Raw genomic sequence first — 72,089 nt, forward strand, 5'->3', positions numbered from 1 at the left:
CATTGTAGCCAGGTAGATATTTTGGTACGGTGGGCTATGTTGACAATAAGAGGGAAATTAAAGGTGCTATAGATAGAATTTGTATGTAGAGTAATCATTTAAAAAGTATACATCCAGAGCTTTTAGAAACGTGCTGAATGAAAGTATTGCTTTTACCCCCAAAAGATTATTGATTCATTAATTTATCATTTAAAAAGTTCCAATTTCCCCACGTGGTATACGTCTGATTGGATAAATAACATGCTGGTGCTCTAGTGCGACATTTATTGGCTGAATGTTATCTTACCTATAAAAATCTGTTTTGTGGGAGTTTTTCCTTGTCTTTACAGAGGGTCAAAGGTCAGGTCAATGTTGTTCCGTTGTGATGTTTATGTCTATGAAGCCCTTTGAGACATATGTAACTGTGATGAAGGGCTCTACAAATAAACTGGACATTTGATAATACATGTAAAATAGTAACAGAAACACAAGACAACTGTATAGCTCAACAGACACTTTTCAAAACACAACTATATCCAATGGCGTTTATAGCTTATATGTAGAAAAGGTTCAATCAAAGATAATAGTGCTTTCATTTACTTTAAATAGGAGTGTTTAATCATGCCTGTGTTTCTTGAGTTGTTTTTTTCTCCTAGGAGAAAATGAAAATCCTTTTCATTTACAATTCTCTCCATAGATGATTTCATGGGCGTTTCATGAGCTTTCACTGCAGGCCCGCGGTTTATTTGTTGTAAATCTTTTCAACTTTATTGAATTATTGAGAAGAGAGAGATGGGGGGGGGGCGAAGACTTGAGGTGACTTTCATTAGATATTAATATGGACCATCTGATTAAACTCATCATTGTATGGTTTACATAGCATTAGTATGAACAAAAATGGCAACATTTAAATGTGCTATAGATAACATTTAACATATATATATGTTAGGAGGACTCCATGAACTATGGCTAGGTTTAGCTAGCCCCTTTTCCCAGGGGGTACAGAGCCTCTCTCCTCATGACCTCCCTCTTTGCCACCGGACACCGATATGCGTGTTGCTTAATGGGGTTTGCACTCCCAACATCATGCTTCCTGTAAGGCACATTAGAACACAACACAGTATGTGAAATAACAGTTTTGTCACATCCCAACTCTGATGAGATGCGGGCAGGGCTCCTCAGTAGCCTATTCACATGACACCAGCGTGTCCTTCTCCGCCGCTCGGGCATACATATTACATAAGTAGTGTCTGACACCTTTCTCTCCACTTTATAGGGCCCTGCAAACCGGGCAGAGAGCGCTGGAATGGGCAGCAAGACCAGCACCTCATCGCCAGCCTCGAATTGCCGCCCCACCGCCTTTTTGTCAAACCCCACCTTCATTTCCCCCTGGGTAGAGGCGAGGGCTTCCCTAGCCAACGAGGACGCACAGTGGAGACGCTCCTTACTCTGGGAGACAAAATCAAACACATTTGACTTAGGAGAAGAACCAGACAACATCTTCTCTTTGAGCATTTTTAATGGACCACGCACACCGTGACCAAACACCAGCTCCGCAGGGCTAAACCCAAGTGACTCCTGCTTAGCATCCCCAACAGCAAATAGTACAAATGGCACTCCTTCATCCCAACCACAACCTGTATCAACACAGTATTTCTTTAGCATTGCCCTCAGTGTCTGGTGCCAGCGCTCTAGTGCCCCCTGTGACTCAGGATGATAAGCACTAGACACTGTATGAGTGACACCCAAGTCCTGCAATGATTGATTAAAGGTTTTAGACATGAAATTTGTCATTTGGGCAGTCCGTACTATTTTTGGTAAACCGAATGTTGTGAAAAACGTGGTCAAGGCTTTGGTAATGGCCGGAACAGTAATTTTCCTCAGAGGTATCGCCTCTGGGAAACGGGTGGAACCACACATAATTGTCAACATGTATTGATTTCCTGCTTTTGTTTTAGGCAGGGGACCCACACAGTCAATGATTACACGTTCAAAAGGTTCCCCCATGTCCGGAATGGGGTGCAGGGGAGCTGGAGGCACCCCCTGATTTGGCTTCCCCACTATTTGACAGGTATTACAAGTACCGGGCCAAAAAAAAATCTGCAGGATTCTGTCATAAGTTTTAGCTATACCTAAATGGCCAGACCACACATGTTCATGTGCCAACATTAACATGTGATGTCTACATACCATTGGCAACACAATTTGGTGCTCTGTATTCCAGTCTTCTCCACACTTCAAGTCTGCTACACCTTAATCCAAAATGACATTGTGGTTAGAAGTGGTGGATAAAATAAAAGCTAGCATATAATGGTAATGTCTGGTTAGGAGCGAGGGAAAATGGATGGATTATCCAATGGGGGGTCCGGGAGGGGGGGGTACGAGCTAGAGCATATGTGTGTAGGTTTTTAGATAACAGGTATTAAGGGTATATCCTATATAAGACAATTAACTAAAATGTGATTTCATTGGATGTGCACTGTCAACTAATGCTTGTATATCTTATCGTGTGTTGTCATGTTTGTTTATGTGTTTGTTTAAAAAAATTATATAAAAAAAGTCTGCTACACCTGGTCTAGCTACCCAGGTGCGCATCAACACCCCCTCCTCTATCACAAAGGTCTGTTTCCTACTAGCAGTAGCACTGGCCACTGCTGCAAAACAGCTTGATAGGAAGGAATCATTTTGCTGAGCAGCGATTAATGCCTGACGTGTCAGTGGTAATGGCACGTCAGCGAATCTGGAAATTACCAGCTTCCTCTGAACGCTACTCACAGCAACCCTTTCTATCTCGCCACTAGATGACCACCTGTCCTCAGCGAGAGCCTCGCCACAGACAGAGTCACTCAACGTCAAAGCTTGAGTTTGCTTCCTCTCCTCTCCCTGGTGACGGCACAAGTAGAAAAAACATTGGGGTGACTATTAATCAATTCATCACACAATAAGTCAGTCAATGGAGAGCTTTCAACCTCCAACACAGGGATTACTCTTCCCCCAGCGATATCGTTCCCCATGATAAAATCAACCCCCTCCACAGGGAAACATGGGCGAACGGCAACAGGAAAACAACCTATGATCAGATCTGACTGTACATGCACCTTATGCAACGGCGCGTGCATACACCCCATTTCAATACCTCTCACCATCGCACTAGACTGACAGTAAGAATGTTCATTCAGCGGTAATACATCAGCCAGGATGAATGACTGAGAACCTCCTGTATCACGGAGTATTCTCACCTTTTGCTGGTCACAAACATCACCCGACAGTGACACATAACCATCAAACATAAAGGGTTTAAAACAGCTATCCGGCTTCCCCAGAGAGCTATTCTGGTCAGGACATGACACTGTACCAATCAACCCCACACCTTTTGGTTTCTGGGCTGACCCTTTTTTCTCCTGTCGCTTCCTCAGCGTATGACATTCTTTTACCATATGGCCTGCCTTCTTACAATAATTACACACCACCACAGGTCTCTTAGACGGCGGTGAGCGTGGCTGGAACACTGACTCACGAGGAGTGAATGAGCCGCCTCCAACACATACATCAGGACGTACAGAAACATGTTTGTGTGACAATACAAACTCATCTGCCAAAATCGCAGCTTGTCGGAGTGTTGACACCCTCTGCTCATTTAAATAGTTCACAGTTCGGTCTGGCACGCAGGCTTTGAACTGCTCAATGAGCACCAATTCACTCAATGATGCAAAGTCCTCTACCTCACACGCAGAACACCACTGATCAAAATTTATTCTCTCCTCCCAGGAGAAATCAACATGGGTTTGGGAAGGAGACTTACGGAGGTTGCGAAAATGCTGCCTGTATGCTTCTAGTACTAGTTCGTACCCACGCAGAACAGCACTTTTCACACGCTCATAGTTTAAGCTGTCATCCAATGACAATGCGGCATATGCTTCTTGCGCTTTCCCCGTGAGCCTGCACTGCAACAGAATTGCCCATATGCCCACTGGCCAATGCAGAGCATGTGCGATGCGTTCAAATACAGCAAAAAACAACTCCACTTTAGACTCATGAAAGAGGGGAACCAAGGACATATGCTGGCTAATATCAAAGGGTGCCTGGGAGTTGGAAAGTACTGGAGAGGAAGTGGCGCTACGTCTAGCGTCACTACACTCCAACTCTAGTTTCCTCATCGCCAATTGAAATTCCCTATCAGCCTCCTCCTTTCTCTCCAGCCTGTCTCTCTCTCTGTCCTCCTTTCTCTCCAGCCTGTCTCTCTCCTCCTTTCTCTCTTCCCTGGCTCTCTCCTCCTTTTTCTCTTCTCTATCCTCATTGTCTCTCACCTCCCTGCGCAAAGCCGCCCTCTCCTCTAGACAGGCTAAACGCAGCTCAGCGCTCAGTGAGCTCAACTCACCAGCAGAAATAACACTAGTATGTTCCGAACCTAGTGCAGAGTCAACACTCTCAGGATCCGACACACCAACATCCTGATCACAAACCTCCATATCTCTACTCTCTACCACAGAATACAGCTATGAAAGAAAGTATGCTACACTCTCGTAGCAACACACAATAACAAATCAGACTTCAATAAGCCCTACAAAATAGCCACTCACCTGCAGTACTCAACAATGTCTGTGCGCAACACTTAACAGCCACATTCTGTATTATAACAACCTAACCAATTCGATTTAATGTCCACATCTAACATTCATGAAAAACAATAAATGTTGGTCCTAACCACCTAACTAGGATCACCTGGGTAACACTAATTACCCCGTCTAAACTACTCCCATAGCGGGATGAGGACTACACATAACTTCAGTCACTTACCGATTTCATTGCGCACTCCACCGGGTTACACGACGCGTCACCCCCTCCCCCTAACCAAGCAGGTGATCCACCCTTTACCTATGTGGCAAAAAACAGATTGATTAAGAGCATAACTTACAAGAACGGTTTACAACAGTCAAGTGTGCAGCACGGAAATATAGATATATAACAATATAACTTACCAATGAACAAACGCAACCTACCTAACACGCTCCAATCAACAAGTCCACATGTTACATAAAAAACAAGGAACTATACAATTGTGCCAACTAACGAGCCCCCATGTCATGTACAAAGGTCTGATGACCATATGGAATATAGCTGGAGCGGGCTGTACATGAAACCAGCCCGTCCAGTAGGTGCTTTAAGGACAGGTCCCGGCAGGCAAGAAATAAACAAAGCGTTTTCCAAAGGTAAATGATATTTATTATAGTAATATAAAGAAGGGAATTAATCCCACAACAAATAGAAAAACAGGGAAAAGGGTAAGGGGAGAACAAACAAGGTGAGTATACAATAACACGAATAAACAGAGTAGGCACAAACTATCAATGTCGCAGGACACAAGCCGCTTACATGGTTGGCACTGGGGAACCAGCCAGCAATAACGCCAACACAATATATATATATATATATATATATATAACTTACTGTAGTTCCACTTAAATGGAACAGTGGCAAATGGCCTAAAGGCCAACAATATACATATGCTCCCTTAATAGGGGTAGTCGGCACAGAAGCCAACAATATATATATGGTAATCCCACAATAGGGAATCCAGTGCCACACAGTAGTGAAAAAATAGGCACAGAGCCAAATATATATATATACAATATAGCATCCACACCCAGTGGAAACAAAGGCAACCTCCAACGCTCTGGTCACTGGCAACTGACACAGAGAGGCGTCAGGATGTGTGTGTGCTGTCAGGTTTTATTACATGGCGTTTTCACATTCGCCGAAATGCTTGCTTGTGATTGGTCAATAGCCCCCCGACAGCGGACCGCTGTGGGACAATAATGACCGATGTGCGCAGCTGTTCGCAATCAAGCCCACATCAGTGCAGCAAATCAGACACACCTGCCGCGGCTGCACTGACAGGCGACAGCGGAGTGTGTGTAGATTACAGCGGAGCCAGAACAGAGGCTGCCCGCGATAATAATAATCACTTTATTTGGGCTGACAGAGCCACAGAACAACTGCGATTTGTCAAATGAATTAGGTATATTGTTAGTAAGTTAGCCATGTAATAAGCGGGATAATGTATAGCTTTACTCGGTCATTGTCGCAAAATAATTGACCTTCACTGACGTTTAAAACACCTCGCCGAAGCGGCTCGGTATTTTAAACTACGTGTCGGTCAATTATTTTGCGACAATGACCTCGTAGCTATACATTATCCCTTACTTATCCACCCGCCCCTCGAGGCGATTGCCGTCAGCTGCCACTCATCAGGCAATCAACACTCTTCAATGTAGGGACGGGCAGCACCTGACAAAGAAAGAAAGGGACAGCATTCGCTACCATGGCACACACACATCACATACAAAACATAACACATATCACATATACTAACCTGATGTTCACATGGTGTCATAAATACAATAATAATGATAATGACCAACCCACGTACCCATGTACGTCACAATATACAATATAGTTAATCTGGAAAAAGAAAAGTGTATAAAGAATCTGAAAATGTCTTCTATATTTTACAATAACAGAATCACACCATTGAACGGATCTGGCTGGAGATCAACAACAGGGTTAACTACCCATTGAAAGTGGCTTTGGTCCATCTGGTCGATCAGGAGGAGCTGGATATGGAGGCCAGCCTGACAAAATTCTGCGTGTCAAACCTGACATGCCAGTTGGCCCAGCTCGGAGTTGATCGTGTGGTTCAAGCATGGATTGCACACAGGATTCCAGGTTTGTGTTATGGTTTGTCTCTCAAGCAAAGGTGTGATATCGTCTGATTTCCGATACATTTTATTTAAACGAGAAAACCGTTGTTTAACCTTCATAGTTAGAGCAATGGATAATTTTTTGCTCAACTTATTTTAGGAAAGGGGATCCCCAGGTACTTGGCCAGAGAGGGATGCCCAAAACGAGTGTCCACAGACCTTTTGCCAGATGCATCAGTGGCTGCAGACTGGTATGAGCAAGAGGTTGGATCGCTGACACTGGTTTCTCACTTTGGCACCAACCCTTTTCAGAGTTCACAGGACCAGGAAGCTGCAGAGAGAGAATTTGCTCTGCAGGGCCGAGATGTGAGCATACTGTTGGACAATGCTGCAAACAATCAGCCAGAACCTTTTAAATCTGGGCTCAAAAGCCTGATTGACATCACAAGGAGACCTTCTCAGCATTGAGAGCCTATTTCAAGGATCACACAAAAAGTCACAGACTTATTTCCACTGTGGTCCTTGGTCTCAGCAGCACATGGTATTTACATAAACATGCATCAGCCTACAGTATATTGCTAAAAGTAAAATACAACATTATTAATAAAAATTTTACAGACACACTAAAACTACACTACATTAAAACAGGAAGCTTCCTGAGTTACTCTGGGACATTTTCTACAAGCCATTTCCTAACGTTCACCTTGAAACTATACAGGTTAGTATAGAATTAGAAACTGGCCCCTGTAAATATCCTACCACAACCCCCTCCAATGTACAGTAAATGTCCTAACCCAGTAATACACGAGACACTCTTCTTGGACCAAGTAAGGTTTTGTCGATAATCCAATGTACAGTTACCCCCCGCCTACCCATCCCCATGTATATTTTCCCTAACGCAGTTGTACTTCCGCGTTCGGGATGCGCGGCCTGATTGGCCACTGACGCTTCTCTCAACGCCCCAATCGCGTTAGTCCTTCAGTTCCACAGCCCAAGTCCGACAAAATAACGTATTCAACACAACATAAATGTTCAAAACACGACTTCATTATTGCGCGATCTTGCAGTGATTTGAAGCTTATCTCTGCTCTGTTTACGTTGGGTGGACGAGCGGTGAGTTTTAATATTGAGCACGGCATAAGAATAGCCTACTAGTAGCCTAAAAACCGCATGAGCATTCTATTTGCATGTGACGCAACTTTGGGCTTCATTATTCAGCCACAGGCAGGAGTCTTTAGATCACAGGCTGGTCATGCATAATCTCGCCCACCAGACTCTTCTACCGAATTGACTAGGTCATGCAAGTCAATCTATAGATTACACTTTCTGTAGGCCTAACACTCACCTGCTCATTCTGTTGTGACACAACATAACATGTTAGGGTTGTCACCTTCCGTGATCATGTTTGAACCAATGTGTAAAAAAATCTGTTTTACATTAGGCTGTAAAAATCTGTTCTATAGGCTATATTTAGTCTAGTTTATTAGACATAAAGCATTTAAAAATACTTTGATGAGTCTACATCAATAGCATTAACCATACATTGTCAAGGTTGACAGAATAAAGTCTATATCAACTTATTTCCATCCTGGACCTTGGTGTAGGCTAATAACAGAACAGATTGACAGGTGGCGACAAAGCACAAGACTGGGCATTTATTTAAAAAACATACATGCAGAACATGAAAGAACAGACAATCATCAACAAACACAACAACCGCATTGGCCATTTATTTAAAAAACATACATGCAGAACATGAAAGAACAGACAATCATCAACAAACACAACAACCGCATTGGCCATGGGAGTCTTATGCATGGCTATACTCCTATGTCATTCTTTAACTGTATGTGAAATGCCACATACCTGTTCTGTATGTGCACAGGGGCGGCGGGGGGGAGGAGCTAGCAGGGTCTTAAGCCCCCTCTGAAAAAGGCTTAGCCCCCTCTAAGCCCCCCCTCCCAGTTATGTTTTTTATTTTATTTATATATAAAATACATTACGAATGTATTTTAGCGAAGAACTGAGAAATTTGGCAGAGAGACGGCAACATTATCGTGGGTTTGCGTGATGAGTATCTCCACCTCTTTTATTGTGAAGCTGTATCTATCTACCGGACATCATCAAAAGCATGTCTGTCACTATAGCCAATTGAAATGCTAGAAATGGTCACGTGGACTGGGAGAACCAATGGAATAGTCCCACCGGGACTACACCAATAGTCCCTAACGCACTTTCACTTCCGCGTTCGAGATGCGTGCGAGTTCAAAAAACAAAACAAACATCTTTGGATATAAATAAGAACGATTCGGGGAAATATAACGCTTCTTTTAATAAACAGGAGCCATACATAAAATACGGGTTTATCGCAACAGGTCGGTGATTCTTGCGTGCCGAGCCGACGTCCTCTCTGCATAATATGTGGCGACAACAACAACAACAACAACGAGGCAAGTTGGCAGATAAAGTAGCTGCTGCATTCAACGCCAATCTGGAATTGGAGGGCGGCGAGTGGATATGTGACATGTTTCAAACATTAGCAGGGATTTTGGAGGACTTAACAACAAACAAGGTAGGGTGAGTCGTGTTTGCATGCATTCTGATCTGTTCGTCACCCGCCGCGGTGATCTGACTGCAACAGCTGATCTGCTGTTCATGAATGAATGAATGAATGAATGAAAAACAGATTGCAGAACGGGTACAATACAGTACGGCGCAATACACACAATTGTTAAGGGGATGCAGACCAGAGAAAAACGTTTTTATTTTTTTTCAATATCAGTATATTAAATTAGCCATTGTTTTTGATCCTGGCCCGCCAAGAAACGGCTTGTGGAAAATATGGCCCGTGGCCAAACCTAATAGCCGACCCCTAGCCTATATTAGCCGGTATTTTGTTTGTTGCATTAAAATTCATTAGCCCCTGCTATAAACAATCCAGCCCCTCCAAAGCTCCCGCGAGGCCAATTCTCTGGCGCCGCTGCTGTATGTGCATACATTGAATGGCGGTAGCTAGTTAGTTAGTATATTGATGCACGGCGGTAGCTAGTTAGTTAGTAGTATATTGATGCACAGTAGTAGCTAGTTAGTTAGTATATTGATGTGCTAGTTAGTAAGTATATTGATGCATGGCGGTAGCTAGTTAGTTATAGTATATTGATGCACGGTGGTAGCTAGTTAGTTAGTATATTGATGTGCTAGTTAGTTAGTATATTGATGCACGGCGGTAGCTGACAGTTAGTAGTATATTGATGCACGGCGGTAGCTGATAGTTAGTATAGTATATTGATGCACGGCGGTAGCTGATGTGATGTCGGACTTGTGGAACTAGGCGCGATTGTTAGGAGTAACGCGATTGGGCATTGAGAGAAGCGTCAGTGGCCAATCCGGCCGTGCATCCCGAACGCGGAAGTGCAACTGCGCTAGGGAAAATATACACGCATCCCCCCCCACCCTACCCACCCAACCACCTCCAATGTACAGTTACCCCCCCCCCCCCACCCCACCTCCTCCAATGTAGTTTCTTCGTCAAATGTATATACTCTTTTTTTTTTTTTTTTTTTTACTCTTTTTGTATCACAAACAGTACTGTATTTGTAAATCTGGTATGTCATAAATGTATAGATGTAGCAGTACTGTCTATCTGTTAGGGATGGGCGTGAGTAATTAATCGATTACTCGTAGCTATGAGAAAAATCTATCTTAAATTATTAATAATTTTTATGGAAAAAGAAAATATTAAAAAAAAAATTATATATTTGTTTCACATGTATGTGTAAGATTATAACTGTTTGTTGGTTTCCTTAAACATATACGTGAATGAACAAAAAATAAAATAAAATAAAAGATACATTTTTTCTTTTTTTTTTTGTTTTTGTCCCCTTTTCGAGTAATACACGATCACTCGAGTATAGCATGTGATCAATCGATCTGGATTTTTCTTAAAAATGCCCATCCCTACTATCTGTATGTCATGTATGTCATTTTATGTTATGATGAATTGAAAATGGGGGACCCTGATGTAAACACGACGAAAGTCTTTCTCTGGTCTGCATCCCCTTAACAATTGTGTTTATTGAGCTGTACTGTATTGTACCCATTCTGCAATCTGTTAATACAATTATCAATCAATCAATCAGGTTCAAGCTTCGTTTTGTGGTCAAAGGCAACTCATTCCACTCCTGTGTGTGTTTCCACCTCATGGCTATCAATATTTCTTGGCTGCTGTAACGCCTGCCAGAATGATTCTTTTTTTGCTGTATGGAGGCCGGCAGTATGGATTGTCAGGATACATGTTTGAAAGTATGGTTGTTATCCAGCATACAGCCCTCTCCGGTCCCTTGCAGTAGTTCTATCTATTACTTAATTTCACAATTTTCTTATATACTTTGATTCTACTGTCGCCATGTATGCATATGCCCACTACATGTATTTATTGCTCCATCTCCGCCCACTACAAACATGGGAACTCTCTAACCCCACCCCCCCCCCCCCCCCATCTCTCTGAGTGGTTGTCTCGTAGTGTTGGCCAAGGTGGTGGATGTCTCTGGGTCTTGGCCAAGATTGCAGTGACTGTTCTACCCCCACACGCGTTATGTGCACCACCGAGGCCATGGATCAGCTTCATACTGACTTCTGTCCATGATCTGTCAATGTGGTAGAAACGTTTAGTTCATTGAGTACATTGCTGGGTTAAGTACTTCTATTCTATTCACATAATATGCTTACTACATATATCTCATTTGAGTAGTGGAAAAGGGGTAGGATTAAATAAGTATACTTCTTCCTATTCCTTTTCGAACATGTAAATTGAGTTATGTTTAGTTTATTATAATTTTTTTTCCATTTCATAGAGATCAATGATTTGTTTTGATTTTATATTTTACATGTTCGGAATAAAGATTTCAAATCAAATCTATTCTATTCACATATATGCTTACCACATCTATCTATTGCTATGTCCGCCTATCACAATCACGCGAACTGTCCAACGCCTGTCCCGTATCCCTGTCTCGGTGTGAGTGGCTGTCTCGTGGTGGACGTCCCGTAATGATGACCGGGAGGATGCGACCCTCTCTGCGCCGCCCCATGCCTCAAATAGATCCGCCAACAGCTCTATTTACAATCTTTTAAAATGTTCAGTTGCTATTGCATGCACTTATCCGTGTTTCATAACACATATGTGTGCATGCTTACCAACTGTTTTATTGCAACACTAATATCACCGACATCTAAGAATGGAGATCCCCTTAAAATACCAGCAGAATGATTGGCAAGTTGTTGAGATGCCCCTGCGTAGCCAGCTGTTATTTGTTTTAAAGAAACTACATTAAGTGTGTCTTTAGTTGACACGTTAAGGACAGCATTAGCTAGCTTGATAGGATGATCAACATCATCCAAGCTAGCTAAGTTATTCCATTCTGTGTACTGCATATTACCATACTTACCATATTTACCATCAGTCATGCTCTTGCTAATAATGCTATTTCTGTGTCTAGGCAAACACTAGGAACGGGTATATACAAGCTCATGAAAGACATGACAGATGCGCCCATAAGCTACCTTGCAGCAGAAGACACACCTGAGGTAGAAGCTTGCGGCAGGACATAATGCTGTGGGATGTGGCCTAAGCCACCAGGTGAGAAATGTATATAATTATGGAATAAAATAAGAGAGTGTGCATAACTAGTCCCCAGCTCCAGTACTTCCTGGAGGAAGCTTGCACATTGGTTTCCTGTCAAATATTAGATGAAGTTATTAATCTCAGGTGTGCAGCACAGCTGATTAATCACATCATCCAATAGTGTTTGACAGGAAACCAATGTGTGAGCTTCCTCCATGAAGTACTGAAGCTCAGACATGTGTTTCCTGTGCAGCACACTGCACACCTGAGATTAATCACTTTATCCAGTTGGTTGTTTTTTTCTTCTGTTTATTCTATACTTGTCTTTGTTCTTAGCTATGTGAAGCTTGTGGTTGACAAGTGTCATGTCTAAATGTGCTATATAAATAAATGTGATTGATCCAACACTGTTTGACATGAAATTTATGTGAGGGAATTTATGTTCCCTCTCTTGCTTCCCTGTGGTGTTTTTTTACAGCCTCTATATTCCAGATTTGGACATACTCGTGATCCTGGCGTGTGCCATCCTCAAGAAATTGATAGGGACTGTTCGAGTGTTAACATTTCGATACGATTGAATGATTGTACAATAGCTTACGTTCATAATCTGCATGCAAACTGAAAAATTCCTTTTGTTGGTCTCCTTTTCTGGTCTCCTTTTCCTAGGTCATCAGAGAGGTCAACCATCCTGTGGACGTCCATTTGTAAGTACTTTGGGTGTCTTGAAAAGCACTATATAAATGCAAGTAATTATTATTAGACCATTTATTATGTTCTGATTTACCTCTGACCAATGAACGATCTTCATCCTTTCATAATGTTAAATCTATGCTATTGTGTGTTACTTTGTTACAGACCTGTGCCACTGCTGCTGATGTACAGAATACTGCAGCACTCCCAAACAGCCCCTTTTTACTGTATATTTATATTAGAATGTACATACATTACATAGGAAATGTGAATCCCGGACCGTATTTTATTTTATTATTATTATTTTATTCTTAAGCTTACTTTATTCTTTATTCTTAGGCATTTTTTTTGTTATTCGTGATTTGTTTTGTCTACCTAAATGTTTACTGTGAGCGATTTGTAGTGGCAAATTTCCTTCGGGATTAAAGTATTTATATTCTCTTCTATTCTGGTGTGGTGTGGAAAAAGATACAGGTGATCAACACCTTGATCAATGCTGCCTGCAATACATGAGTATTTAAAACTGAAACATATCTTTGCTTATTAACAGGTGCTTCTTGGGCATCAACCCGGAGAAAGGCTCCAGGGGAAAGAAACGAAGCTCTATTAACCCTCACGTGACCACCCTTCTCCGGAAACTGATAGATTCTTTTTTTTATCCACTTTTTCTCCTTATTTTTGTATTTTTCTCCCATCCCAATTTCGCCTCGCCAATTCTCCCTTCAATTCTCCCCTCCCCTGTCTCAAACGTTGCTAGACTATGCCTCCCACTGGTCGGCTGCAGTGAGGACCAAGCCTTGCATCACGTGTCCCCTCCGGTACACGAGGAGGCAGCTGTCGCATCTTTTCACCTGTACAGCGCGATCTCTCAGTGGCGAGGAGTAACGCGTGGGAGGCTCACGCTGCCCCCGTTACTTCCTGATTCTGCTGTACAGGCGCACCAACCGACCTGTAGGAGTCGCCGTCCACAACGTCCGATCCCCACCCACCAGCTTTCCCACCCCTAACACTGCCAATTGTGTTAGTATGAACGACCAGCCAAGCTGGTAGCAACGCCGAGAGCTGGGCTCTAACCCAGCATCTCCTGCGTTAGTGGCGAGCGCCTTGCCCACTGCGCCACTTAGCCGCCCTGGAAGCTGATAGATTTTGAATGGTCTGCATAGACAACTGTCATGATCCTGTCGTCCCTGCTCCTCTTTTTTTTCTTTTGAGTGCGTGCATGAAAACTGTTAATTTATTAGTTCCTTTTTTCACCACACTGTTGTAGAGACACAAGCATGTAGTTTCATGTACTTCAGAATATGGTTCTTTTGACTTTTGTCAATAAATATGCCAGTGGGCTTCCATTGATTTTACCTCATTTGTGCGTTTGGGGTGTTGTTTTTAATGTACAATAGCCTACGTGCATTTTTGTAGTCCAGCTCCAGTACTTCCTGGCAGAAGCTCACACTTTGGTTTCCTGTCGAACACTATTGGATGACGTGATTAATCATGTCATCCAAAAGTATTTGACAGGAAATAATTGTACAGTATGAGCTTCTGCCAGGAAGTACTGGAGCTGGGGACTACAGTTATGCATGTCTATCATTGTAAATTCACAGGAAATTACTGGCAAATATTTTGCATTACTTTGCATTTTTGCGATTGAAAGTATGTGCAATATTGAGTAAATTGTTCAAATTCTTATGGATTCTCTTCACTTGGATGACATAATGACATAATGGGAGTGTTTTTTGTCCATTACTATACACTGGAGTATATACTAGGGAGAATAAAGACATGAGACATCTCCCTAGAATTGGGAGAGTATCTTCCAAAGGCATACAGCACAGTGCAAACTCAGTCTTTAGACCAAATAGCCTACATTATGAAATTTCTGAGGAAAAATAAAGCACATTTGGGTGAGTGATGCCATAATTATGTGGCATAATATTAATTGACAGTGTGACACCTGCTGGTCAGTTTCTGTAAGTATAGTTTTAGATGGTATGTTTTTCCACACTTTACTGTAGTGTCTACATGTATTTACACAGTTAACCTGTTAAGCCTTAAGGTTTTCTTTATCAAACATCGATCAATAGAGACCGTATTAGATCCCCAATTATCATATCATGGGGTATCATTGGAAAGCCACACTCATTGGCTACAACCCTGTGCAAAGATTTTCGAAGTCGCCAAATGATTGACGGAGCTAGAGCCCCGGGAGTCGGGGGTGGTAATGTGTACTTTTGCGTACTTTGGGGCACGCCTCACATATCGGCATGTAACTCGAGAACTGCTGAACGGATTTTGTCACCTGAAAGGGCAATCGACAGGCAACAAATAGGGCTTTAATTCTATCTATATATTGTATTAAAAGAAATGCACACCCGAGCCACTAGAGATCGGCAAAGAATCGTCCACATGTGGGCCCTTGGATGTTAAGAGGTCAATGTTTTTAAATATTTTTTTGTAGCCAAGAGTAAAGACCATAACCTTTTAAAAAAACAGTAGTCAAAGTGTATATTTTCATTTTTACCGATGTTTTATACGATTTATCGGAAATACAAATGTATCGGAAAATGCTAATTATCGTAAAAACTGCAAGAAATGACTAAATCCAGATTCAACCCTGCCATTGGAAAGAGGAGCCTTTTCCCCTATCCATAGATGTATGATTTGGCCATAATAAGGTCAAGGTCAAGTTCAAGGTCAAATATGAATTTATAATTAAAGTCGATTTGTAGTGGGTGCTATGGACATAATTCACCATTCGATTGTTTTGATGTATTGATGGGGCACTGTCACTTTAATGAGGTTTTGGGGGTTGGGCTTAGAGAAGACGCGCTGGTGGAATGTCATTGATAAAATGTTGGGTGACGAGGAGCTGTCAGAGTTTAGCACGGCATAGATCTGACAGCTGTCACTTGTGCTAAAAGGATAATAAATGACACACTACTTGGTGTTGTCGCAAGATAGAAATTGTGCGTCTCTCCTTTCCGACGATTTCTACATTGGTGACCCTGTTATAAGTTTTGAAGACGCTTCCGCGGCAACATGTTTACGAACGCAGTTTCACTGAAATTACCTGAGTTCTGGGAGTCGTCAGCCTCGGCATGGTTTGCGCAAACGGAGGCACAGTTCGAGCTGCGTGAGATTACAGCGGATACCACAAGATATTATTATGTGGTGTCAGCCCTGGGAAGTTCGACAGCCAGCAGAGTGGTGAGCCTCCTCAAGAACCCTCCGGCTCGAGATAAATATCTCACGATCAAGTCTCATATAAAACGAGGCATGATACAATACTATACATACAATACAATACTATGTATTTTAGCCAAAACATGTGGTCAGAACACAGTGCATTTAGTCCATTCGCTCTCATTCTCTCTCTGCCTTTCTCTCTCTCACTTTGTCGAGGGCGGAGCTCAGCTCTTCCTGAATGAACAGAAAGCAGGCAGGTCGGCACGTTGTCACACCAGCTGTATTCGAGCGCCCCCGCTGGTCATTGTTACCATTAACCATGGCCAAACGGCCCCCAAACGGCCCCCAAACAGTGGTTCCAGGACTAATCCTGGCTGTATCTGTACGTTGAAAGCCACTCACGAGATTTCTCGGAATTATATATATATTTTTTTAGCGATCTGAAATCATATTGCATCACGCGAGCCTACCCTAGCCTACCCAAGGGCCGCCGGCGATCAGATGTGAAAAAAGCGTCCCCTATCGTCTCCCAGATGGTAAATCACCCTTTTGGAATGGACTCTGAAAATGGATGGGGGAAAAAAAATATTCCAGTCCACATTTCACTTCTCACCCATTCGTTCATTCAGGGGGCTCTGAGCCCCGCGGATCATGAGTTCTACTGTATACACGTTAGATCTATACACTTATCGATTTTTTTGAATGGTGATCAGGAATTGGAATATACCAGTTGGATACCATCTGATGTCGGGTAAGGAATCTATGTTATCAGTGTTAGGATAATCAGACTAGTTTTCATGAAGATATAAGCTTTTTTGTAATATGTGCTCTATCTGTTTCACTGTAAAATCCACGAGGAAATGAAAGCAGCTATTATCAGCGCGCGCCTCGAACGTGCGTGCGTGCACGTATACTATTGATCATCTAACGTTTATTTGAAAACGATTCATAAATAGGCCGACAAATATCAACGTTCTGGAATATTCCAGTAAAAGGCGATTATCACAGAATGGGCTGTTTTTCACCTCAAAACGGGTGCTTTTCAAAATGCTCTCAAACGGAAATGAAGCGATAAAAAACCAATCTGCCTTGACAACACTGACTGGAAAATGATTCTTTGATAAGCGAGGGGCAGATTAGACACATAGCCATAATTTAAAACATAGATTAGGCGATATTAACGTTAACATTGCCGATGGTGGCATTCAAGCACTAAGTCGTGCGCCCCTCTGGTGGCACTGAAAGTGTTAAGGTCAGCGGTCAGGGGCAACGGTGGCCTAAAGGTTAGAGAAGCGAGTTTGTGACCGGAAGGTCGCCAGTTTGATCCCCCGAACCGGCAGGAAAGGTCTGGGCTGGGGAAGTGAATTAATAACTCTCTCCCATACCCTTAACACCAACCACTGAAGTGCCCTTGAGTAATCTGAGGATGTCTGTAGAATTGAAGTGAACGCAGTCACCAATGATTTCTACCAAATGAAGCTGTTAAGAATAGGCACATACCAGTCTGTCCGACTTACGACTGACTGCCTGTTCTTAAATCCTGTTCATAGCTACGAACAAATCTCGGAAAAGAAACTGTTCAATCATGCCAAAATCGGCCCGAGAAGTTCGTAAATCTAATTATGAAGAAATTAGTTTGTAACTTTCCCGTAATCGATCATGAGGCCCACTGTTTCTACAGTAGATTAGTAACATTTCCCTAGTCAATAAATCCTACAGGAATAAGATGAGATATTCCTTTATTGATCCCCTTGGGGACATTTGGCCACCATAACAGCATGGGGGAGGGGAGGTACAGCCAGGTATGGGCAGGGTAATAGTAGAAAGATGAAAAAAACAATATATATGTGTGTGTGAGTGTGTTTTTCTATTCGATTGTGTTTTATGTTTGTGTATGTGACAGATCTTATTGGTCTACTCTGCGTTGTGTTAAATGTTGATGTCCCGAGGGGGAGTCGAACAGGGGGCTCCCGCTCCGCGGGCGACGACATAGACCGCTGCACTAAGAAGTGAATCCACTGCTAAGTACCGTACCTATGCGTCTATTAACCCTGTTATGAGGAAGTGAGTTTAACTTCCCAGCCCGCTTACTGCCACAGTCACTTGTCAACACACCTGTTTCTGTGGTCACTCACGGGCACCCGTTACATGTACATTATTAAATCAGCTACTGTCTTGGTGTGGGATAGTTTGACTAGTATAGTGTTGTAGTAGATAGTGTTGTTTACTCTAGGGCAGGGGTGGCCAACCCGCGGCTCGTGAGCCGCATGTGGCTCTTTGCCCGTCAATGTGTAGCTCTTCCATCCATACATTTTTTTTTATATAATTTTTTTATTTATTATTATAATTTTTTTATGTCACTCATTCCATAAGGACGTAGAATAAACATTTACAGATTATTTTTTAAATGGTCCATTTGCATGTTCTTGGTATCTGAATCTAGGGACATCTATGGATCTCAGGTAATGTATTCCCAGTGTCAGAAATAGTATGTCTGTTACTAGGCTTGAGTAAATTGTAATGAACCAAAGGAGAATATCAATTATATTTAAAAAATATTTTTTATCTTTGACTGTGAATAACACCATGCTAAAATTTACCAGACCTAAAAAATCTAAGCAAATGAATAAAGGGAAGATGATTAAACAGGTTTTGTAGATACAGTACTGAATTCTGCCATCTTTTTTATAATGTACATTTCTCCACCATGTTTCATCATATTGCAACACCGTTTTTGCTAGACGTTCACAGAAAGGTAGAGAAACTAACTGCGTTCTGTTTTATGGCAATAACGTTCAGGTTTGTGGGAGATAATCCCCAAAAATAAGAGAAATAAAAAAGTTAATCCAGAAGTCAGATGATTGACAGGGGCCTAGCGTGAGCTGGGTAGGGTAGTTTTTCGAAATTCGAAAGCCCAGAGTCTCTTCCTTCAAAAGACTATACTCACTTTTGGCTGCTCCACTTCCTTCTGTCAATATGAGCCGGTTTCCGACTCAATGCCCTGAGATTTCTATAATCTTATATTTCACTAATAACAGTTAAAATCATTGGTAAACAAATGTAATGCTGAAAATATACACTTTTACTGTATATTTCGGGCATAAGAGGTTAACCCTGTGAGGCCCAAATTAAAAAGACATTAGCAACTAGAGGGTGGGACATATAAACACATTTACTATCAAATAACATTGTGAGGCTGAACAACAGGACCAATTGACTATACATGTGCTTAAAAAAATTTAAATAAACATTTACAGAATTTTTTTTTTTTTAAATGGCTAAACATGATTTTGTAATTTTGCAACCGTGGGTCCCACAGGGTACTTTTAACCCTGTGAGGCGCAAATCAAAAAGACATTAGCAACTACAGAGGCCAGAGGGTGAGACCTATAAACACATGAAGGGTGCCGTGACTGAAAAGAAAGGTTGAGAAACGCTGGTATATGGTGTGGGCGTGTGGCTCTTTGTGGTACCACAGTAATTTTTGTGGCTCTTAGGCCATGTCCACACGTATCTGGATCTTTTGCAAAACGCACATTTTCTTCCACGTTTGGGCCTTTCATCCACACGTAAACAGTGTTTTCAGAAACATAAACGGAGATTTTCGAAAACGCATTTTAAAGTGAAGATTTTCCAAAATATCGGTTCAGTGGATCCGTGTAGCCACTGTAAACGCATAGTCTATAGTGTCACCAAAATCACTGCACACATCATCAGTGGTATCCTATTATATTATAGTGTTATACTACACTTAGATTTGGAAAAAATGCTTTTTCATAATTCTGGGGATTTTGTATAGGAAAAAACATTAAATATCTTCACTCTTATAGAGTGTGGTGTCACCAAACTCACTGCACACATCAATGTTATCCTACTGGTTATCCTCCAGGATAGCAGCCAGCTTCCTTCTCATCCCCCTCTCTGCCATCACTAGTCTGACCAGCTCGACTCCCACCACAGAGCTCAGCTTGTTCAGTTTGTTCGTGTCCCTTGAGTTGATGTAGCCCCCCCAGCATAGAAGAGGACGCTGGCCACTACAGACTAGAATGACTGTCTGCAGCAGTGACACATTGAAGGACCGGCCCACAGCAAAAAGACCACTGTTGAATTAACTCCCATAGTTGATTTCAACTCTTTTTCAGGGTTTATATAGCTCCAATTAACACTTGTAAAATAGTTAAACATTTAACACTATGCCAGTTCCTTCTTTAACTCCAAAACAGAGTTAAAGTAACACTAAGGGGATTAGACAAATAACACTGCTCAGAATAAAAATTTTACTATTTGGGAGTGTTAATTGCACTCCCTAAAGTGTCAAGTTATCAACTCTGATTTTTTTTTAATTAATTTTATATACGTATATATTCATTATAAGAATGAAGTCCATAAACAAAATCATTTTCAAAAATAAAATGTATTGTTCTCCCTTGGTCAATACAGCTGAATTAAAACATCATGAATGAAGGTATAATGTACAGGGTTAGAAATAAATTAAAAAAAATCCATGGCTTTTTTTTTGCCCCTCTTAATTGATTTCCGGGGGCTTTTTTTATTTATTTCGGGGGCACAAAATCTTTTTGATGAAAATTAACAAAGATTATAAAACATTGTCGACACTTTTTTTTACAGTCTTCGTCCCTATGTTTGATAACGTAATGTTAATGTCACCATATATAGGGCTCTACGCTAACCTTTTTCCCAAGGAGCACATGTGCTCCTATAAAATTTAAATAAATAAAATCTAAATACAAATTTAGGAGCACACAAAGAAATTTAGGAGCACAGTGAAAATTGTTCAAGTAACACAGAGTTTATTAACAAACTATTTATTACATGCATAGTATACTGTGCGTGTGCATATTAAGGGCTAAACATCTGTGCAAATAGCACATACCACCAAAATCACAAATTGGCCCATGCCTACTAAAAGCAAAGGATATCAGTTGTCAAGCTGCTTTTGTATGTTGTAGTCTTGTCACGATACCAACATTTTGACATTGATACAGATAGGAAAGGCAATGGAATATATTATTAGATGACAGAACATGGAAAATTCTTTATACAATTATTTAATTCATTATAATTGAAACGCTATTGAATAATAGTTAATTAATAGTTAATACAATTATTCTGTTACAGCTACAACCAGGGGCGGACTGGGACACAAATTCAGCCCGGAACATTCAGACGCACCAGCCCACGCACCGGCCCATGCACCGGCCCCCGAAACGGCCCACACAACGGCCGTTATGAAACACTCGTCCAGTATTAAACAACCCACGGCTGTGGCTAAGGAGCCCCTATAGATGTGCACTCGTGCACAGTGCACCCACACACACACACACACACACACACACACACACACACACACACACACACACACACACACACACACACACACACATATATACCGTGACTTCCTGTCATTGGCATACGTTCTTTTTTTTTTTACTAACATCTTAGTGCCTCATTAGCCTAGGGATTAAGGATACATGAAGTATTAACTACACCATAATAATATTGAGGTTTTGATCCATAGAAAGGTCTGTGCTACACAATTTATTGTCCTTTTGTTGTAATCACAGCGAGGGCCTTCCTCATTCCTCCTCATTATCCCTCCACACACCTTCCTCACTCCTCCTCATCCTCTCCCACACCCTCGCACGCTGCCAACGCTCCATTCAACACAGCTGTCACCCATCCCCTCATCAACACAGCTGTCACCAGGCCCGGACTGGCCATCGGGAGCACCGGGAGTGGCCTGGCCTGCACAGATTAAAAAAAAAATATATATATATATATATATAATATATATATATATATATATATATATATATATATATATATATAAAATGTATTATAATATTTATTTTTTTTGCCAGGCCATTGTTTCTAGTTGTGGCGGCGCGATAGTTAGATAACCTAGGTGGGCGGGGAACACCCAGGATTTCACTGTCTGCGACAGAGTTGGAGAACTATCTGACTCTCTCCCTCTCGCGGATCACACACACACACAAATGGAGCCGTGCTGCAGCTTGTGATTGGTGGAGGCGGGACCAGGCGATACAACTGATTGACAGCGGAGGCGGCGAATGGAATGGCAGATGGCACTCGGATGCAGAATAACAGCCAGGCAGTGAGCCAGGTAGTGAGGGACTCGGGAGAGATACAGTAAAGCGAAAGTCAATTAACGTTGATGTCAAGATGGACAGTGGAAGAAAGAGAAAGGGTGGAGGAGAGAGGGATAACACAAAGAAAAAGAAAGGCCCTTACAGGAGATGCTGCTAAATCCGGCAACATTTATCAAATGTTTTCTTGCACCAAGGTCAAGGAACCAGCAGGTTAGTCAGTAATAAAAATAAACATGTGGATGTTAGCTAGCTAACGTTACCATGCAATGCATCATCTCCCCTGTCAAAAGCCGAATGTTAAATCTGCCAAGAAACAAATAAATCATTTAACCCTTGTGTCTGAAAACTAAAGTGTTATACTCTTACCATATATGGGGACTAAATTGAAAAACGCCATAAAAAGATTATATGTTGAAATAATTTCCCACTTTCTTTTCCATAAATATTTTATTCAACTTCAGATTAAAAATGAAATACTCCCACTTTTCTGAGAGGAGTTGTTAAATCTGACATTACAAAAAACAATATGTGGTGGTTATGATCAGGGCTGAAGTTGAATAAACAATTTATGAAAGAGAAAGTCAAAATAATTCCAAGATAATTCAAAGATTACACACCTTTGCCACATATATTGGCTAGAAACATAATCACTGCAAAGTTATCAAAAAATAAGAATCTGATCAGACACAAGGGTTAAGTTGTTGTTCCCTTTCTAATTTCCTCAAAAACATCTAGTCTAGTTAATGTGATCAATATTATTTGACAATTGATGCTTTTTGTTGGACATTTCAGTCAGTGAGCTCATACTTTGAGCTCATTTTATAGTTAAAATGATTGAGACAACGCAATCTTCTGTCTTCGTTGTGCATGCATGCGTGTGCTCACCACACGCGATACATCTGTCACTATTCTGGCAGTGGCTACTGTTATTATAGTATTGTAATGAAAGGTCTGTTATTTAATGTTTGTGTAAAGGGCTATTTTAACTGTTGATGCAGTGCATCAGTAAAGTGAATATGGTATTGTGCTCTTGCTCTGTTTGAATAGGTGGAGAGAGTGGTTAACTGTATTATAATAGTAAAGAGAGAAATATGTTGTGCTCTTGCTTTTTTCTTTTTGAAGGTGGAGAGAGTAGCATTGCTAGTGCCACAACAGTTTTATTTGAGGTTCATAACAGTACATTGTACTAAGCAATTGTTGGCTCATTAGTTTGTGATTCACATGCACTAAAATTCACCAGAATGCAGGAAATTAAGTCTTTGTAACAAAAAAATTCCTGGTGGGGGACCCCCCGCTTAAAAAGTGGCCTGACTGGGGCTATATTTCGCGCTATATCTCCCGGTATGAATTATTTCCCCAGTCCGGCCCTGGCTGTCACTCATCCACTCATCAGCCAGAAAGTACTTCAGCTGGCGGATCCTGTCTCCTCGTCGTGGGAGTGTTAAACTACCTTCCAAGTAAGAAGACTGAACCTAAGCCTTGCTGTACTCATTGATATTTCCTGATCTAACCCTTGTTCTCCGTGTGCCCAGGACCTCCTGTTCCAGTACCTTCCCGTGCTGGCTGATACTGCACAAAGGAGTGCCCCTGCTCTCACCCCAACACAGCCTGTGTGTATACCTTCTCCCGGACTGCACAAGGAGGGCACCTGTACTACCCCCCAAGAACATTTTCCATACCTGTCTGTCGCACATTCCATCTGTCAAAACTGTCTGCCTGGGGAACTACATTAAACAACCCTAAACCGCTCCATTCTCTCTCCTCCTGTGTTTGCTATTGGGCTTCGCCAAATCCCCTCCTCACACCTTTAATTTTGCACTCATGACATTAGTTGCTTGCCGTTTAATCAACATCGAAAGACCCCCCCACTTCCTCCCAGACACCCATTTCAAGAGCCTGTTCGCTTTCCAGGTCTCTCTCTCTCTCTGTCTGTCTCTCTCTCTCTCTCTCTCTCTCTCTCTCTCTCTCTCTCTCTCTCTCTCTCTCTCTCTCTCTCTCTCTCGCTCTCCCTCTCTCTCTCTCTCTCTCGCTCTCTCTCTCTCTCTCTCTCACAGCTTGGAATGATAGAATCATCATTTCCCATTCTTTCTCTAGAACAATACAGATTGACAAACATTTCATTATGCACTATACAACTAAGGTTAATACGTTATAATTAAGATACCAATTGTATAAGATTTATTTAGGATAACTAAAGACAGGACTTTACTAAAAGTTGACACTCACAGTAATTTCTTCCAGAACAAGCTTAAAATAGCAAAGGATATATGGTTGATAATTTGTCTATATTGTGTCTGGTTGTCTCTCTCTCTCTCTCTCTCTCTCTCTCTCTCTCTCTCTCTCTCTCTCTCTCTCTCTCTCTCTCACACCTTTGTAAAACACAAAAAAAAAATGCCTTTGAAAACAATATGTAAAGATATATAAGATGGTATATATATACATTATTCACACTATGGTGAGGCATAAGACATTGTGTTTACACATTCAAGTGGGCTGGGCGATATAACGATAACGATAATTATCACAATATATTTTAATAATCGATATTGGGGGGGGGGGGGGGGGAATCGATTTTTTATAAAAAAAAATTAAACCCAGAGACAGTGGACAGACTTTTCTTTCTTGCCTGCAACTTAAAGTAATGGCTTTGCTTGTCCAAATGACAATACTGACCAAATTGAGATTTATTTTTCTCTTGTCCATTTATTTTGTTTGCTTTCTAATGTAAAATACAGTTTGAAACCGTCTGTACACAGTAGGCCAGGCGTCGGCAATAGGCAGCCCGTGGGCCGAAATTGGCCCGCCAGCAATCATTTCTGGCCCGTCAGTTTATTTTGAGAATATGATATTTTTTTTACCCCGCGGGAAATATTCACTTGTGACGCCAGAGTGTCTTTGAGAAGCTGTATCTATCTATTCGTCTGTCACTATAGCCAGATGAATTGCTAGAAAGGGTCACGTGGACTGGGAGAACCAATGGTGTATATTTTCCCCAACGCACTTTCACTTCCGCGTTCGGGTACCGGGCCGCGTGTAGACTTTTACCAGCAAAAATGTGTTAAAAAAACAAAACAAACATCTTTGGATAGCTTCTTTGCAAAGGGGAAATACCAACTGAGGAGCCAGAAGAGGAGCCTACGACCTCCAAGACACATAAAGCTTCTTTTAATAAACAGGAGTCATACTTAAAATATGGGTTTATCGCAACAGGTGACTCTTCCGTGCCGACGTCCTCTCTGCATAATATGTTACATTACATTTTTACATTTAGTCATTTAGCTGACGCTTTTATCCAAAGCGACTTACAAGTTCTGTGCGACAAGACAGCAAGAAGGGTATAACTCTATCAGCTGAGTAACAATGTTCATCAAAGTGTTGCGTGTTACAGTGTAGGTTAGTTTATTAGGACAAGTGCATGACAGGTTAGTCAGGGTTAGATTTTTTTTTTTTTTTTTTTTTTTTTTTTATCATTTCAGATAATGGTTGAAGAAGTGAGTCTTTAGTCGACGGCGAAAGATTGGACGGGATTCGGCTGTCCTAACTGGGATGGGTAGTTCATTCCACCATTGTGGGGCAAGGACTGAGAATAGGCGGCTTCTCTTTGATGACCCTCCGGGAGCTTGGATAGGAGTAGATCTGAGGCGGCCAGAAGATGCAGAGCGTAGGGGTCTTGAGGATGTGTAGTTAGAGACCATTGACCGGAGGTAGGCGGGAGCGGTTCCCTTTGCCGCACGGTATGCTAGGTCGAGGGCCTTGAAGCGGATACGTGCAGCAATGGGGAGCCAGTGCAGGTCCCTAAGAAGTGGGGTGACATGGGCCGACTTCGGTAGGTTTGAGATCAGGCGGGCCGCTGCGTTTTGAATGAGTTGAAGAGGCTTGGTGGCAGTGGCCGGGAGGCCAGCTAGCAGTGCGTTGCAGTAGTCGAGGCGGGAGATGACTGTTGATTGGACGAGGAGTTGGGTGGCTTCTTTTGTCAGGAATGGGCGTATCCTTCTGACGTTGCTCAGGAGGAATCTGCAGGTTCTGGTTGTCGCTGCGATGTGAGCAGAGAAGTTCAACTGGTCGTCGAGGACAACACCAAGGTTCTTGGCGGTCGGGGACGCGGTCACAGCTGCATTCTCGACTGTGATGGAGAGGTCGGTCAGGGGGGAGGATTTGGCCGGCAGGTGGAGCAATTCTGTTTTGCTTAGGTTCAGTTTGAGGTGGTTGGTCGTCATCCAGGTGGAGATGTCGGACAGACAGGCCGAGATCCGCTCAGAGACGTGGATATCTGAGGGAGGGAAGGAGAGGAAGAGTTGAGTATCATCGGCATAACAATGATATGAGAAGCCATGAGACGTGATAATGTTACCCAGTGATTTAGTGTAGAGGGAGAAGAGAAGGGGTCCTAGGACCGAGCCCTGGGGGACACCCGTCCGGAGGGGGCGGGTGGCCGACAGAGTCCCTCTCCATGACACTTGGTAGGAGCGGTCATTGAGGTATGATGTCAGCCATGTCAGCGCAGATCCAGCCACTCCCATTCCTGCGAGGGCTGCGAGGAGGATCTGATGGTTGACTGTGTCGAAGGCTGCAGATAGATCTAGGAGAATCAGGACAGAGGAGAGGCCTTTCGCTTTTGCTAAGTGAAGTGCCTCTGTGACCGCAATGAGGGCCGTTTCTGTGGAGTGGCCAGTCCAGAAGCCAGACTGATTGGGGTCTAGGAGGTCATTCTGTAAGAGATAAGCAGTAAGTTGGTTGGATACAGCACGTTCAAGTGTTTGCTATCTTGTGGCGACAAGATAGCAAACGAGGCAATGATGACAACTGTGTTCAAGTTGGCAGATAAAGTAGCTGCATTCAACGCCAATCTGGAATTGGAGGGCGGCGAGTGAACATTTGACATGTTTCAAACATTAGCAGGGATTTTGGAGGACTGAAACAAGCCCAGGGCAGTTCTGGTGAGTCGTGTTTTCATGCATTCTGTTCTGCTGTTCATGTGTTGCTTATGCACTCGCCACGGTGCTGCATTTTTCACTATCATTATATTAAATTAGCCATTGTTTTTGGTTCTGGCCCGCCATTCAATGGCTTGGGGAAAAATTGGCCCGCGCCAAACCTAATTGCCGACTCTTGCAGTAGGATATGTGTGCTAGCAGAGCTAGTCTCCAGTCACAAGTCACGGTGCACATGTGTGGTGGTTTGTCCACCAAAAAAGGGCCAAAAGATAGAAAAGAAACTAGCAGAGCCAGAACTGTTCAACTCCCCTGGTGCCACAGCCAGCAGAGAAGCCTGTTTACTTTAGCTTTCAAACCAGCTGCAGCCTGAGAACTGGGGTGTGAGGGGCTGTAACACTAAATATGGCGGCAACGACAAAGAAATGCTGCAAAATAAACATACATCTTTTGTTTAAAAGAAAATATATATATATTTTTTTATACTTATAACAATATCGATAATTATGGATATCGTGTGATATGATATTGTTATCGATATCGTTATCGCAATATCATTTTTGGCCATATCACCCAGCCCTACAAGTGGTTATAGTGTAACCGAGTATTTTCTGTTTCCCAAATAATAGATTCTTATCAAACTGGTGAACTACATGCCTGTAGCCCCTAAAGCTGCTAAAATACACATTTTGTTCACTGTTTTGTTTCTAGAAGTAGAGCAGGTTGGAAACCCTAAGTATTACTCTCCCCAAAACCAAGACTTCTCCCCAAGCAGAAACAATTTATGAATAACGCATACCTACTCCCATTATGGGCGGTAAGTGTGTACACAAAGTTAAAACACAGATATACACATTCTCTCCTCAAGTAGATAATGTTTTTTTTGGGTTATCAATGAATACATTTTTTTACATGTATTAACTGTAGAATTGCCACAGTTATCTACAATAGCAACGATAAAGAAGTGCCAACCACATATTATTATAATAATTCATCCAGTTTTCTTTTAAGTGTTTTGGTTAATCAGAGTGTTATATAGCATTACTGGCAATCGCGTCTTGCTCTTCGCCATAATGAGATATCTCTTATCTCCAGCACCTACTGTGCTCATGAACAAAACTAATGTACCCATGCACCTGACCAGGCCACGCCCCGGCGTCCTCCTATAAGACGCCGGACATGGTCACACTCCCACTTCTTCTTTTTTTGTTTCCAACATGGATGCTGCAGTGCACTCCATGAACTAGTTGTTATGAAATGCAGAGAGAAATTACACAATGTTGGGTTTTCGCCGGAGATTTACCAGCCCCTGGAATCTTCTCGGCACATCCTAACAGCGCATCGGGTCTGTCCTGGGTTTCCTTGTCTCGTGACAGCAGACCGAGGGACGTCGCGCGGCGGCTAGCTCTCGGGCTAGGTCGCGCACAGGTAGGGCCTGCGCTGCCAGGCATTAATGCTAGCATTTGTGATACTGCTCGTTGTCCCGTGAGACAGCCGAGTTGTGTATTGGCGCGAGGGGCAGGATATTTGGGAAAACATGGTCGTCATGACTCTGCGCGCGGCTAATGCTACAATGCTGGGTCTCCGTTCTTGTTTCCCGCTGAGAACTGTCTTTTTTAAAAGGTCTTCCCTCCTCTTAACCATTCATGCTGACGGTCAATCGGTGTCTACTGTTGGGAGTTTTGACGGGGGCTTGTTTACCATTTCATGGGTGGATGGGCTGAAGCCTAGGGCTGGTGTGCTTTTTGTGAATCTATGAATTGTGTGCAGGACTGGTGTTTCTCTGGTCTGCATCCCCTTAACATTGTGTGTATGGGCTAGCCCATTCTGCAGTGTGTTAGTGGAGTTTTCGTTCATTTATTCATTTACCCCTTCATGGGTGCACACCACAGTGGAGGTTGCTGCATTCCTACTAGTGAGGCAGTGCTTTCACTAGTAGTAGTTTTTTGTTGCAGCCACCACTGGTGCTCCGTGCTTGTGAAGCAGGTGGCATCAGTCCTTTGCCTCTGACATGGTGGAACGGTGATCCGCCCAGCCGACACCATGAGGCGAGTCGGCCCGGCAGGTGGCTGGTGGGCTGTTAAGCGTATACCGCCACGGTATAGAATTAGCAGTGACTAGTAACATTGTTCGAATTGCTGTTTTTTCTGTCAAAAATTGTGTCGGGTGGCGGGGCCTTAGGGCCAGCCGACGTTGAAACATCGCACAAGGTTTTGAGGTTATTAGCTTTGACCTAGCCGCAAGCTATAACCGCAGGGAGGGCTAGGATGCTGTCAACGCTTGTTTACAGACATCATGGTTGAATCAGTCTCCCCTTGAGGAGGAGAGAAGTTTTTTCCCTCCTCAGGGCTCCCCTCTCCGCAGAGGGACTTTGGTCTTTCTGCAAGAGCGCGGGCGGTATTTGACCTAGGCCCCACACCGCCTCACACTGCACAGCCAGAGGTGAAGGCGCGGCCTCGCCAGCGGCTGTGGCGAGGCCCTCAACCAGCGGCCATGTTTCCCCCGCCTGAGGTACCCTGGACACAAAGACAACAGGTGATCGCAAGGCCGACAGCCTTGGCGGCCCAGGGATCGGCTACATTAGATGAGCACGCCCTAAAAAACCGTCGCCGTCTAGCTGTGTCTAGCTCGCTCTCCGGTCACTCCCCCCCCCAACACCAGCGGGATAAGGGCTCTGATTTGTTTCCTTTGGCTGCGGACCGCGTGCCTTCAATGAAGCGCAAGCGGCCCCACGTTTCGCTTCTCATGGGGACAGGGGCTGACACCCAGTTGCTGGCTAGGCCTGGGTCTGTCCGTGAGAATGTTGTGCTGTCAAGCGGCTCCCACGCCACACGTTCTGTGTCTGTGTTTGGTGAGCCTGGTGTTGTGTCTGTCAACAACAAAGGTTGTCAGCGGGGGAGCTCAAGGCCCTTGGGGTCGCAGCGCGAGTTCCGCCAGCCCCGCCCTCGCCAGGCCGGGTATCACGTTAGTGCCTCCCACGGCCGGAAGACCGGCGGTGGTCAGGCAGGCGCGTGTGATTTGGGTGGTAGTAATATCACTGCAGGGCTACGGTGTGTAGGAACCCACCCTATCGGGCAGTGTGGGGACCTCACGCCTTGTATGTCCAGCTGTGGAACAGTTCCTCAGCAATCCATGCCGGGGAGGTGTTCAGTGGGGGAGTTTTTGTCACCCTGTGTGATGTCAGCTTCCCCCGTATCAAACCGGCCCTTTCTGTCGGGGTCCCCCCTTGGGTGCGTTTGCCTCATTGGTAGTGTCAGAGTCCGATATCCCGACTACGCGAGACACCCTGCTCGCGCGGTTGGCGGGTCCAGGGTTGGCAACGCACAGCGGGTGGGACCGGGCCGCCTATCTACGCTTCCTGGCGGACCAGCGCCAAGTGGCGGCGGGTGCGCTTGGGATTATCATCACATATGGCTATAGCAGTGCCATATGTCGAGGTGGATGGAGAGAACGCTGAGGCGGGGACTTGTGTTTACACAACCCCACCCGTTTTCAGGTTTGGTACAGACCCTATTGTCGGGGTCAACAGCAGTGACAGCTCTGGCCGACGAGATCCAATCTCTGTGGGCGAAGCAAGCCATCGTCGTGGTCCCAAAGGAGGATGTGATGCATGGCGTTTCCTCCCGGTATTCTCTGGTGCCCGAGAAATCGGGGGGGGGGGTGTCAGACCCATACTGGACCTGTCCCATGGAAGGTTCAGAATTTTGACCGTCTCCCACCTGTTAGATGCTGTCAGGTGGGGCTCCTGGTTCTCCTCCATAGACCTGTAGGATGCGTGTTCGCATCCCGATCTTTCATCCTAGGGCTTACCTACGCTTCCTTTGCAGGGCTTAGCGTACGAGTACCAGAGGCTGCCGTTCAGCTATTCTCTGGCTCCCCGCATCTTCACCAAGTGCGTGTAGACCGCACTGGGTCCTCTGCATTGTCGGGGGTTACGAAGTGTATTCTGCCCTGGACGATGTTCTGGTCCTTGGCCGGTCAGGGTAGATCACCAGGTCTCATACCAGGCAGGTGGTGTCTCACCAGCCTGGGTTTTGCTGTAGACTGGAAGTAGAGTTCTCCTCTTCCCAGTCAACGGGTGGAGTACTTGGGCTTTTTCTAAGTTCAAGGTCTATATGGGCATCCCTCTCGGAGCGGCGGCGAGTGATTGGGTTCTCGGCGGGCTCGGGAGGTTCCGTCCTAGGACGGTTACGGCGCTGTCCGTGATGCGCCTCCTGCTGGGGTCCCTCTTGGCCTCCTCTTCATGGGGAGGATGCAGAGGTGGTTTTTTCCAGTATGGAAATGGACCCGGTGTGAGACATATGGAAGCGGCTGAAGGTTCCCATGTCAGTACTGGGGGACCTCGTCTTCTGGGGAGGGTCTGGTGCCCTCACCTGCGGGGTCCCCTTGGGCAGCAGGCTGTCACACGTCACGGTCTTCACCGACGCCTCCCTCATGGGATGGGGGGGGGGACGTGTCGGACCAACGCAGTAGGGGGCAGCTGCCATACTGCCCGGTCTGCGTTACATTCAATGTGTTGGGATTGAAGGCTGTCCTTCTGGTCCTTAAACGGCTCGACCACCTTGTGGTGGGCAAGCATGTTTTGGTCAGGACGGACAACACAACAACAGCGTTGTATATTGTCAGACAGGGTGGAGTGCACTCCCCCTGTCTGCACCAGGCGGCGGTCGGGCTCTGGCTATGGGCGTTCTCCATCTGCTCTGCCTGAGGGCTCTCCACATCCCCGGCAGGGTGAATGTGGGTGCAGGTGTGATGACGCGGGGCGGTCCTCACCCTGACGAGTGGGGATTACGATCAGACATAGTCAGGCAGGTCTGGGACCGATTCCGTGGCCGTCCGGGATTCTGTACGCTTTTCCCCCCTTACACCTGATAGCTCAGCTGTTGGGGCGGGTACGTCGGGAGCGCGGGACTTGGTCCTGGTCGTGCCGGGCCGGGGCTCGGCTGTGTGGTCCCACCGTGGCCTGTTCCGTGGTCACCGCGGGCCCTCTCTCAGGCACGCGGGACTCTGTTCTGCCTTCCTGTTCTGGGGCAAGCCTCTAGGCTTGGCTGCTGACAGTGTGAATCTGGTGGGGATGCGTCTTGACTATTCTATGGTTAACGCTATCCGGTATGCGCACGCTCCGTCCTCTAACACGGCTTACGCTGGGGAGTGGCGTATGGTCGAGTGTGGGGGCGGAACGTTGTTCAGCCACCCTCTCGTGGGACGTTCCTGCTTGGCGCTTGGCGTCTCAAGCCGGTGGAATGTTCTCTATCTCCGAGTTGGGACCTCCAACTGGTCCTCGGCCAGTTGTCTGAGGCCCCGTTGAGCCTCTTGAGCAGGCGCCGTTGGAGCAGCTGTCTTCAAGACTGCGTTCCTGCTGGCCGTCACCTCCGCTGAGCGTGTGGGTGAGCTGTGTGCTCTCTCGTTGCGGCCTGAGTGCCAATAGCGCCAATAGTGCCAATAGCGGTGCGACTCTGAGGCCTAATCCAGTCTTCGTGCCAAAGAATATCCGGAGCTCTTTTTCGCTCCGGGGATATTGTGATTCAGGCGTTTCATCCGCCTCCTCATGCTAGTGGGTTAGAGGCGAGCCTTCATCTGTCATGTCCTGTCCGTGCTTGGGGGTTTACCTCAGTCGGACTTGGGATCTCAGGGCTGCCGATCAACTTTTTGTTTGTTACGGTGGCCCTTGCGCTCGTAAGGCACTGTCCAAGCAGCGCCTGTCACTTTGGTTGTGCGAGGGCATTGCACTTTGCTACACGTTGGCTGCCTGGGGGTGTCAGGGTGCACTCCGCTCGTAGAGTGGCGGCCTCTGCCGCCTTGTTAGGGGGGGCCTCGGTGGAGGACATCTGTGCTGCGGCCTCCTGGTCCTCCCCGGGTCCTTTCGTCAAGTTTTACCTCATGGACATGACTGGGGGTTCTGTCTCCCAGGCGGTTCTGAGGTCTGGGACCTCCCCTGCGTCCCGCCTCTCGGTGGGTTAGCATGGGTGTGTGAGTGTGTGCCACGGGGTATTGTGTCACACGTGGTCCCGCCTGTACTGTGCGTTTTTAGGGGTCTCTGGTTCCCTCTTTTTCGCACTTTGGTGGAGTTGACTGCCGCGCCCCCTTCACTAGGACGGGCGGGTGGACGGGACTCCCCTCCCCCCTGGTAGTAGGGCTTGCGAGTACTCAGGGGGTACACTTGTCGGGCCTCGCGTCTGCTCTGCCCCATATCTCATTATGGCGAAGAGCAAGATGCGATTGCCAGTAATGCTATATAACGAAAGGTTATCCTATAACCTAGTTATATGAATACTGGCTGAGCGTCTCGCTCTTAGTGCCCTGAGGTCCCTTGGTTGGGTTTTCAATGTTGGAAACTTTTTTTTTCCGAGGAAGGGGGAGTGTGACCATGTCCGGCGTCTTATAGGAGGACGCCGGGGCGTGGCCTGGTCAGGTGCATGGGTGCATTTGTTTTGTTCATGAGCACAGTAGGTGCTGGAGATGAGAGATATCTCATTATGGCGAAGAGCGAGACGCTCAGCCAGTATTCATATAACTAGGTTATAGGATAACCTTTCGTTTACCAATCGTATATTATCGTTTTTTTTTGTTAAGATTAAGATTAAGATTTGTTTATTAAGGACAATGCAAATTAATGAACATCATTTACATGTGTATGCATAACATCACAGCATGATAAGGACGTAAATATGCCGGGAATAGCACAGGGCTAATTTCCACCTGTAGTCCTAACATAAAACAAACACAAAACGGACCATACAACGTTCATTCATAAAAACTGACATCACTGACATGACCACACTAACATGACATTCAGTCAGTACAACATCACTAACATCCCTAATGAATGCATATTTGGCTGTCTAACAGCCATTTCCTGAGTTGGCCCCTAAAGGTGGACAGGGTGGTACATTCCCTTAAGGGGACCGGAAGGCTGTTCCATGTTCCACTTCCCTTTATCGATAGACAATTTTTGCTGAAGGCGGTCTTTCTAAAATGGACCTCACAATCCCCTCTGGTGTTTGATCTAGTGGCTAACCCAGTGTTCCTTTTCTCGTGGATAAACTCCTTGAGAGGGGGAGGGGCTAATCTGTGCAGGCATTTATATACAAAGCAGGAACTTTTATAACGTCTGAGGTTTTCAAAATTTAAAATTTGATGCTTATCCAGGATTTTACAGTGGTGGTATGAGTACTGTTTCCTGTCATATACCTTCAATGCTCTGTTGTAAAGTTGTTCTATGGGTTTCATGGCTGTGGCCCCAGTAAATGACCAGTTTAGAAGGCAATATTCAATGTGAGAGAAGACCATACAGTGTAGGTATGTCTTTGCGGCTTCAAGTGTTAGGGAGGGCCGTATTTGTTTGAAGTTGGAAATGTTGAAGTTGATGGTGTTCCTCACTTTCTTTATGTGTTTCTTAAAGGTCAGGTTTGAGTCCAAGATGACCCCAAGGAATTTGAAGTGGGAAACAAGTTCTAGTTCTTCCTTCCTTCCCTCCTTCCTCAGGAACACATTGGACCGCTTGATGGTTTCTGGACGCTTGCTAAAGAACATGCACACAGTCTTTTTCGCATTAAGTAGGAGACAGGTGCTGTTTAGCCAGCATTGTACCTTGTCTAGTGCGCATGTGAGCCTAGATGTAATCAACTCTATGTCCTTGCCCTGTGTGTAGATGACTGCGTCATCGGCATACATCTGTACATTGAGTTCGGGACACACATTTGGCAGGTCATTGATATACAGGGAGAATAGCAGGGGCCCAAGGATTGATCCCTGAGGGACACCTACAGGGTTGTCTAGATATGGGGACTTGGCGCCATTGACCGTGATACATTGTTTTCGGTTTGATAAGTAGGATCTAAACCATTCTATTGTAGCAGCTGAGAAATTGAAGTGAGTTAGTTTGGTTAGGAGGATATTATGGTTGACACAGTCGAAAGCCTTGCTAAGGTCTAAGAAGACAGCACCAACATACTTGTTGCTATCTAGTGCACTCTTGACCTTTTCAACAAACAGACAGTTGGCTGACTCTGTTGAGTGAAGGGCACGGAATCCAAACTGCATTGGGTTAAGTGGGGTGGGGCCCAAGTCGAGATGTTTAGTCATGAGATTCGACACCCACTTCTCTGCAACTTTGGATATGACAGGAAGTATACTGATGGGCCTATAATTGGTCACCAGTGCCTTGTTGCCAGATTTAAAGATAGGGGTCACCATGGCCATCTTCCAGGATGATGGAACTTCCCTGGAGGTGATTGATTGATTCACTAGTAGAGTGATGGGTTTAATGAGTGCATCAGAGTATGTTTTGAGGAAATCAGTGTCGAGCCCGTAGGCGTCCTTGGCTTTGGAGCCTTTCAGAGCCAGAATGATCTTTTTCACTTCAGGCTCTGTTATCTCCTCCAGTTCAAAGAGGGGCTGGGTGTTGGTTACTGGGTTTGGTAGGATACTGGAGGGGGCAAAGTGTTTGGTGCTGTCTAGAACACTATTTAAGAAGTGTTCGTTGAGGGTGCAGGCCAGTACTGTGGGGTCTTTAACTAGTATGTCATTCACATTCAGTTCTAGGGGGTCTTTTTCCAGATTCTGGTGTTTGCCTAGGAGTTTATTCAAGGTTTGCCAGATTTTTTTGCCGTTCCCTTTTCCTGCTTCAATTATACTAATAAAGAAGTTTGCTCTGGCCTTTCTGAGGGTCTGTGTGACCTTGTTCCTAGCATGTAGGAACCCATAGCAGGCACCCATACAGTGTAGGTATGTCTTTGCGGCTTCAAGTGTTAGGGAGGGCCGTATTTGTTTGAAGTTGGAAATGTTGAAGTTGATGGTGTTCCTCACTTTCTTTATGTGTTTCTTAAAGGTCAGGTTTGAGTCCAAGATGACCCCAAGGAATTTGAAGTGGGAAACAAGTTCTAGTTCTTCCTTCCTTCCCTCCTTCCTCAGGAACACATTGGACCGCTTGATGGTTTCTGGACGCTTGCTAAAGAACATGCACACAGTCTTTTTCGCATTAAGTAGGAGACAGGTGCTGTTTAGCCAGCATTGTACCTTGTCTAGTGCGCATGTGAGCCTAGATGTAATCAACTCTATGTCCTTGCCCTGTGTGTAGATGACTGCGTCATCGGCATACATCTGTACATTGAGTTCGGGACACACATTTGGCAGGTCATTGATATACAGGGAGAATAGCAGGGGCCCAAGGATTGATCCCTGAGGGACACCTACAGGGTTGTCTAGATATGGGGACTTGGCGCCATTGACCGTGATACATTGTTTTCGGTTTGATAAGTAGGATCTAAACCATTCTATTGTAGCAGCTGAGAAATTGAAGTGAGTTAGTTTGGTTAGGAGGATATTATGGTTGACACAGTCGAAAGCCTTGCTAAGGTCTAAGAAGACAGCACCAACATACTTGTTGCTATCTAGTGCACTCTTGACCTTTTCAACAAACAGACAGTTGGCTGACTCTGTTGAGTGAAGGGCACGGAATCCAAACTGCATTGGGTTAAGTGGGGTGGGGCCCAAGTCGAGATGTTTAGTCATGAGATTCGACACCCACTTCTCTGCAACTTTGGATATGACAGGAAGTATACTGATGGGCCTATAATTGGTCACCAGTGCCTTGTTGCCAGATTTAAAGATAGGGGTCACCATGGCCATCTTCCAGGATGATGGAACTTCCCTGGAGGTGATTGATTGATTCACTAGTAGAGTGATGGGTTTAATGAGTGCATCAGAGTATGTTTTGAGGAAATCAGTGTCGAGCCCGTAGGCGTCCTTGGCTTTGGAGCCTTTCAGAGCCAGAATGATCTTTTTCACTTCAGGCTCTGTTATCTCCTCCAGTTCAAAGAGGGGCTGGGTGTTGGTTACTGGGTTTGGTAGGATACTGGAGGGGGCAAAGTGTTTGGTGCTGTCTAGAACACTATTTAAGAAGTGTTCGTTGAGGGTGCAGGCCAGTACTGTGGGGTCTTTAACTAGTATGTCATTCACATTCAGTTCTAGGGGGTCTTTTTCCAGATTCTGGTGTTTGCCTAGGAGTTTATTCAAGGTTTGCCAGATTTTTTTGCCGTTCCCTTTTCCTGCTTCAATTATACTAATAAAGAAGTTTGCTCTGGCCTTTCTGAGGGTCTGTGTGACCTTGTTCCTAGCATGCGTGAATCTCTGTCTGTCGATAGACAGTCCAGACTTTAAGCTCTGTTTGAGGAGTGAGTCCCTGTCTTTCAATTGCTGTCTGCAGCTGTGATCTAGCCATGGGAGGTGGGTTTGTTTTTTGACTTTTTGGCTCCCCTTCCTAGAGAAGGAGGTCATCGTCTCCTTGATTTTTGTTGTGAAGAGGGTGCAGTTTTTCTCTGTGGTATTGGAGGATAGTATCTCCTGCCAGTCAAGCTTTTTCACTGCATCCTCAAAGCTCTGTTGCATGTTTTTTGGGATGTTCCAAGTGTTATTTTTGATTACATCACTAACAAAATAATAAAAGAAAAAAGACTAATTTAATCAGATTAATCACTTTATTCAAATTGAGGATTTAGTTTGAGGATATATATAAAAAAAAAAAAATTATTTTAATTAAAAACGAAGGTTCGAACGTCCGTTCGAAAAACCCTGATGAAGTTTGAATCACTTTATTCAAATTAAGGATTTAGTTTGAGGATATATAATAATAAAAATTTCTAAACATGTCTTCTATGAAACTAGTGACAATAAAATGTCAATAACACACATTTAGTTGTTTATTTGACTTCATTTTGCCTGATTGCATCCATAAAATTAATGTGCACATATTTGTTTGTTTGTTTGTTTGTTTATTTACACATATAAAAACAATTACATATATAATACAATATAATCCACAATGGATGTGTAGGAGAATTGCCTAAAAACCCTCAAGGGGCTTGCATGTGGCATTCACCAGGAAGCAAAATGACATTATATCAAGATAAAATATAGAATCCCCCCCCCCCCCCCTCCCCCCCAAACAAACAAACACACACAAGCAGGCCTACATAGACACCGAAGCAGGCACCCATGCCATACGATTTCTGGTATAGAGAAAACAATTAATGACAGGAAGAATATATAATAAAACGAAAATACAATAACAAAATACAACAAGCCATCAGACCACAGTTTGTAAAGGAAGTCCATATGGGAAATATTGGTGCTCTAGGAGATGAGATTTCAGTGCTCTTTTGAATTTCAGAAAAGAAAATTCCAAAATATGTGGAGGCAAAGAGTTCCACAACTTTGAAACAAACAAAACTGAGATTGGGAAGTGCGGGAAAAGGGTGGTCTAAGCAAACAGGAACTACGTGTGGGGTAATTATGAATTTGGTGATTGTGGGCAAACATGTCATGAAAGAAAGGGGGAAGGGCTCTGTTTAAAGAACTATGCACAAATAAACCAGTCTGAAGATGATTCACTTGATAAACACTGAGTATACCTAACTTATGGAATAGAGGCTGAGAAGAATGACTTCGTTGAACACAGCTGATTATTTTTAGAGCTCGTTTCTGCAGACGGTATATGGGCTCAAGTTTGGTCTGATGAGTACTACCCCAAACTAAATTACAGTAATTGATATATGGGTAAACCATAGAGTAATATAACATTGTGGCAACCTCGGTGCTCAGCAAGTGACGTGTTTTTCCAAGAATACCAATAATCTTGGCCATTTTTGTAGATATGGCTGTGATATGAGGTTTCCATGATAGGGATTCATCAAGCAGAACACCAAGGAATCGTGTAGAACACACCCTAGCTATGGGGATGTAATTGATCACTACTTTAGATGAGGAGTTAAAAATCACAGATTTGAGACCAAAATAAATAAAATTCGTTTTTTTAATGTTTAGTGATAATTTGTTGCATTTAAACCAAATTGATAGTTTGTTAAGTTCTTCATTTATGACCCTAATGATGGTATCAGGATCTTTATGTGAATAGAATACACTTGTGTCATCTGCAAATAAAATTTTCGACAGCCTGTCTGAGACATTAGGGAGGTCATTGATATATAACAAAAATAACAAAGGCCCAATAATTGAACCTTGGGGCAGACCGCAAAGTAAAGGAAGAAAAGGAGAATGTATCCCATTATAGGATACAGACTGATGTCTATCTTTAAGGTAACTGGTGAACCATAGCAGTGCATTGTTTTTTATTCCAAGATGTGAGAGCTTCTGCAGTGCCTCATTTGCATATATATACATAAAATTCAGGAAACTTGCAATATATTTTTTCTTAGTTTATATGTACATAACAAACTGGGAAAGTTTCATAGTGATATCTATTCAATAATTGTTTGCCTATTACTACACTTACTGTACTATACTGTTTACTACACTGTTTGTAGCCTGTGTGTAGTTCTGTTCAGTTCAATAACATCATTATTATTATTATTCAGTTATCAGGCATGTGTTTAGGTTGTCTATTACTAATGGTTTGATTGGGTGTTGTGTTTGTAAATAGCTGTTTAAAAAAAATTATGGCATTTTACAATACAAAACTTTGAGGTTGTTTTCTGAAAAACTGTTTTTATGCATTTTACTTACACACAAAGAGTTGGAACTCCATTTCCCTAGTACCTACACACATGCTTCTTTCTATAGAAAGTTGTGTTGATATATATCATTCATAGCCACGTTTATAGTACATTTTATACCAAAACTAGGCGAAAAATCTTCTTTTTTTTATGACAGTAGACAGTATTTCCTGGGGGGCTGCGAGGGACAAAGCAGCCCAGAATAAGATAGCAGGGGGCAAGGAGGGTCCCGCGGAGGGGGGCTCAGACAGGAAGTAGCAGCATTAGCTGCACTCCAATGGACAATGTAGTTGATGACGGGGTCCAGTAGAAGAAGAAAAAGAAGGTGAAGAAGGAGAAGAAGGAGAAGAAGAAGAGCCCATAAAAAGAATTGCGGAGGGCAGTAATACGCCACGATGCGTCTACACTGCCGGAAATTCAAATAAGAAGAAGAAGAAGATCTCATTGTGCATCTTGCAACAGTACTGAACAGTACTGAACAGATAGACCAAACAACATAGATTGAAGCCTGCATTTCTCAACCAAGGTGCCTTTCCTACCGGTTTGCTGTGGAAAGGTGAGTGTCCACAATGGCTAGCTAGCTGTTCTACTTGAATACTGAATGTTAATATTGAATCAGACAATATTGAATACTGAATGTTAATATCAGACCATATTGAATACTGAATGTTAATTCAGGTTGACAGTTGACATCATTTGACAGTTGACAGGGGGCTGGAAAGTTGATTTAAAAAAAGAAAAAGACTAATTTAATCAGATTAATCACTTTATTCAAATTTAGTTTGAGGGTGAAAAAAAATTATTAAAAAAAAATTAGAATAATTTTCTTTATTTAAATTTTTTTAATTAAAAACGAAGGTTGGAACGTCCGTTTGAAAAACCCTGACGAAGTTTGAATCACTTTATTCAAATTGAGGATTTAGTTTGAGGATTAAAAAATATATGTATATATATTTTCTTTTTTAATAATCTTTTTTTTTTAATTAAAAACAAAGGTTCGAACGTCCGTTCGAAGAACCCTGACGAAGTTTGAATCCCAAAAACAGGCTTCGGGGACAGCCTTACCAAACATATTATTTATATTATTCAAATGGAACTCAAACATGTTCCTGTTGTGATAATAGAACATTCTAGAACATTTGATCTCACAGTATGATGTCATAATAGAACATTCTAGAACATTTGTGATCTCACAGTATGATGTCATAATAGAACATTTGTGATCTCACAGTATGATGGCATAATAGAACATTCTAGAACATTTGTGATGTCACAGTATGATGTCATAATAGCACATTCTAGAACATTTGTGATGTCACAGTATGATGTCATAATAGAACCAGCTACAACATTTGTGATGTCACAGTATGATGTCATAATAGAACATTCTAGAACATTTGTGATGTCACAGTATGGTGTCATAATAGACATTCTAGAACATTTGTGATGTCACAGTATGGTGTCATAATAGACATTCTAGAACATTTGTGTTCTATATAACAATTCTCTCAAGATCTCATTGTGCATCTTGCAACAGTACTGAACAGTACTGAACAGATAGACCAAACAACATAGATTGAAGCCTGCATTTCTCAACCAAGGTGCCTTTCCTACCGGTTTGCTGTGGAAAGGTGAGTGTCCACAATGGCTAGCTAGCTGTTCTACTTGAATACTGAATGTTAATATTGAATCAGACAATATTGAATACTGAATGTTAATATCAGACCATATTGAATACTGAATGTTAATTCAGGTTGACAGTTGACATCATTTGACAGTTGACAGGGGGCTGGAAAGTTGATTTAATAAAAGAAAAAGACAAATTTAATCAGATTAATCACTTTATTCAAATTTAGTTTGAGGGGGAAAAAAAATTATTAAAAAAAAAATTAGAATAATTTTCTTTATTTAAATTTTTTTAATTAAAAACGAAGGTTGGAACGTCCGTTTGAAAAACCCTGACGAAGTTTGAATCACTTTATTCAAATTGAGGATTTAGTTTGAGGATTAAAAAATATATATATATATTTTCTTTTTTAATAATTTTTTTTTTTTAATTAAAAACAAAGGTTCGAACGTCCGTTCGAAGAACCCTGACGAAGTTTGAATCCCAAAAACAGGCTTCGGGGACAGCCTTACCAAACATATTATTTATATTATTCAAATGGAACTCAAACATGTTCCCGTTGTGATAATAGAACATTCTAGAACATTTGATCTCACAGTATGATGTCATAATAGAACATTCTAGAACATTTGTGATCTCACAGTATGATGTCATAATAGAACATTTGTGATCTCACAGTATGATGGCATAATAGAACATTCTATAACATTTGTGATGTCACAGTATGGTCATAATAGAACATTTGTGATGTCATAGTATGATGTCATAATCAAACATTCTAGAACATTTGTGATGTCACAGTATTATGTCATAATGGAACATTCTAGAACATTTGTGATGTCACAGTATGATGTCATAATCAAACATTCTAGAACATTTGTGATGTCACAGTATGATGTCATAATTGTATGACAGTGAAGTTATTGAATATTTTTGTAGTGTATCTTTTCGGTGTTGCACTTTTTAGACGGTCCCTGGCTGCGCACTTGCCTGATTGAATTGATTGATTGAAAAGTTTATTAACAGATTGCAGAATGGGTACAGTACAGTACAGCTCAATACATACAATTGTTAAGGGGATGCAGACCAGAGAAAGACTTTCGTCTTGTTTACATCAGGGCCCCCCATTTTCAATTCATCATAACATCTATGACATACATGACATACAGATAGACAGTACTGCTACATCTATACATTTATGACATCAGATTTGCAAATACAGTACTGTTTGTGATACAAAAAGTGTCCAGAAAAAGAGTGTATATACATTTGACGTAGAAACTGTACATTGGAGGAGGTTGGGTGGGTGGGGTGGGGTTGGGTGGGTGGGGTCTGTACATTGGAGGTGGGGGGGGGGGTTGGGTAGGGGGGGGGGGACACACTGTACACTGTACATTGGAATACTGACAAAGCCATACTTGGTCATTTACTGTACAACTGGGTTAGGACATTTGTAGAGGCCAGTTTCGAATTGCAGTCTCCCGTAGGTGTTCTTTGAGAGTGTTTTTAAAAGTGGGTAGTGATTCACATTCCTTTACAGCTTTGGGTAGGGTATTCACTGACCTTTGGGAAGTATTTTACCACAAGAATCAAGTTCGTTGGTTGACTTTTTTTATTACATTGGATGCCATTTTGTCACAGGAAAGATTAGCCTCTAGGATGGAACCCAGGTAGGTAATTTCATTTTTCCTTGTGACAATATTGTCACCCACTGTAACCGAGAAGCCGTCGGTCTTGCTGAGTTTGTTATTTGAACCGACGAGAATGGACTCTGTTTTGCCCATGTGTAATGATAGTTTGTTGTCGGCGAGCCATATGCAGATTTTGCCTAGTTCCGAGCTGAGGGCTTTTTCAACCTGTAACTTGTTCTTGTCAGAGACCAGCAGCCGACTGCACATAGAGATCGATATTATTAAATGTACAGCTCCGAGGACGGCTCGTTTAGGTGAAAATAAGGTTGTACCTCATTGTCTACCTTACTACGATAGGAAAGAGGTGTCCTTTGTGTTTTAAAAACATTTCGCTTAAGAATGATTGACCGTGGAAATTCAAATCTGTGAATATCTTTCTAACTTGACCTAAGTCTCCCGATTGCGATACAATAAAGCAAATCTTCATCACAAATCATATTCTCAAAATAATCTGACGGGCAGATATTATTGCTGGCGGACCTATTTCGGCCTGCGGGCCGCCTATTGCCGACCACTGAACTAGGATATCTGTATAACGTGCATTTACACAACACTATTTGGGACAGACCATATTAGGCTATTACTTCACATAAAATATCATGTCTAAATGAAATGCACAAAACAAAAAATGTATGTATCATAATGTTACCCTGGTATAGATCTGTATGCATGTATTTATGTATTTATTCATAACGCTATACATATTCGTTAACGTTAGATCGTGCATGGCTTTTATATTTATGCCCTGTATGTACATATAGAAGTGGGTTTAGAAGTGGGTTTCAAACTGAGACCTGTAGCATATTAGGGTTCTTATACTCTATAAGAACAACACCCGGAGTGTTGATCTCATTTGCATATTCACGTTCACGTTGTGTGATGTCATATCATACGCTTGTTCATTCACGTTGTATATAAAATAAAAGAGCGCCAATAAATATTTCTCTTTCCAGCAAGTATGGCTTCACCACTGCCAACAAAAACCCTTATATCGTAACGAATTGATGCTGTAACACTATTATTATCATGGTGATATGAAAGCAGTTTGTCTCGGCGGACGAAGGACGTGTGAAATAGTCTCCTGAGGACCACAGTCAACCCACTGCCATTTCCTCCCGACCTGGACTGTTCCTGTAATATTTTCATCAAATATAAATATATCGTTAGATTTGAAGTGGTGAGCTTGATCAGATAACTGTACTGCACCATAAACATTTGCATCGGCCAACCACTAATTGATAGTGTTTAAGAGAAGTTTGTGTGCGTGTGTTTGTGTGTGTGTGTGTGTGTGTTACAGGCTCTGGACAGAACTATCATTCAGAAGATGACATCCAGCAAACCCAGGAAAGGAGAGCTCTACGCGGCCCTCCCTACTTCCATAGCATGGGGAGTGGGACCTGTGAAGAACCCTAAGCCCAAGCAGAGGACGGGACCTGTGAAGAACACTGCACCACAGATCAGAGGAGCGAGTGTAAGTGAGGAGTTGTTTTAGATTCAGTATCCTGCCTCAGTATCCTGGATAATAAAGGCATATCCTAGCTATCGTATTATTAGGGCCTTTCATATGAATGTGATATAAACAGGATATGGTGTTTTACATGCAGCGTTTCAAGCTGGAGGAGTAGACTTCGCAGAACAAACTGACAGACCCTCATCTGCACCTTTCATTACACTGCCTACTTGCTCATATGCTTATATTCAGAGTTAATTCTATTATTTACACTGCTTATTTTTACTTACTTTTACTGTACTATAATAGGGTCATCCCGGACCCGAGATCGGCCCCAGACGATCGGACGCCCCTCTCGACTTTGGGCCCCCCCCTCCGGGCGCCAGGGGAGGGGCGTGGGGGACTCAGTACCAGCGGCCTGCAGGGCCAGAGGCTCAGGTAACGACACCTTGTTTTCTGCAGGTGGCGCTGTGGGTTCAGCATAGGGACGGGCACGAGTCGTGCTCGAGTACTTATCTATTTTTAGAACACATCTTAACCCTTCCACTACCACACTACCAAAGGGTTAACCCTGTCACTGCGACAATACATAAGGTTAATCCTTTCACTGCCACACGACAAATGGTTAACCCTTTCACAACCACACTACAGAAGGTTAACCCTTTCACTACCACACTACAGACTGTTCACCGTTTGTAGTGTGGTAGTGAAAGGGTTAAAAGAGCATGGCAGCAGCAATAACAATGCACAGCAATATACCCGATGCTTAATGCAGTCAGTTACCATTTGTAATAATTACATTTGTGACAAAGCGGCTCCGTCACTGACTGTGGGCAGCGCACGCACACACACACATTACCTCCACTCTGCAGCAGGTCTCTCCGCTCATGGAACGGCATATTTCTTCCGTATCAATAGTTTCGGAACGCAACACAAAGTGGGCAACATGTTGTTGGCATAATTTGGAAATGCACAAACACAAACCTCTGTTTTAAATATTTTCGATAATGCTAAGCTAGCTTCATTCTAACAGGGAGACAACAGGTGGTAGATATAAACGGAGTACTCTCCAGTCCTCGGACAGTAGAGTGCGGGGTCCCTCAAGGGAGTGTATTTGGTCCACTCCCATTTCTCCTGTATATTAATGTATATTAATATAATATTATTTATGATGCTCTATGTTTTATGATGTCTGTCCATGTCCAAAATCAGGGACCATGATGGAAATAAGTGCTTGCACTTTCTCATGTTTTTATCCCTTGGATGCTCCACAATAAAAATCAATCAATCAATCAATCAATGACCTGAAAGCAGCTTTTTTTATATGCGGATGACTCCGCCTTACTAGAGTCTCATAAAGATAAACAAGTGGTTGAGCAGACATTGAGTGCAGAACTAGAGAAGGTTAGTGACTGGCTAGGGTACAACAAGCTGTCCCTCCATGTGGGGAAGACTGAGTCCATCCTATTCGGGTCAAAGGTCGGGCTCAGAAAATCGCCAGGTTTTAGCATTAGAATAGGAGATACTGTTCTCACCGACAAAACATCTGTGAAATATCTTGGTTGCGTCCTGGAAAACAGCTTATCAGGAGAAAGCATGGCTCAACAAGTACTTTCAAAGATCAATAACAGGACTAGATACCTAGCCAGAATCTCCCATTTTTTAGATCAGTCAGCGATGAAAATACTTGCTGAAGCACTCATGTCACTATGACTATGCGTGTGGCTCCTGGTTCAACAGCGCCCCCAAAAGTCAGAAAATTAAACTACAGACATCAAAAAACAAGCTAGTCAGGGTAATACTAATGCTACCCGCCCGAACCCACCTTGACCCATCACACTTTGAGAACATGAGATGGCTAAAGGTGGAAGACAGAGTCAACCAAATAGGGATGTGCCTAGTTCACCGAATCGTGCACGGGGTAGTGCCAGTGTACTTCAACGACTACTTCAACCGTACTGTCTATCTGTATGTTGTGTATGTATATGTTATGATGAATTGAAAATGGGGGACCCTGATGTAAACAAGACGAAAGTCTTTCTCTGGTCTGCATCCCCTTAACAATTGTATGTATTGAGCTGTACTGTACTGTACCCATTCTGCAATCTGTTAATAAAGTTTTCAATTAATCAATCAATCAAGTAGGGATTCAAATCAGATTCAGGAGTTGTATGGGGAAGGAGTGACCTGAAAATTGTAAACAGTGCTGTTAGATTCAAGTCCAGCCTAAAGACATGGCTCAAAATGGACTATAATTAACCCAGATACTCAGCTAAAAGGCACCTTTTATGCGTCTATGTTATGTCTATGTGATGTGTTGTGATGTCATGTCTGTATTATGATGCATGTCTAAGCATTTCGTTCCCCTACCCCCCTACAAGGACCACAATGGAAATAAGCTCTGAGCTTTTTTGTGTCCATCCTTGGCAGTATTTCCTGACTGTGCTTCAGCCACATGTTATTTTATATATTGTCAAATAAAGTCATTCATTCAGTTAACACAACAAACTTTTCACAGTAACGTTAGTGTACTATCCATAGAATCCTCCTCACGCTCTCATGCTCCCCAGCTTCCAGTGTTGTATTCCTGCAACAACTCATGGCCTTGCGGGATTTCATGATGTTGAAACTGAAGATGTTGATTAATGTGCACTGTCCCTGGGTAAAAGAATAAATAGATAGAATTCAAATCGAGACTTCAGAGTGAGATTTCTGTTTCAGTGGCAAAAACAAGCACTTTAGGTGGACGTACTTGGTGATAACGGATTTTTTTTAATTTAGTTCCCTCAAAAAACCACTCGAGTTCAGTTGAAAAGACGAGTACTCGAGTAATAGATTACTCACGCCCATCCCTAGTTCAGCATAGACCTTTTCTAACTTCATGACACCATAAACATTTGAAATGGGCCCCAAGTTTATTTCCTGTTGCAGTGTCGTACAGTAAATAGTACACTGGGGCCCAAGCTAGCAACAGAATCCTTCTGAAAAGAGTATCCCCAGAGTATTTTACCATGGTTATCATTCAAATCGGTTCAGATTCAAACAGATCAGATTCAGATTTCAGATTCAGCTTTATTGTTGCATCTTTGTCATATTTCACATACAAAAAAGAGCAAAATTCTTGGGTCTTGCCCGCTTGGGTATTGCCCGGCAATAAAATACACAATAGAACGATAAACTAAATAAACTAAATAAAAACCAACATAATAGTGATGTATGAGAAAGTGACAGTGCTGAGTGTGGTTGATATGAAAAGTGCAACAGTAGAATAAAATCTATGTAAAATACTAAATACATAAATAAATCAAATCAGAATGACTAAATAGTGTTCATGGCGGCTTGGTGGCTTGATGATAGTATGAGTACCGGTACTTGAGCCTACAGTGCAATAGTACAACAGACTGATCAAACCAACAACATCAGAGTCCCTGAACAATAACGGATGTCTCTCACCAGGGGTGTCTCCAAAAGATGTTTCCATTTCATGAATGACGCGTACGCTCTCCTTGTGTTTTCAACTTTACCGCAGCATCAATTTGAGTAACATTCCAAACTTTTCCCCATCGGACAGGGTTACTATAATGAGCCATATTACCCGGATCCTAACGCCGGATTGGATGACGATGAAGCGCCCGCCTCTTCTGCCATGTTCAAGGACCCAGTGGTAAGAAGTGTGTTGTTTGCTCTGGGGGAATGGAGACGATTCAACCAGCAACTCCATTCTGATTATTGAAGTTAGTTACATTTTAGTTTTGGTAATGGTTTGTTTAAATACATTTCAGTAATGTTAACGGGTACTGGCGTACACGTGTGGTGGAACTGACTCGGTCAACAACAATTGAATGCATGCAATTAAAACCGGGTATTGGTGTTCAGCATTATCTTCATAAATTCATTAAATAGATGCACACGTGTATTCATTTAATTCAATATCGATTATCAATCTTACAGATCGCTGCAGATCTGAAGATGTACACATTCATATCAATGCATGGAGATAACATTATTTATTAGTTATTTCCACACCCCTGCCGTTCACCTATGTTGTTCTCATAGTATCCATCATGAAGATGAATTAAGACCCTGGAACCATGAGACCAGGGTGGGATCAGTGTCTATTGTCCCCTCTAAAGAGAAGCTATTTCCTGATAACGGGGACTAACGAGACTAACCAGGCCCCTATTTCTTTAAATGGGGAGCCATCTGTATCTATGAATCTGTCATAAAATGTATATCATTGCTTTTCTTTCATAATTGAAGTCACTGGTTAATGACTCATAACACTGAATGGTTAATTTGGTCAAAGAAGAACATTTTGCGATAGTGAAATGTGTCTTTCCCACTTACTGTAGACCAGCTTCTATGCATGCACCATCTGGTGGTTTCTGCCAGAGAGTCCTTAGTTCCCACTTTTGCAGTGATGGTTATTCATTTAAAACTCACATTTCACCTCAAAATGCAGCTAATTATTACATCACATTTATTTACAAGACTTGTTGTTATACAGATTGTCTCTGAAATGGGTTCTCTCTTGTGTTGTAGTTCATGAGAAAGAGTCTCAATGAGACTCTTTATATAAACTGTGTCTGGAAGGGGTTCTCTCTTGTTATATAGACTGTCTCTGGAAGGGGTTCTCTCTTGCTATTGTTGATCCTGGACTGACTTTATACCATATTATAAAGATCAAAGATGAAGAAAGACACAGCAGGCGGCGTTCAGGTCGGATCTCCGTGGTTTGAGGAACTGTTTATTTCAATGAGTTAACAATGAAGTTTCACAAGACCTGACAGTCATCAACTCAGCGGCCACATTTATACTCTCTTAGTACAGGGTGTGTTTATAAAACATGGGTGGATCTTTTCCCATTGGTAGATCTGATGTGTCTCTTATGTTATTGGTTGTCTTAAGAAAGTAGGCGTGTGTGTATATTTTATTGCCAGTGTTGATTTATCTACTGTCACCTTCTAACAGGTTTATTGACCGGTTCATGACCTTTTACTCAAACTGGTTTCATCTAGATCTTAGATGTCCTTCTAATGAGTGCATGAAGTTTGTCTCAACTCAAATAACCTTTCCTTAGGTTATTAATAACCTCCCCCTAGCTAGGTTCACTCAACTCTAAAAATAGAGCCTCCATGGACACAGTGTTTGCCTGTTCCATGAGAAGTTAATTTGTCTTCTTATATGGATGTAATCTATTTTATATATGATGTGGGCATACTTATATGGCATTCTGCCACCACACTATATAGACTGTCTCTGGAAGGGGTTCTCTCTTGTTATATAGACTGTCTCTGGAAGGGGTTATCTCTTGTTATATAGACTGTCTCTGGAAGGGGTTCTCTCTTGTTATATAGACTGTCTCTGGAAGGGGTTCTCTCTTGTTATATAGACTGTCTCTGGAAGGGGTTCTCTCTTGTTATATAGACTGTCTGGAAGGGGTTCTCTCTTGTTATATAGACTGTCTGAAAGGGGTTATCTCTTGTTATATAGACTGTCTGAAAGGGGTTCTCTCTTATAGACTGTCTCTGAAGGGGTTCTCTCATATAGACTGTCTCTGAAGGGGTTCTCTCTCATATAGACTGTCTCTGAAGGGGTTCTCTCTCATATAGACTGTCTCTGAAGGGTTCTCTCTCTTATAGACCATCTCTGAAGGGGTTCTCTCATATAGACCGTCTCTGAAGGGGTTCTCTCTCATATAGACCATCTCTGAAGGGGTTCTCTCTCATATAGACCGTCTCTGAAGGGGTTCTCTCTTATAGACCATCTCTGAAGGGGTTCTCTCTCATATAGACCATCTCTGAAGGGGTTCTCTCTTGTGCCATAGTTCTTGAGAATGCAGGGGAAGAGGAATCGGAACGAAGAGGCGAAGTTCCTGGAGATCAATGCAGACAAACTGAGCAGCAACCATGAGTGGACCAAGTACATATCTGAGGAGAAGCAGGAGCGCAAGGTGAGCGGGCAGCGCTGTCTGGCAGGGGAACGAACTAGGGCTGCTGCGATGGCCGCACAATAATTCTTTTTTTCTTCGCCTTTTCTCCTTATTTTTCTATTTTTTCTCTCATCCCAATTTCGTATTGCCAATTCTCCCCTCCCCTGTCTTGAACGTTGCTAGACTATGCCCCCCACTGGTCGGTTGTAGTGAGGATAGAAGCCTTGCATCACGTGTCCCCTCCGGTACATGAGGAGGCAGCCTGTCACATCTTTTCACCAGACAGCGCGGACTCTCAGTGGCGAGGTGTAACGCATGGGAGGCTCATGCTGCCCCCGCTACTTCCTGTCTCTGCTGTGCAGGCGTCACCCAACCGACCTGTAGGAGTCGCTGTCCACAACGTCCAATCCCCACCCATCGACTTCCACCCGCTGACTCTGCCGAATGAGCCAGTACGACGCCCGGCCCAAGCCGAAGTCAATGCTGAGACTGGGATTCGATACCGGAGTCTCTTGCATTGGTGACGAGCGCAATCTCCGCTACGCCACCCAGCCGCACAATAATTCTATATTATCCAGGGCTTCCCCAGAGTCTTCAAACAAGATGGTGCAAGTAGCTGGTGGTCCAGAGGAGGGCTGTGCCCCCCGTCCTCAAGGCAAAGACATTTGCAATAAAGAAAGTAATTTGCTGTAATTTCCTGCAACTTAAAAACATAATTTCAATAAAATAGCAAACACCAAGAGTAAATGTATTTAAGTACATTGTATAAGGTTGCACAATAGTTGCCAATAGCTGGGCCTTCTTTTTTTATAAACACATGGTGGCGCTGGTGCGTAGTCATAGTGGCGCTGCGCCCCTCTACCATTGTTTAGGGAAAGCCCTGTTATGTTAGAACATCTTTCATTGGATCATATCGTAATGATGTTGTGATATCGCGGCACATAATTATTTTGTGTAAATTAAGGATAACTAATTTTCAATTGGCATTCTCAAAAGGATGGACACCATTATGGAGCACAAAAAATATATATATATTTTGTGCTCCATAATGGTGTCCATCCTTTTGAGAATGCCAATTGAAAATTACAGTTATCCTTAATTTACACAACACAATTGTGTGCCACGATATCACAACATCATTACGATATGATCCAATGAAAGATGTGCCAACGGTAACAGGGCTTTATAATATATATAATGGTGTCCATATATATATATAATGGCATGTGTGAGATGGTTTGTTTTTGGAGCTTGGAGCCTCTCATCACTAGAAAGTGATGTTTTATCTGTTTAAAAAAAACGTTTCTTACCTTGTATTTGCAGAAAAAAGGAGACCAACCCACAGGACAACAGCGGCAAAAGGACCAGATCACGTACCTCATTCAGCCGGATCGCGGATTGGATGTATGGTTATTCATTTAAAACATCTTTAAAACTCACATTTCACCTCAAAATGCAGCTAATTATAACATCACATTTATTTACAAGACTTGTTGTAAAGTGATGTTTTATCTGTTTTAAAAAAAAAGTTTCTTACCTTGTATTTGCAGAAAGACCTACCATGTGGACAACGCCCCCAGCCCAAGCGCAAGGTCCAGGTCGAAATGTCCCGCTATAAGGTGTGTGACATTCAAACGTGTGACTTTTAAACAGCACCGCAGGCTACTGGAGATGAAGAACGCGCTGCCGTCAAAACTATTACGTGCAAATTTGTAGAGCGTTAACGTACGGTTATGTATATAACCATAGTTATATGAGAATAGTGACGCTCTGCGTCATACTGGAATACTTCCATATCAGTCTATATACTGAATAAATAAATGCACCTTTACATACCATCATCTGTCTGGCCACACCCCCATCCGCTCCCTACATAAGCAGGGGTCTGGCCATACCATCAGCTCCTTCCCAAGTCCTTCACCACAAAGGCAAGACCACGGGGTCCTCAGCGAGTCCGACGCAGAGCGTCACTATGCTCATATAACTATGGTTATATCATAACCGTACGTTATATATCGCATAGCTCTGCTCAAGAGGCTATACCCACAGCGGGAGCAGGCAGCGCAGCGGGGAGACGACCCCCAAAAGAGGTCGATCCCACAATCCAGGCAACAGGCCACTCGACCTGAGCCTGGAGCACTGCGGACTAGACAGGCGCCAAAGGGGTCTGCTGAAACAGCACCCCGGCGGAAGGGGCGTATGCTGGCATTGTTGTGCACCATGTCACAGCCTCCACAAAAACCCCCCGACTCTCTAGAGGGGCAGAGGCAGAGAAGGCTGACACGATTGGCAGACGTCATGAAACGTGCGGGGGCACACTCACCGGCCTACCCCGAGAGTTGACTCCACTACCAACACACCAGGGAACCAACCACCCCCTTGGTTCTAACATGAGGTGGTTGTTCCTATAACCCCTCAAGAAAAAACTCCAAAACACAACTGCGGGTATACACTGGCTATACCGCAGTACAAGTGTTTCAGTTTTCAAAAAGGGGTTATCCCAGGCCTACGGGTCGACGAAACAATTTCGGACCGGGCCCGGCGGACCGGGACGTACACAGGAATGCCAGAGGAGTTCTATAAGAATCACCTCAACAGCCCCCTCCCAGCCATGCTTAAGCAGGAGAAGAGAGGGGCGAAAAGAATGGAGAAGGACCAGGCTCCCTTAGCGCAGCGCAAGGTACAACACAACATGGACCAAGCAACAGTGAGGGGTAATACGTAGTAACACAACCACGAACATCTCCATAACGTCAAACCCTGCAACACCCGGGCCGACAAGGCATTTTTCCCCCCGAAAAAAGCACAAGTCCCTCAGGGTACCAGAACAGCAGATCTGCGTCCCCGGCAGACAACGGGTTAACTGACCTGGACCGGCGCGACCAGAATCAGTCCCGTGCCCTAATCACGCCGCCATCACCAACCCTAGGAGGGGGGTAAGTACGCCTATATGCTAATACCAACGCAGTTGTGCGTTTTGCAAATCTGATTGGCCACTGACGTTTCTGGTCATGTGACATGTGCACCAATCGTGTGATGGCAAGTTCTTTCGACGGTTAAGCTTAGGCACTCTTTCGAAGTTGGTTAAGCTTAGAGTTTGTCTTAGAGCGTGACGGCAAGTTCTTTCGACGGTTAAGCTTAGGCACTCTTGCGAAGTTGGTTAAGGTTAGAGTTTGTCTTAGAGCATGGCGATAGAACGTGTTCGACGCGGAAATGGGCAAAGACACAGCTCGTCCCGCTATTGGGCGCACATGTCACATGACCAGAAACGTCAGTGGCCAATCAGATTCGCAAATCGCACAACTGCGTTGGTATTAGCATAGATGCGGTAGGTACGCGTGTCGATCCAAAACATTATAGAGGGCGCCACCCAGACGGTCCCCTTCGTACCGCGCTCGGTGGCCCACCCCAAGGGCGTGAGACCCCTCTACCTATGCTTTGATCTATTCCGTTAACATCCCCCAGATATGAACGAGAATCCGTTGAGACAAACCTAGTAAACTGGTGCTCGGAAGAGACAAACTCCATCCCAGTTGCCCCATAAAAACGCCATTTCAATGATGAGCAACCAAGGCGTGAAAGCCCATGCGTGGTTCCTATCAGAAACACCCAGGGCCAGCACTATGTATACGTCGAGACCAAAAACATCAATGGATCGTCTAACAAGACACCATATACCGTTCCTCCAAGCCGCCTGGGAGAACGACAAGAAGGCGCTTTTTTCACAGAAAAAAATACGGACATGGGTCCCATATGGCGCGGCTGAGGGAAAACAACACCCCGTCAACCATGCTCCATAAAAGAGGGGACAGGGAGCAACGTACCCTATGACGGGGGGAAACCCATGACTCAACAGACCATTACCGGCGAGGAGTCAGGGAACTCCCTAAACAATACCCCGTCAACCTGCTCCATAAAGGAGGGGACGGGGAACCCCCAGAGAGACTTCCCACGTGAGCAATAGATTGAAAAGACATATTGCAACATTGAGCTATGTAACAATTGGACTAGGACTCTCCGAGGAGGAGGCTCTGAAACTCTGAGGAGGCTCCCTCACTGAGAGGGAGACTCTAACTCACCGAGGAAGCTCTGAACTCCCAGAGGAGAAGACTCTGAAAAACTCCCTGAGGAGGAGGCTCTGACCCAATACACACACTACCAGTAGGGAGCAGAGCAGAAGAACAAAACGTCTCTACTGCGTTGCATCACCCACCAAGCTCAATACACATACAACAGAGCAGAACTTCTTTTTAAGTTCTACTCACCTTGACAATCTGAGGAGGAGGCTCTGAAACTCTGAGGAGGCTCCCTCACTGGGAGGGAGGGTCTGAACTCACAGGAGGGTCTGAAACTCCCCGAGGAGGAGGGTCTGAAACTCCCTGTAACAGAAGTCCACAACATGGAGCCTGAATAACCCACGGAAGTCTTACCAATAGAAACGCGCCCAGTGACCGCCCAATATGGCGTGGGACCAGGAAACTCCCCCCCCTCCCCCCTACCCTGTGACGCGCTGATCCAGCAACGTGGCAGGAAGCCCGAAGGACAGGGGGTTTTAACCCCTGACCAATCAGAAAAAGGGGAGGAAGGTTTTACCAGTTCACCCCCTTATGACCCCTCACCCCTGATACGATGTAATGACAAAGTAGAGCCATGACACCAGTCATAGCATGCTACATGAAGCGTTAACAGCTTCACATAGACTCATGTGCGAACCTGCCATCTGAATTTTTCAAAGGAAGAAAAACACAGACCCAGAGAGGGCCCCTTTAAGAGCCCCGGTACCAGAGCTTATACATGTGACTTCTGTAGGCCAACACCTAACCCAGTTGTGGATCTTAACGACACACACAACCCTCCATCACAACAAAAAAGGCAAAATACACTCTCACTACCATAAGAGGAACGCCGTTTTTCATAACGAGAGAAGACACAAGTCCTCGATTAAGTACTGGCCACAGGCCTTGCTAAGTCCACATGATAGCGACCAAACAAGAAACAAAATAGTTTCTCCAAGCAGGAGCACAACCCCAGCAGAAGCTGAGGGATTACACCGTATCCCCACAAACATAGTGAAACAATATATTGTAAACAAAACATGTTTGAGAGGAGGGGGGGGGCCCAGGGAAACCGGGGGGATCACCCCTCACCACCTTACCCCTGATACGACTAGGTTGAACAGGTACCGCCCTTTACTCACGTAAAAAACAACGCCGATTTTCTAGGTAGAGAGAAACTATACCAGCGACAAGACAATTCACACACAACACATGTCGTATCCCCAATGTAGTGAAGCAACATACGTTTTGGAAAAAAACATCATTATTACAAAACATTTAGAAGGGAAGGAAGGAAGAGGCGTTAAGTGTCCAAAAGACCCTTACCTACACCATGAACGCAGGCTGAGAGGACTGCAACACTGGTCTCCACGTTGACGAAAGTCCTCGCTGGCGGGTCAAAGAGCTAAGACGCCCCCCTCCAACAGCCGATCACGGTGTAGGGCCGACTACATCCTCTGTCAAAGATGACGTCGTAGTCAGAGTGTTATGGCCTGCTATTCAGGCCGACTGGTAGCATCAAGCTAACGTTCCTAGCCTAGCGAGCGTATCGAGCTAGCGCCGCAGCTAACAGCTAACTGGCTAACAGGTAGCTCACCCAGCTAGAACGTAAGCTAAGCAGCTACCACCGAACTGCACAACGAGAGAACACAATAAAGCCAACACTTCAGACAGCCGCCGTCTGACCCCCTCCTCATCCTAAGAGAGAAGAGAAAAAGAAGTTAACACAGTTTTCAGAACGGTGATTAACAGATACACAGCGGTATCGGCACAATTCCCTCATGGGCTGCAGCCGATTTGGGCGTGGAGCTTCCGATAACGAAACACCAACCCACTTTCCTCGTGTTAGGGTAACTTTCATCCTTTTGAAAGATGGGGCCATTCACGTGACGGAGAGAAATCCGCTCGTCCAAAGATCCGGGGTTTTAACCACAGATCTTGGTCACGGCCCACTAGTTTGACTACCGTGGGCTTCAAACCAGGACCCTCTCTCTGCCGAAAAAGGGTACTAGTCTGGGGCCGGCTTTCGTAAATCGTGCAGCTAATCCCCTCATAGCAACACAACTGGCGCCCATGTATCAAAATCATCACTCACCCAGAGAGGTAGCTAGCTTCTCACAACAGCCGTCGCCCCTCCTGCACAGTCCAACTGCAGAACCGGAGGTAATACCTGTCCAGCTGCAGCTTGGAGGACTGCAGGTGGGGATTAGACCAGCGACGCGAGCCCCTAATACGAAAATGCAGGTGGAGTTCAGAATGATCATCATCTTCCAGACACCCCAGTGGCGAAGACATTATCGCTGTATTTCCTCGAAAATAGTGAGAGAGAAAACAAAGATATAATGTCAACGTAGCTCCTTCATCTCCTATTCTCTTCTTCAATATTTCATCAATCTCAAAGTGTGGTACATTGCAGGCACTTGACGTGGTGGAAACTTAGGAAGGAGCTGATGGTATGGCCACACCCCTGCTTATGTAGGGAGCGGATGGGGGTGTGGCCAGACAGATGATGGTATGTAAAGGTGCATGTGAAGATTTATTCAGTATATAGACTGATATGGAAGTATTCCAGTATGACGCAGAGCAGAGCTATGCGATATATAACGGCAATACACCTGATCAAATTCAACAATGAACCTCTCCTCTCAGCCATATTATGTTCCTATTACATTTACATGCAGTGATGGTTATTCATTTAAAACATCTTTAAAACTCACATTTCACCTCAAAATGCAGCTAATTATAACATCACATTTATTTACAAGACTTGTTGTAAAGTGATGTTTTATCTGTTTAAAAAAAAAAGTTGTCTTACCTTGTATTTGCAGAAAGACCTACCCAGTGGACAACGCCCCCAGCCCAAGCGCAAGGTCCAGGTCGAACAGGCCCGCTATAAGGTGTGTGACATTGAAACGTGAGACTTTTAAACAGCCCCGCGGGCTACTGGAGATGAAGAACGCGCTGCCGTCAAAACTATTACGTGCAAATTTAACACCTGCAATACACCTGATCAAATTCAACAATGAACCTCTCCTCTCAGCCATATTATGTTGCTATTTACATTTACATTTCGTAATTTAGCTGATGCTTCTATAGGATTTAATAAGATTTGTGGAAGACGAGGTGAAGATCACATGATTTCTTTGTCATTTTATCCACTTCATGCACCACTTCAACACGAGCGTCACAATGTTTAGTGTTTAGTGCGGAGACTGCCAGTTGTGAGAGGAAGGGATACAGCGTAAAGTATATCGGGAGCTCTCGCAGGTTTTACATTTAAAAACTACATTATAAAACAAAGCCAGAGTAAATTGACCAATAACCTAGTGTTACCTAGTAACATGCACACACACACACACACACACACACACACACACACACACACACACACACACACACACACACACACACACACACACACACACACACACACACACACACACACACACACACACACACACACACACACACACACACACACACACACACACACACACATGCATGCGCACACACCCCCACACTTACACACAGTAAAGGGAGAAATGATAATGAGGACTAAATTGTTTGCTATAACAGGTAAGATGTTCATATACTGTATGTTTTTGGGGTGACAGTGGCTGGGTAGGTAGAGCAGTCGTCTGGTAATCCGGAGGTTCCAGGTTCGATTCCCACTCCTCCTGGGCAGTGTGTCGAAGTGTCCTTGAGTAAGACCCTTAACCCCTAACTGCTCCTGATGAGCAGGTCGGCACCTTGCATGGTTGCCTCTGCCAATGTGTGAGTGAATGTGTGAGTGAATGGGTCAAATGTGAGGAACAAATTGTAAAGCGCTTTGGATAAAAGCCCTATATAAATGCAGCCATTTACCATTTTGTCTCTTATAAGGAATATAAGACGGTAAGCAGCACTACTACTTCTTTTTTTAAATGTTCGCCTTCTGACAGGTTTGCAATTTGATTCTCAACTCCTTAGTCCAACATTCTGTGAATACCTAGAATCCCAAATCACGTAATTTATTTTACTAATGATAATGATGAAACCTCTCATTCATTATTATTGGAAACCTTTAAAGGAATATGCAAGAACTTCTAGATACATGTAAACTACCAGAACTGAACCAACAAGATCGTAGGGCATTAACACATTGACGGCCACTGGGATTAGATGGGCCCCATATAAGGCCAGCTTCTCATAACAAGGTTTAACTATGCGTGAGGTTGTTTGTAGAGCTAAATCTATATTTTAAATTATTGCTATGTGTCTATTGTCATTGTCAATTGACACTATAAACCTTCCCTTCAATATGCCATAAAGAAATAATTTTTTCATCAATACGTTCCCATTTTATAGCGTCGTGAATATGAACGTTATATTGGATTGGTCTAGGCTAATTCCTGCAAAACGTGTTACAGGGCGCTAAGCTAATAATGTTAAATCGATTGGCGTTTCGGCCATACACAAGCTACAGATACAAATCTAAATGCATATGATCTATATCATGTTCCACCATGAATGCATGAAAGGGGGAAGTCGTTTCTGATTATTGATTACCAATAACGGCATGCGTTATTGAAGCCTCATACACTGATGAGAGGGTTGGCTATGCAATATGTCGTGCAATATGTCCATTGGCTGATGCTATATTCCTTTACTGCATACTGAATTTGGCGTCACAAAAAGTATTCCATGCGATCTGATGAAGGCATAGCTTCAGGCTAACAGAAAAAGTAGGCCAGAATGAAAAACAAATAACACCCGGTCTGAAAACGAGGAGTACTCCAGTGGCGGCCCGTGGATGCTTCGCCACTAGGGGCGCTATACCAAACATTTTGCAAACATGTACAGTACCACGCAACCGACTCATGGCAAGACGTGAGCGATTCGACTCACGCTCACGGTAATGAATCGGCTCTTATGAACGAGTCGCTCAGCTGTTACTACAACAACACACAACCAGTCAAATAAAGTATAGTCTAATTCACAACTTGAAACACAATATATAAATAGAAAAGTTAGAAACAAAACTTGCTCCGTCTCCAAACACAGGCAGATCTCTCCCTCTCTCCTTCTCTCTCTCACACACAGCGCGACGTGGAATCGATTCGTTACACAATCAGACCTATTATATACCAAGAATAACTTCAGTATGAGTACAGGGCTGTACACATATTTTGCATATTGTTAAACGAGCCAAGGCTAGCTATTAAACTATCGATATGAATCGAAAATCTGGGACCCTGATGTAAACAAGACAAACGTCTTTCTCTGGTCTGCATCCCCTTAACAATTGTGTGTATTGAGCCGTACTGTATTGTACCCATTCTGCAATCTGTTAATAAAGTTCTCATTCATTCATTCATTCAAACATAGACGATATTGAACAAGCCATAATCCACGTATTTTCAATCCAAACGTGAGAGAGAGAGAGAGAGAGAGAGAGAGAGAGAGACTCACTGTTTAGTTGACACGTCCAGGGCAGGAGGGATTGCCTTGATAAAGTAGTACACTGTTGATGTATTCCAGACCACTGTCCACTGTGTCCAGACTGCATCCGCCATATAGCTTGTTAGCCAAGTGTTAGCTTGTTAGCAGTTAGCAGCACCACACCACAAGTACTTCATTCCTTTGTCCATTTCCGCTCGAACAGACTGAAAACTACCTGGCGTTCTATCGCCATGCTCTAAGACAAACTCTAACCTTAACCAACTTTGAAAGAGTGCCTAAGCTTAACAGTCTAAAGAACTTGCAGTCACGGCACGCTCTAAGACAAACAGCTGCCTGCATCAACAACAACACAACTATCTATACCACCAACGGACCAACCTAGGAATAAGCTAGAATTGGAACATTAGAAATTGGATTCGGCCAATCAGAGATTGTCTCTGTGAAATTCTGCTACGGAAAAAAATACTGGCGTCGGCCAATCAGAGAGCGTCTCCGCGAAATGCGGCTACAGAAATTCTTGACGCTACTGGCTAGACCGCTTCAAATCGCGCCCGGATTCCAACATAATAGTCATATTTCAACGCACAACGCGTTATGCACTGATTGGCTGTGACGGATACAGCGATCAAACTGTGACGCGCACTCAGAGCGCTATTGCGTCTAGCCCGGGCCGAGAAATACGAAAAAATTATTAAAAAAAAAAACGTGATGTCACTTCCTGCTCAGGAAAACGAGTGTTTTTTATTTGAGATAATAACGTTATATTGTGCATTGGAAATACAAACATACTTAAAATGAGTAAATATTATTCATTTTAAACATGTTTATATTATTTATAGGGCTATAAAACTAAAAACTAAAAAGTTTTATTTTCTTCTTCTCTGATTTAACAGCAGGTGGGGCGGCGCCCGTGCGCCCCTAGTGGCAGAGCCGCCACTGGAGTACTCCATTCTCGAGACAGCGCCACTACCAGGATCTGGCCGGTAATGCACTTTTCCGAATCCCAAGAGTAGGGTATATCTGCAGTGCCGCTCCGTGACATTGAGTAGGTTATTAAAATGCAATAAAAGCAAAAACAAGCTTATCACGTATATATACGTGGTTGGCCCTTTAACACTTTGACTGCCGGGACACGTCTTTTCACGTCTTTGCTGGCCATGCTAAAGTTGCCGGGGGACGCTGTACAGCGTCCTTATATCAATATTTCAAAAATCTGCGATCGGATTCATATTCCCCCTCCGCTGGCCTGAGATCCACCAGCAGGACCCACTGAGCTCTCTGGCGGTTCAGGAGCGCCATCTGGTGGCCGATCGGCGCAATCGCCACACAGGATATTGAATAGAGGTTGTCATGACGACCGTAGTACTTCCGGGCGCTCGCTATGGTTCATGGGACTCTGGCTGTGAGGTTTCTGTCCTTGCTCTCTCACTCGTTCTGTTCCTTTAACCACCCTCGCTCTGTTTTCATTTGTTTTCCTGTTAATTATTTCAATTCCCTCATTCACACGCTTCTCCCCAGTGACGTCATCAGAGACGTCGCTGATTGGTTCTCTCAGGACCGCACGCTTTTCAATCACATTCCCCAGCTGTCACTGCTTTTCAATCAATCGATCCCTTATTATTTATACCCCGTTTCTCCACTCTAAGTTTGTTGGATCGTCTTGATTTTTCTCTGGTTGCATTTCCCCGTGTTGCTGCTGCTGCTGCTTTTGCTCCTTGTGCTATCTCCAGGAATTTCCAAGAAGCCTTCCCTTGGACACCTGTTCCCGTGGCGCGCCCTCGCTCCGCTGTTTGTTCCAGCACCATTACGCATTACGTCTGGGTGAGTTTTTATTGACTGTCTTGATCTATTCCGTTTTTCGTGTGTAACTATTACACTGAAGACTACCACCTTTTGTCAGACAGTCACTCACCCAGCTTTTCTATTTTAGCTTGTTCCCTTATGGGATAATATTTTTGGGACCTTCCATCTCCCTCTGTGTGTTGCTCACACCGAAGATATTATTTCACTATTGGATTGTTTTGGACTTCACTAACTGTGTGTATATTACACGAAGATATTCACTGGGACTGTGTTTGGATTTTTGCTAACGGTGTGTACATTACACGAAGATATTCACTGGGACTGTGTTTGGAGTTTTGCTCACTGTGTGTATTACACGAAGAGATTCACTTGGGCTGTTTTGGAATTGTGCTCACTGTGTTTAAATTACACGAAGAATTGTTCACCCTGTTCTCCTGCTCGTTCAAACTGCACTGTGTTGACTCGTTCCCTCTCTCCCTCTCTCGGTCTCGCAACACATCTGAGATTCTGCCGAGAGAATTCTGCAGAGCGGTTCAGACGTCAACACCTGCTATCCCCAAGACTACCATCACGGGAGAAGCTGCAGAGCAGCAGAACTTTGCCCCTTGTCCTATGTACCTGTCTTGTTGACTTGCCTTTCCTGTACTCTTTATATTTAGTATCAAATAAACAAGCCCTCGTATTTGGCAACTCTGAATTCCTACTCTCTTGTGTCGTGCGTTTGGGGTCGGTATCAAACCATAACATTACGATCCAACCAATATGATGACCCCAGCCGACACAGAGAGGGTCAGAACCGCACTTGCAATACAAGTCGAGTTGACCAGGGATCACGGTCTCCAATTAGAGCGGGCTGCGGCTGCGGTGCAGAACCTCAGGGATCAGGTCCTGCCTATGCAGGGTTCAATGGCCGCTATGGCGGGACAACAGTCCGAGATTCTCGCTCAGCTTCACTCGCTGGGCGACACCGTTAATACCTTTAATCTCTCACACCCTTCAGGAACATTCCCCGCAGCCCCAGCAGATCTCGCATCTCGGGAACCCCGTCTCTCCGTCCCACGGCTGTTCGACGGTAATCCCGAGGAGTGTGCCACATTCATCATGCAATGTGAGTTGGTTTTCCGTCATCAACCAAGCCGTTTTTCTGCTCATGGGTCCCAAGTGGCTTATATAACAAACCTACTTTCAGGCCATGCTGCCCAGTGGGTCACTTCCTCCTGGGCAATGGAAGCAGATTTTTTGTTTTCCTACCCAGACTTCGTGGCGGAGCTCCGCAGAGTGTTCCACCATCCAGCCCGAGGTCTGGACCCTGGAGCCCGGTTGGGGACCTTCCGACAGGGGAGCGGCAGGGTGACGGACTATGTCATGGAGTTTCGACTGGCGGCGGTGGAGAGTGGATGGAACGAACCTGCTCTTCGCCTAACCTTCTTAAGGGGGCTCAGTGACGCAGTCCGGGACCAGCTCGCTACCCGGGAGTTGCCCGACTCCCTCGAGGAGCTGTTTAGCCTTGTCATCCGTATTGACTGACGCCTCCTGGAGAGAAGGCGCGAGAGGACCCGACTGTTACCTCCTGAAGCACCCCGGACTCCTGGACGCCCCGTCCCCAACACTACTGGTGGTAACAGGCTTCCCCGTCCGGTTCGTGAGGAGGAACCCATGCAGCTGGGACGCTCTCATCTGAGCCAGGCGGAGCGTGAGGCAAGGCTCAGGTCCGGTCTCTGCCTCTACTGCGGAGGTGCGGGACACCGTATCGCCGACTGCCCTACCCGGCCAAAAGATCAGGCTCACCGAGACCCCGGGAGATCCTGGTGAGCCGTTTTTCCCATTCCCAGCGCCGCGCACCACCTGACCATCTGATGAGCGTCACCCTGGCCTGGGGGGACCAACGTGCCACGGTGGAGGCCCTCATCGACTCTGGGGCAGACGAGAACTTCCTCGACTTCGAGTTTGCCACCCGAGCCAACATACCTCTTGAGGACCTTGTGAGGCCCTTGGAGATCTTTTCGTTGGACCAACACCGCCTGGCCGACATCTCTCAACGCACCGGCCCAGTCGTGCTGACCATCGCTGGGAACCACGTCGAGAGAATCCAGTTCCTCATTACCCAATCCCCCCTTGTCCCGGTGGTCCTGGGTAGGCCCTGGCTCGCGCTGCACGAGCCCCACATCGCCTGGTCCTCCGGTACCATCAGGGGCTGGAGCTCCTCCTGTCACGCCCGCTGTCTGCAGGCGGCGTCCTGTCCCCCGCCCCGGAGGCCGGCTGGTGAGTTGCCCCCGGACCCCTCGTCCATTCCTCCCGAGTACCACGACCTCATGGAGGTATTCAGTAAGACCAGGGCTCAGGCCCTTCCACCTCACCGCCCCTATGACTGCGCCATCGACCTCCGCCAAGGGGCTCCCCTTCCCGGCAGCCGCCTCTACAGTCTGACTGTCCCGGAGAAGAAGGCGATGGATCTCTACATCTCTGAGTCATTGGAAGCAGGACTCATTCGGCCTTCCTCCTCCCCGGTGGCGGCCGGGTTCTTCTTTGTTGGTAAGAAGGATGGGGACCTGCGACCCTGCATCGACTATCGTCAGCTCAACGAGATCACCATCAAGAACAAATACCCCCTACCTCTCATGAGCTCCACCTTCGAGCCACTGACCCAGGCCTCGTTCTTCACCAAGCTGGACCTCCGAAGTGCCTACCATCTTGTCCGTATCCGTGAGGGCGATGAATGGAAGACCGCCTTCAAGACCCCCAGGGGCCACTACGAGTACCTTGTAATGCCGTTCGGCCTCACCAACGCCCCGGCGGTATTCCAGGCACTCATGAACGACGTCCTCCGTGACATGCTGGAGGTGTTCGTGGTGGTGTACCTGGACGACATTCTCATCTTTTCCAGGACCCTCGAGGAACACATCCTGCATGTCCGCCGTGTGCTGGAGCGCCTCCTCCACAATCGGCTCTTCGTCAAGGCGGAGAAGTGCCGTTTTCACTCCAACTCCGTCGACTACCTGGGCTTCATCGTTGAGAAGGGCTTGACCCGAGCGGATCCTCGCAAGATCCAGGCTGTGGAGGATTGGCCAGAACCCACCACTCGGAAGGAGTTACAGAGTTTCCTCGGGTTCGCCAACTTCTACCGAAGGTTCATCCGGAACTACAGTCAAGTGGCGGAGCCACTTACCAAGCTGACCTCCCCCGCTCTGCCGTTCGACTGGTCCCCAGCGGCATGCGCTGCGTTCCGCTCCCTCAAGAGAAGGTTCACTTCCGCCCCTATCCTTCTCCACCCTGACCCCAAGAGACAGTTCATCGTGGAGGTGGACGCCTCGGATTCTGGCCTGGGCGCTGTCCTATCCCAACGTTCTCTTTCAGACCAGAAGGTGCATCCTTGCGCCTTCTACTCGCGTCGCTTCCTCCCCGCCGAGAGGAACTACGACACCGGCAATCGGGAGCTGCTGGCGGTCGTGGCTGCTTTGGAGGAGTGGCGTCATTGGCTAGAGGGTGCCGAGGAGCCTTTTACCATCTGGACGGACCACAAGAACCTGACGTTCATCCGCGCTTCCAGGCGCCTCAACGGTCGGCAGGCGAGATGGGCCAGTTTCCTCAGTCGGTTCGACTTCTCGCTGACCTTCCGCCCCGGTTCCCGCAACACGAAGGCCGACTCCCTGTCCCGGATGCACTCCAAGGGGGCTCCACCCTCTGAGGACCCTTCTCCCATCCTCCCGGAGGCCCGAGTGGTTGGAGCCATCACCTTGGGCATCGAGGGTGTGGTGAGGCGTGCCCTGCGCTTCCATCGTGCTCCAAGCAACGTCCCTAGGAATCGTCTCTTCGTCCCCGACTCTGTCCGGTCCCAGGTACTGCTGTGGGGCCATACCAGCCGGTTCGCCTGCCACCCAGGCGTCCATCGCACGTTCTCCTTCCTGGCTCGTAGTTTCTGGTGGCCCACCATGCGGAACGACGTCAAGGAGTTCGTATTGGCCTGCGCAGTCTGTGCCCGCAGCAAGGCCTCTCACCAGGCACCCTCCGGGCTCTTGCAGCCACTTCCCATTCCGAGCCGTCCATGGTCACATGTGGCACTCGACTTCGTCACTGGTCTACCCTCCTCCCAGGGGAACACCTGCCTTCTGACCGTGGTGGATCGATTCAGCAAGGGGGTCCACCTCGTGGCCCTCTCCAAGCTTCCCTCAGCGGCCGAGACGGCGGACCTCCTGACGCACCACGTGTTCCGCCTTCATGGCTTTCCCCAGGACATCGTCTCTGACCGGGGGCCCCAGTTCACCTCCCAGGTATGGCGGGCTTTTTGCAAAGGGTTGGGGGCAACGGTCAGTCTCTCCTCTGGCTATCATCCCCAGACAAACGGGCAGACGGAGAGGATGAACCAGAGCGTTGAGTCCGCTCTTCGGTGTGTGGCAGCCGAGAGACCGGCATCCTGGAGCCGTTTCCTTCCCTGGGTTGAATACTCCATCAATTCAATGGTCAGTTCCGCCACCGGCCTCTCCCCTTTTGAGGTCTCCCTGGGCTACCAGCCCCCTCTTTTCCCCGCACAGGAGACGGAAGTGGCAGTTCCCTCCGTGCAGGTCCACCTCGACCGCTGCCGACGAGTTTGGGAGATCACCAGGACCGCGCTGCTCCGAACATCTGAGCGCGCCTGTCGTGGTGCCGACCGGCGCCGGGTTCCTGCGCCGACTTACCGCCCTGGGCAGAGGGTGTGGCTCTCCGCGAAGGACCTCCCGTTACGGTCCTCGGCCAAGAAGCTCAACCCCCGCTTCGTCGGGCCTTTCGAGGTCCTAAAGGTACTCAGTCCGGCGGCCCTGCGCCTGAAGCTTCCTGCATCCATGCACATCCACCCCGTGTTCCATGTCTCCCGGGTTAAGCCTGTCTCCCTCAGTCCCCTTATGCCTCCAGCTCCTGATCCGCCGCCTCCCGTGTTGGTGGATGGTCACCCCCAGTGGCAGGTCCGCCGGTTGATGGGCGTTCGTCGGCGGGGCCGGGGGTTCCAATACCTGGTGGACTGGGAGGGTTACGGCCCTGAGGAGCGTAGCTGGGTCTCCCGGCAGCTCATCGTGGATCCCGGCTTGATCACCGACTTCCATCGAGCCCATCCTGACGAACCGGGTCGGCCTGGTCGCCGGGTGGCTCCCGTGGAGGGGGGGGTACTGTGAGGTTTCTGTCCTTGCTCTCTCACTCGTTCTGTTCCTTTAACCACCCTCGCTCTGTTTTCATTTGTTTTCCTACCAGACTACCATCACGGGAGAAGCTGCAGAGCAGCAGAACTTTGCCCCTTGTCCTATGTACCTGTCTTGTTGACTTGCCTTTCCTGTACTCTTTATATTTAGTATCAAATAAACAAGCCCTCGTATTTGGCAACTCTGAATTCCTACTCTCTTGTGTCGTGCGTTTGGGGTCGGTATCAAACCATAACACTGGCTCGTCACGCTACACGGTGATCGATTGGCAATAACTCGATAAACAACATGATTTGGACGTATATACCATTATACAAGCTGGAGATGGACCGGGTAAAAATATATCCCATAATGATAAAATTTCTACTCGACGATGATCGCCCAACGGCGCGCGGAGACTGGGGTGAGTTTTAGCGTGTAACGTTACCGTCTTAGATACTAACTGCTATTATCAACATTTGACCCACATTAGATGATTGGTATAACGCTGCCCACGGAATTATAAACGCCCCCTCGCCCATCCGGTCAACATCAGATGACGTGTAGTAACTTCTAGAAGTACGTCTAGTTGGAATTTTTTATATCGCGCTGATTGCCATCAAACTGTATTTCATCATCAATATAATGCATTTGGGGCTATATATCACGTTCTGGAGAAAGCTGCAGAAAGAGATGAAAACATACTTATACATTAGACCATACTTTACTATGAATATGTGAATGAAAAAGTTTAACGTTGCTACACAATGAACAATACATATAGGACTTTGAATGGGCCCTAATAATGGCAATGTAGCAATAGAATTTAAAAAGTTATAGCCCTGCAAAGAAGGGGACTTTCTCCATAGACAAATAGCGCTGGCAATCTATGGTATATCATTAATTTAACCCAAGGCAACCAAAGTGTTAAGCATGGTGGTTGGCCATGAATGTGTTAAATGCCAAAATGACATGCAAGGAAATGATGAGATCAATTGGCTCCCTGAAAAATGGTAAAAGTTTGGGTCCAGATAGATTAGGTATATGAGATATACAAGGACGTTTAGTGGTCTATTAGCCCCCTATCTGCTTAAAATGTATAAACAATCATATAAAGATGGTATATTCGGATCAAGAGTACATCAGATCAAAGCATTGGATCAAAACATTCTGGCCAAAACACTAGACAGAAAACTCACCTAATGGGTAAAATTGTACATAAAGATCAAAATGAACAGTGAAAACACTGTCAAAAGCAAACCCAACTGAGACCATCTCCCGTGGAGTTTTGTGTCAGAGGGGTCAGAGATTGTTTGGAGCGCTCACGTATGCGCAGAAAAACGGGGACAGAAAAGATCTGAGTATCTGCGGGGTTATTAAAAAGTCTTAAAACTTTTCAATTTAAGGCCACATTTGCACATGTTTTACATTTTTAGGGGGCTGTCGGGAGATTAAATAATATTAAATCATTCAATGTTTTTGTATTCAAGTAGTTTTTTGTGGGGCTACCAGGAGCTTGGTGCGTCTGGCGTGAGCTTGTATGGAACGTGCGCGAATTTTAATTGGAGCACAAATGCAGCAAGTGCAGCTGCCAGTGCAATGTCAATGTTCCGTTTTTTTGCTAGTATGGTTGTGAAATTGGTATGAAATTTTGCTCTAAATGATTTAAAAAAGGTCTGAAAAATCTTACGTTTAACTTGTTGAAACCTGCAGATAACGGTTTGTCCGGCAGCGTGGCTACATGAGGGGGCACTCTGTCCTCTGGACTAGTCAGCTGCGAGTGCCGTCCTTCGGATGAGATGCTAAACCGAGGTCCTTACTGAATCTGTTAAAGAAACCAGGGCGCCTATCGTAAAGAGTAGGGGGTTCCCTTACGTTCCTGGTCAAATTCCCAATCGGGTCTCTGACATCAAGGCCACCTAATCATCCCTTCCCCTTAATTGGCTGATATCAATACCTGTCTCCTGAGCCGGTCAGCCATTGTGTAGTGTAATGTGTGCCTGGTGCCAGTGTATGGCAGCCATTGAGCCTGCATAGCCCAAGGTTGTGGTGCTACCAGTGGTGGTGAAGGAGGCAATTTCCCCCCTACATTGTGGGGAGCGCTTTGAGTCTATAAAAGCGCTATATAAATGTAATGTAATGGATTATTATTATCATCATTATACCCTGTAAATACATCATATCTTCTTACTTCCAGGCAAAGGAGCGCAAGCTGGAGCTGAAGAACAACTGGACGGAAAACAACTGGGCGGAAAACAAGCTGACGCACCGGCGTCGCAGAACCCTGACCCCAGACACTAGAGCGTAGAGTTCCCTACCCAAGTGGGAGTTTTCCCTCCGTGGTGTGGAGAGAAAGTAATGCACAATAATACAAGTTTCATACGTCATCTGTGACGGAAGGTAAACAACTTTTGGCGGACGTAGTTGTTTTTTTTAGACGGCCCGTCTTCGCTTGCGGGTTTCTGCGGTTATACAGCGGTGTTCCGACGACGCACTGCAGTGCAAAAAACACCAGACGGCGTCGGCGAAATGGCTTTTGCCGTTTTAGACACCGTAACCGAGTCAGCTAGTTGTAATGTTACGAGGTAGCAAGGCCACACACAAAAAAGAAAACGGCAACACCCAAGCAATCAAATTATTACAGTCTCCAAAAGTTGCTCGCATTTCATCAAATGACTATGCAGGGAAGTATACATATCTTAATATGGACTTTCGTGTTGTTCTCCCATATCTGATCATCCTGAATTTGTGTTTTTAGCATTGTTAATATTCAATAGTGTTATGGTCCCAGCCAGGGATCCTGCACGAACAATGTGAACAGTGGTTTTCTGCCGCCCTCTGGTGGCCAAGCGCAGCAACTCCAGATATTGGACCTTCTCAGGCCTTTAGTCCTAGGTCTGCTGGATAATATTTATGCTATCTTTAATGCTGTGTTTCCTCTGTTCATGTTGTGTTGTGTTGTTTAGCTTGTGTTTAAAAGGCTTATCTTTTCATATGTTTCCCTTAAGGTTCATCCCTATACATATGTTTTTGTAAGTGTTGATGACTTTACATGTGTTCCTTTAAGGGTTCAAGTTTCAAGTTCAAGTTTCTTTATTAGTTGACATGCAAAGATACAGAATACCTTCACATGGAATGCTTTTTTCTGTTATGCTCCCATGAGGATCATAGGACGCTTGGATCATGTTTTTAATAGTGTTAACATCTTTTCATATGTTTCCATTAAGGGTTGTTCTTTTACATATGTTTTCCTTTAAGATATTCCCCTTACACATGCTTTTATTTATGATGTGAGTTTTCCTTGACTAATTCTGTGTTCCTCAGCCTTGGCCATGCCTGGCCTTATACCAGCTGGCACTTGTTAGTAATTACGCACAGTACTTATTGCTGCCCGTTCCTCACATTCATTGTCGCGCCATTGATTTGATTTACTGTCATTGTCATTCTTACCATAGTTGTGTTCTGTCACATACTCACTTTTGTCACCTGTATTTCCCTGTGAGTCCGTTCCTCCTTAGTCCATATTTTTCCAGCACTGCTGAGTTTGTTTTTTTGCTACCGTTTGCAACGTGTATACCCTTGTCGCAACTGTATAGTAAAAGCCTGTTCACTTCATCCCGTCGTCTCAGTCTCTTCTCTCTCCGCTCGTGTTCTTGCATTTGGGGTCTCCTCTCCTATTCCCACACCGAACCCTCACAAATAGTTGTTGGTTGGGGGGGGGGGGGTCTGTCTTTGTATAATGTGGCTCCTGTACAGAAGTGTGGAGTAGAAACCTCAGAGCTGCTATAATTAGCCGTTACACAGTAGTTTCCCGGAACACCTTTAATTTAATAAATTGATTTGTTTTTTGTTTTTTACTCATTCAGGTGTATTCTTTAAAAAAAAAGTTTAAACATTCTCTCAGAATTCTATCTCGGAATTCTAGAACTCTTATAGGATTCAATGGCCAGTACCCATTGTGACGTCATCGTTTAGAATGTCCTGTTCTCGAATATTCTAATCTCCCACGCGGGGGATTGTACACCTGAAATGGTCCACTTTAGCCCGTCGGCATGGTGATAATGTTGGCCGTTAGAAATGTTTCCCCTCAGTATTCCCAACGTCTTATCCCAGTGACGGATTATTTTCCAATTCCCTGGCTGACACGAGAACTGACCTTCCGGTGGTTTTCAATCCCCCGCCTGGAATGTGAACAGGGGGTCAATGTCCATCCTAAACCTCCCAGAACGCTAGATGGTTGAAAGCACGGCTTGACAATATCTCTTCCTGATGTACTCTTGATAACACTCTCTTGACAAGCAAGGAACTCTATGAATTTCACTATCCACTGCCAGCAAGTTGGATCTCGTACAAGGACTGTTCTCTGGGAACAACGCTGCACACTGTTCCATGTGGCGAAACAAACTACTGCCGTTCTCTGAGAACGTGTTCCATGGAGAACACTGTCTGCTTCTGCTCTGTCTGAGTGGTTGTACAGGTGTATTAATACTGTCTGTACAGGCAGAGTGGTTGTACAGGTGTATTAATACTGTGTACAGGCAGGGTGGTTGTACAGGTGTATTAATACTGTGTACAGGCAGAGTGGTTGTACAGGTGTATTAATACTGTGTACAGGCAGAGTGGTTGTACAAGTGTATTAATACTGTCTGTACAGGCAGGGTGGTTGTACAGGTGTATTAATACTGTGTACAGGCAGAGTGGTTGTACAGGTGTATTAATACTGTGTACAGGCAGAGTGGTTGTACAGGTGAATTAATACTGTGTACAGGCAGGGTGGTTGTACAGGTGTATTAATACTGTGTACAGGCAGAGTGGTTGTACAGGTGTGTTAATACTGTGTACAGGCAGAGTGGTTGTACAGGTACATTAATACTGTGTACAGGCAGGGTGGTTGTACAGGTGTATTAATACTGTATGTACAGGCAGAGTGGTTGTACAGGTGAATTAATACTGTGTACAGGCAGAGTGGTTGTACAGGTACATTAATACTGTGTACAGGCAGAGTGGTTGTACAGGTGTATTAATACTGTGTACAGGCAGAGTGGTTGTACAGGTGTATTAATACTGTATGTACAGGCAGAGTGGTTGTACAGGTGTATTAATACTGTATGTACAGGCAGAGTGGTTGTACAGGTGTATTAATACTGTATGTACAGGCAGAGTGGTTGTACAGATGTATTAATACTGTGTAC

Source organism: Notolepis coatsorum, assembly GCF_963971535.1.
Source record: "Notolepis coatsorum genome assembly, chromosome: 4".
Taxonomy (NCBI): Eukaryota; Metazoa; Chordata; class Actinopteri; order Aulopiformes; family Paralepididae; genus Notolepis; species Notolepis coatsorum.